The sequence below is a fragment of the Labrus bergylta genome, chromosome 10 (assembly GCF_963930695.1).
Source record: "Labrus bergylta chromosome 10, fLabBer1.1, whole genome shotgun sequence".
Classification (NCBI taxonomy): domain Eukaryota; kingdom Metazoa; phylum Chordata; class Actinopteri; order Labriformes; family Labridae; genus Labrus; species Labrus bergylta.
Genome location: NC_089204.1, coordinates 18200334 through 18262307, shown reverse-complemented (window position 1 = coordinate 18262307; position 61974 = coordinate 18200334). Strand labels below are relative to the sequence as shown.

At 39.3% G+C, this 61974-nt stretch overlaps 4 protein-coding genes across 6 annotated transcripts in view; 1 reads left to right on the top strand and 3 right to left on the bottom strand.

The window, feature by feature from the left end:
• Positions 1-1726: 1726 nt before the first annotated feature.
• tnfaip3 (tumor necrosis factor, alpha-induced protein 3) lies at positions 1727-14857 on the bottom strand. 2 transcript variants are annotated; one of them, XM_020650250.3, is made up of 10 exons: positions 14551-14857; positions 14249-14429; positions 12609-13012; positions 8672-8862; positions 7409-7550; positions 6708-6878; positions 6408-6588; positions 5227-6224; positions 4851-5056; positions 1727-4680 (listed from the first exon to the last, which is right to left on the bottom strand). In XM_020650250.3, exons 2-10 carry the CDS (start codon positions 14275-14277, stop codon positions 4399-4401), a joined length of 2604 nt encoding a protein of 867 aa, XP_020505906.1. In that variant the 5' UTR covers positions 14278-14429; positions 14551-14857; the 3' UTR covers positions 1727-4398. The 2 variants fall into 2 exon arrangements, with proteins under 2 accessions (XP_020505906.1, XP_020505907.1); XM_020650251.3 differs by lacking the exon at positions 14249-14429 and having other exon boundaries at positions 14551-14856.
• A 5212-nt stretch (positions 14858-20069) lies between these two features.
• Positions 20070-33295, bottom strand: perp (p53 apoptosis effector related to pmp22). Its single transcript, XM_020650254.3, has 3 exons — positions 32912-33295; positions 25630-25770; positions 20070-22141 (listed from the first exon to the last, which is right to left on the bottom strand). The coding sequence occupies exons 1-3, from the start codon at positions 33114-33116 to the stop codon at positions 21930-21932; spliced, it is 558 nt and encodes a 185-aa protein (XP_020505910.1). The 5' UTR covers positions 33117-33295; the 3' UTR covers positions 20070-21929.
• A 2757-nt stretch (positions 33296-36052) lies between these two features.
• On the bottom strand, positions 36053-46116 carry LOC109996202 (transmembrane protein 26). The gene is made up of 6 exons (XM_020650227.3): positions 45724-46116; positions 44599-44695; positions 44274-44363; positions 39948-40156; positions 39651-39730; positions 36053-38131 (listed from the first exon to the last, which is right to left on the bottom strand). The coding sequence occupies exons 1-6, from the start codon at positions 45912-45914 to the stop codon at positions 37833-37835; spliced, it is 966 nt and encodes a 321-aa protein (XP_020505883.1). The 5' UTR covers positions 45915-46116; the 3' UTR covers positions 36053-37832.
• Positions 46117-57243: 11127 nt separating this feature from the next.
• Positions 57244-61974, top strand: part of arid5b (AT-rich interaction domain 5B) — a 75402-nt gene continuing 70671 nt past the window's right edge. For both annotated transcript variants that reach the window (XM_020650252.3, XM_065959207.1), the window contains exons 1-2: positions 57244-57336; positions 57661-57915. In XM_020650252.3, coding sequence (XP_020505908.3) covers positions 57316-57336; positions 57661-57915 — 276 coding nt within the window. In that variant the 5' untranslated portion in view covers positions 57244-57315. The remainder of the gene's footprint in view (positions 57337-57660; positions 57916-61974) is intronic.

The window sequence follows — 61974 nt, the reverse complement described above, 5'->3', positions numbered from 1 at the left end:
CTTTTAACTTTGATTTTGATTAATTTAGTGATTATTTGACTTGATTTCTTGGGAAGAGTGAAAACAAGCTGCAAACAAAACACTGATACCTGTTTAGCTTTTAAATGTGTAAGAATCAAAATGGTGAGCTTAAAGACACTGAAACGCCACAGAGAGTTGAACTGCAGATTGAAGGGGTTATTCTCCTTGTGTTCCTCACTGCAATGGAAATCTTTTATAAACAAATTTTAATTATATTTTAACTTTCAGGACCTTGTATTTTAGAGCTGCCTCGTTTCATCTTAGTATTTTTGAGTTTATATTGGACTCAGGATTCATATTGTGAGTTGAGTTATTTTTCATGATATTATGAAAACAGAAAATCGAATGAAAAGCTACTTCATGTTCCTGAAGTATTGTTCCAGATTCAGAACTACAAGCCTTCATTTACACAATGCACAGAAAGTTGTTGTGGAGTCAAGAGTTTAATTTTTGCCTTTTAACTTCTCTTCTCTAACAACTCTAAAAAATGTGTAAAATATTGACCTTAATCCTTGCTCAAAATCTGATTTTATGTTAAGATCATTTAAATGTTATTGTAAAGTTTAAGTATTAGGTAAGGGCCTCCTTTCTGTATTATGGATTATTGTTTATTTGCATACTTGTCTTGTGATAATACACTCATAGCATGTGATTCTGATAATAAGCAGCGTAATCCTTTTCTTTATCTTCTTCTAAGAGATAGTACAAAACAGCTTCATTAAGAACAGCAAATCTTTAAAAAGAAAATTTAGCTGTTCTTTATTACCCGATTGTCATTGAAGTTTTAACCTGTTAAGTCTAAATCTTACTCCAAGTAGACTGAATTTTTAAATTAAGTTATTTTTGAATGTCCTGTTTTAAGACGAAACATTAGTTTGATTTTTCCTTAGATGATCTTGCACTGTTTCTGTATTGTGATTTTTTTTTCTGACAGTATGATGCCAAACGCTTCTTTAAAGGCTTCACATGAGAAGGCATCAGCGCTGTTATCAAGCGCAACAGCACCAGCACCTGTCTGCAAAGGAGCAGTTATACAAGGGGCTGTTTGCACGCAGGGGTATTTCCAGGAAACCACATCAGGCTAACAATCTGACTGTGGTAGAAGGTGTAGGTTGATGAGAAAGCCCACGCACTCCACTGCAGTCCCACATTTGTTAAATGTCACCTCTGCCCTGTATAGAATTATGACCGATCTCCCCTCTTGTCACTGCCATATATCCCCTCACTCTAAACTCTCCCCTCCTACTGATCATCCACCCCTCAAGCCTGTAAAGAACCGAAAAATTACAGAAACCACCAAAGAAAAAACCTCAGCATATGAAGTTTTTGTTAATGTGTAAAAAAAAAAAAAAGAAAAAAAAAAAAACGTAGGCGGAGAAAAGAAGAGAAAACAAGCTAACCTACTTAAAGATGATAAAATGGTGCATATGTCGCATATAAAGCAGGCCTCAGTGATCCGTTTATCTGATGACTTTTGCAGCACCCACTGTATTTCCTACATAGGAGATGGATTTGCGGTGCATTGACCGGTTTAACAGCAGAAACACTATTAGGCAACACATGGCATCATAGTGACAGATGCTGTAATAAGAGTGCAATGTTGAAATCTCAAAGAGCACACACAAGCATACAGTAAATACAAATACACACGCATTCACAAGCACAGAAGTAGGATAACTAGAGAGCAAGAACCACAGGAGACTGATTTCAGATTTCTTAATAAAAATAATTCATTTCAGGACGACATATAAATAATTATTGAATCACACAATACAGATATCTTGATATGAATAAATACTTAACAAATAAAACCAGGCTTTTTTCATACAATACCCTAATGTTGAAAGATCACACAAAGAAACTTCCACACAGTTTGCATGTTTTGTTACACCTTCTGATCTCAAACAGACGGTTTATCCTACTGTTGGAATGTCCCTAAGCGAGTCGGAGTACCATTCCTAAATGCCTCAGCAGCTTAGACAAGTCATGTGCAACTTATGTGATCTCTCCCCAGTCAAACTCAGCCAACGCCCCGAAACCTTAAGAGGTCATGATGAGCCGACCACTTATTAGCCTTTAATTGATTAAGGTTTGTCTAGAGGTGATTAAAGCACACAGAGATCTACTTACAGGCCGTCAACACGCAGGCCGGCCTGACAGCTTTAGATACAGTTGAATGAAAAGGCAGACCAAGAGCCTGTTTGTCTATGCTTCTCCAACTAGAGCCACAGATGGACATCTGCTTACACATAGGGGGAGTTCTTCAGCAGAAGTAAAGGGGATAACCCATTCCGTTGATATCACATTCAAGTTTGTTTGATTGAAGTTTTAGGCTTGGGGTTATCTCGGCAGATAAATATATTTTTATATTTGAATAACACAGGTTCCCCCGAAGAGAAAGTGCTCATTTGGAAATGTTCAGCATGAGACAACTTGTAGTCTGAGGTGACACTGACTACAAGTTGTCTCATGGGAGATGTCTACCTGCGGCAGTCTAGTTAGTTCAGAATGGTCCAGGCTGGCCATTTTTAAGGAGGTAACAACAACTGTCTGGCGATAGATGGCACATGTAATTTTTGGCAAAAACAAAACCAAATATATCAAAATACATTAAAAAATCTCAAAATATATAGAAAAAAACAGGAATGTCAGTTTTGCGTATTCCAGATGCACGCTTGCGTGCATTGTGTGTGTGTATGTGTGTGTGTGTTGCAGATGAGGCATCGGGTTGGAAGGTCCTGTGATATGGACCAAGATCCATATTCACATAAGCATTTTACAGGTGGGGGCACTGATCCATGATCAGGCCCCTCTGGTCCATAAAATTTCAATCACTACTTAAAGGCAAAACTTATCGAGGATCAGCCCCAATAGTGTGCTGTTGTAGCAGCAGCACAAAACACATTCAGATAAACAAGATTAGCCAAAGCAGGCAATGGGATTGCTCTTAGAAGTTTTCAAAATTGTCGCCTTGGCACATCCAGTTGGGTGGGGCAGAGAGGAATGCACTTCTCTACAGGTTTGTTTACATACACATCACCTCAGACTGGGGTGGGGTGCGTACAATCTTACAGAGCTGTGTTTGCATGTGCATGTGTGTGCATGTGTGTGCATGTGTGTGCATGTGTGTGCATGTGTGTGCATGTGGTGGTAAGGTGGATACTCATCCAGACTTCTTGCTTCAACATGGTCTCAGTTCACTATAGAGTTGGCAATCCCGGACAAAACTGGAGCTTCTACATTTGTGTGAGTATGTATAGGTTTGTGTATCTATGCATTTCTAGGTGCTTAAGTGGTCAGTAAACGGGAAAGCAATGTCCAAGGCAACAGATCTATTTTGGAGGAGAAGAGGGGGATAAAAGGAAGGAAAGAGAATAGAAAGAGAATGAGTCCTGTCTCCACTGTGTTCTCTGCCTTCTGTCCGCTGAGACCGCCAGCATGTTGGCTACAATGGAGAGGCTTGTATTTCTGTACATGTAGCACCAAAACTAGCAGGGGCCTGCCCTGTCTGTCTCGCACTTTCGAGATACATGGTCTCCCTTTCCATATCTAGCAATTCACCAGATCATCTTCATATAAAAGGTAGATAAAAATAGTAAGGATAATTTGGCTCAAAATATTAACACTGCCATTGACTGAATAATGGAAGAAATGAATACTTATTTATTATACAATATTGATTGTAACAGCCTTTTTGGCAAGACTTTGTTTATTTTTGGAGGAGGACAAGTAAGATTAAAAAAAATCACTTTCTTTGCTTTGGCCCAGTTTAGCTCACTTGTACTTCCATAGATTGGTTTCTGGTCCTGTCTAACTCCTACATCCCTCACTCTACAGAGCACTGCTAGACAGACAGGCAGACAGGTACACAGATGGGTTAAGACGGACAAACAGACGGGGCAAAAATCCTTGGCTGTGGTCTAGAAAGCAATGTCAGATGCTTCTTATGTCAACATACAATCATTATGTCCGGCACGATTCAATACGTACCTCTAAATACATATTGTACACAAGCGTTAAGTCAGTTGCTCTGACATGTAGCCAATCCTCTCACTGTATAAGTGCACTGGGCACAGCAGATGATAATAATTGCACAAAGAGGTATTCTGGAGGCCATGTCTACTGTGAACACACACACACACACCCCCACCCCCCACCCACCCCACCCCCCATGTACATACACTCTCTCTTCACATTCTACATGGGGGGTTTGATTTTCAGGCCATAAGGTTGCTAGTTAGTCACTAGCTAGTTAGTTAGTTGGTTAGTTAGTATCAGAGGTGCATTGACTGGCATTTGGCGCCCACAGCAGGGCAGCAGCTCTAGCGTGCTAGCGATGTGTCATCACCGTTGTTGCGTGCGTGGGTGCGTATGTGGTCAGCCGCGATAAATCTGTTTGAAGTGGTCACACTCGTTGCAGTAGCCCTGTTTTTCTTGGTTGGCGTAATGGTCACAGCCCTGCGTCCGGCATCGCTGCTTGGACTTTTCCTTTGGCGCCTGCGCCCGCCTGCCCGCCTCTCTGCCCTGGCCACGTGTGTGGCACTCTGGGCAGAGGTCTGTGCAACCCGGAGACACATTACTGCAGCCACTGCGCCGGCACTGAGTCTGGGTCTGGGTCTGGGATTGCTGCGAAGATCTGGGTTTGACTGCTCGGTCACGCTTTTAGGGCAGAATAAGAGAAGGGGTTGGAAAAAGAAAGAGGAGAAAGGTCAGTGAACTGAAAGATAACTGTAGATATCAGGATAGTGTACGATTTGAGAAGAACGGGAGATAACACTAACAACAAATAACAACAAGGAAGAAGGACTTAAGGTGTGGCAGGCACCTACCACGACCAGAGGAGGGGAGTGTGGTGTGCGATTTGCCACCTGGTTTAGCCTTGTACTTTGCTCCTTGACATAGCACTTGTCGCAATAGCCCTCAAGCATCGCCTTTCCAACCGCACCACAGCCAGGTCCACGACACCGGGTGGCGTTCTGGAAGCCTGCCTCCACACCGTGCCGGGTCTGGACTGGAGGAGGCGGAGGGGTCAAGTCTGGAACAATGGGCGAATGTGAGATAGAATTTTACATGAAGAAAAATAGAAATCAAATTATAATTCCTCCATTTATACATTACATACTTTTACAAAGACTTGTTTGAAAGCCTTGAAAAGATTATTTCACTTTCTAAAAAGATATGGTGACCTTTTCAGTTTTAACTTACGGTGGTTTGTCTGATAGTCTACGTAGCAAATAGTGCAGAAACCCAACTTCTCTGGCGTCCCAAAGAATTGGCAGCCAGATCTTTTACAAGGCCGGGCCAGAGGGGTTTGCCAGGCTGAGGTGTGACCCGGAGTTAGGGTGAGACATGGCCGCTCGGCATCCCTGGCCTGGGTCCAAGCTGACGATGAGGCCTCAGTTCTGGGGTTGTTCTGCTGTGGCTCTCCCCTGTCTGGAGCCTGCTGTCTCTGCATGCAGGGTGGACATAGGCCATTAAATACCCTGAACGCCTCCTGTCTGCACATGTTACAGCGCTCTGTCTCTGTCTCCCGGCCCGGCCACTGCGTCCAGCCGGAGCCCTGGCCTGGGTGGGGGACTGTAGGGCCCCCATTGGGGCCTGGTAGTCCTGTTACAGCTGTTCCAGCTCCAGGGGGTCCATGGTTCTGCCTGGAGTTGAAGCAGCGCTCACAGAGTCCGTCATGTTCCACGCTGAGGGTGAAGAGGCAGCCAGGTGTCTTGCACTTCATGGCATGAGTTTCACTGTACAGGCTGAGGCTGGGAGCAGTGGGTGGGGCTGAGCGGGGGCTGGATAATGCTACCCCTCTCCCAGACGAGGAGGATGGGGGGCTGCTGCTTTGCACTCCTCTGGAGCTCACCTCTGTCTCTGATCCCCCTATCACTCCAACCCCACCTTGTACCCCTCCTCCCTTGGTTTGGATCACACCTTCTATCCTCGCTCCTCCTCCAGTAGTGGCTTGTCGCTTCTCAAAACATTCATGGCAATGAGGCTGCGTGTCCACAGAGACATAAAAGGTGCATCGCGGTGTAGCACAGCGTATCTCGATGAGGGAGAGCTGGGAGACGGAGAAGGGCGGTGGGCGCTGTGGCTGGGCTGCCCATGCCTGCTCCTTGTCCTCCTGCCAGCGCTGATACTCATGGTTGACAAGCTGCAGGTAGTCCTCCATCAGGTTCATGTCCTCTGGGAGGTTTCCCTCATCAAGCCTGGGGACGGACACATAAAATGAGGATCTCCAAGTAGCTGCACTTTCTTTTGGTTTTTAAATTTAAGTTTTTAGATTATCCCCCTAAACATTTACCTTTTTATTCTTGTGTTGCAACATAACAAGCTAAATGTAATATATAACAACATACAGTTCATTTTGAATAAACAGAGTTTATAGGTACCGTGCAGCATTAATGATCCGTGTGGCATCGTAGCCCAAGCCTATGACAGGGATCTCTATCAGTAGCAAGTAGTCTTTGAGAAGCCTCTCCTTCTGCTGCTGTTCTTTCTCCATCAAGAAGTGAACCTTCAGCTCCTCAAAAGCCCCCCGTCCCGGGTTTATAAGTGGTACAGCTCTTATCTCTGTGAAAATCAGAAAGAGACGTTACATACAAAAAGAAGAATGAGTGTTTATATCAAGGCTATTTCCTCCTTACTTTGTCGTGTCAGCTGCAAAACACTCATCTCTTAGTGATTCCTACCTGGACCACTGTCTTTGATGGTTATGAGGGGTGCAAAGTGCTGGGAGTCGTAGCCAAGCACGATTGGATATTTGTAGCACTCTGTGGGCGGCCAGTGTAGCGGCAGATAAATCCCACCAACATTCAGAGGAGAGATGGAGGAGCCAGATTTCATACTCCTGACCACCTGGTCTGTAAAAAGAACAGCGGTATTAGAGTTACTACTCATTTAAAACAAAATCATTTTTCAAGAACAATTAAGATATGTTTTCACATATACTTTTTATTTAGGGTTAAGCATGTTCACATTATCTTGCAATGAATAAAAGTTCAGGTCGTAGTGGAGGTAATTAATTTAAGTATTTATTTGAATAATACTAGAAAAATGTATGTCAGAACACCAATACAAAGACACCAGTGATTGGGAAGAACCTCAAAGCACTTGAGAAATGTGTGCTCACCTTTTTAAATATATTTTGCTCTTTCATAAAGTGTATATTGACACAACGTCACTTAAACTGTGAGTTTCTACATTCATAACAACAATTAGTTATTGAATCAAAAATCAAAAAGACAAGAAACAATTCATCACAACTCACTAACTGCAGATAGTTAAGGTGAGTTGTTGAGATACCTTCACCTTCTCTTTCACTGCAATAGATGTTAAAAAAAAAAGTCCAGCTCCGTCTTTAATGGACTTTTAGGTGATAAAAAGCGGGTACCTGCGATGACAATGATGGGTCTGCGGAGAATGTTGGAGAGGACGAAGATGTGAATGTCCTCCAAGGAGTCAAACTGGAGGCCGTTGCTACTGGAGACCGGAGACGCCATCTTCACAATCTTTTCCCACTCATCCTCCCAGTTCTTGAAACACACATTCAAACACACAAATTAAAAGTTTGGATATGAGCCGCTGTTAGCCTAGCAGTTAGCACGCCCCATCTACATAGGCTAAGGTTCACAGGAGTGAGTAGCCCAGGTGGTATCCGAACTGTGGCACATATTCCCCGCATGACATTTCCCACTATCTCTCTCCCAGCTCTTTAACTCTATCCTTTGTTTTATCGCTAAAGAAAGGCAAAAAGCCCTAAAATGAAACATCAAAATTGAGATATAAACTTCTGCACGTATGTGACAAACTCAAAATAACCCAATAAAATGTAGTAATTAAAATAAGACAAGGATCTGATTCTGACCATAAATATCTGATTTGATCCTTTCTTCTCCTGTATCACCACAGTGATGTGTCCTTTCTCTGCTTTTACTCACTTTATACACCTAAGACTTTCAGAGTCAGCATGTCATAACATTTGCTGATGACTCTGCGATGGTGTCACTGCTCAACTGATGATCATGTCCCTATTTCAACTGATTTTTTGCACTGGTGCAAGTCATCCGTTTAGATATCAATGTATCCAGAACTAAGGAAATGGATATCAGAGAGACTCCCACTGCCATCACACAATTATGGACGACAAGTTGGCTTTTTATCCTCAGGTGGATGCTGTCTGCAGGAAAGTTCATCAAAGAATGTACATTACTTCTGTCGTAAGCTGTGAAATCTGAGTGACTTGACTAATTTTTTTCAAACTCAGGACTGTCAAAAAGGCTGGAAGAACCATATCATCCAGTCTTTGAGGAATTCTTGCTGCTCTCATCTTGCTGCCCATACATCCTATCAACAAGCAGGACAAACAGATTACAGAACTTCGTCCTGACTGCCATTAGTGTTATATAGTCAATAGTTCAATGTGATGTTTATTTATGAAATGTATTTACTGTTACTTTTAATTTAATTTACTGTGTTTTCTAATGGCCTTTGTATTTTATTTGTATGTCTCTTTAATGTTTGTGTGATGGATTGTGTGGTACTGCTGGCTGTAAACCAAATTTCCCCTCCGGATATAAAGATACCCTTAATCCTTTAAGAATATAATCTGATACTCTATTTTTTTTTAACTATTCCAACTAGTCTAACTTCATACCATGGTGGTGTATCGTAGTCCGGTCTGGGTGAACTCCTGGGACTGGAGCAGCTCTGCTTGGAAACGAGCCTGAAAGACGCCAGTGTCTGTCTCTTTCAAAACACCATGGAGGGCTTTTCGAAGCACCAGGTCTGTGTCCTGAACGCCCAGCATGTATTGAGAGGCTGCATGGAGCAAACAGTTCCCATCTCCTATAGGCACACACAGAGGGGGAGGGGGGGGGGGGATATCATATTAGCACATAACATAAATGATTTTGCACAAGGAAGCCAAACTTTTTGAATAGTGTAGAGAGAGCATACACACACAGGCACACTTGGCCGTGAACACAGCATGCTCAACGGACAATTTCAGTCTGTGCTCACACAGGCATAAAGAAAAGCATGGGGAATTCCACGCCGCCAGGTCAGTTGTTGCACTATCTGGTGTCTAGACTATAATATGACATTCACATGTGTGAAAGTGCACACAAGCTACAGACACAGCTTAGCTTTAACCCAGTGTGCCTGAGATAAATAAACTTTAATTTACATGAAACATATATTTTAACACAAACATATATAACAAAGTTTTTTGTCAAGGGAAATTACTTCCTCTATATTCTGATCAACAGCAAAAAAAAAAGCCTCTCAAAAGGCATTTGTGTGCATTTACAAGACCATGAATTACTTAAATCCTGGAATTTTATTTGGTCTCCAATGGTAGCACAGGGTGTTTTTCTCATTGAGAAACAGAAGAGCCCATGTTTGTCAATGTGTGTAGCAGTGAAAAACCCAGTTACCACACTAAACACAGGAATTTCCCTCCGCTTACTTCTTCTGCCTTTTGTGCACTTGTGTGTTCCCCTGCAATGATCCCTACTCATCATTACTACTCAGCTGGTCCTGGACTTTCCACAGGGGCGGGGCTTGGACAGGATGGAATGTTATTTCTATAACAACTGCTATCAAGAGCGGATCAAGGCTGTGATTAATGAGTGCTAAGATAACGTGCGCTCTCACAGGTATACAAATGTACTGTCTTTCTCCAAGATCTGTCCTTCTCTGTTAAGTACTGTTTATCTGGGCAACAATTCACACGCACCCGAAGCAGACAGACTGCTGTTAATATGACAACAGCTAAGTTATTGGAATCAAAATTAAGCAAATGTTAGCCTGCAGTATATAAACTGTAAAATGAGTTACAACAGGCGTTAAGTGTCTTTCCATAGGCAATCTTGCATCACTCTGAATTTATAAAATAAAAAACAAAAAAAAAAACATCAAATGCATAGCTCTCAAGTCAAGTAAGAAAAGTATCATCAAAAGAGTTATGTACACAGTCATATAAAAAATGGAACAAACAGCCAAACTCATATGCATGATCAGTTCCTCTTGTGCCCTAAAACACACACAGACGTTTGACCCTGAATTTAGCTGCCTGATGACTAAAGATGAAAGACGGTCTGCTGGTACCATCTGTCTAAATATAGATACTTCCTCTGTGGCAAGCTGGGACACTTCCTGAAAAATGCACCAGTGTACGACCACGCTTAATCCTGATCTGGTTGCCATCCAGGTGACAGTTTTCACACAAGTTTGCCATGTTGTGTTTTTGATTCAAGCGTCATTAATAAGCCCACTCTTTGTATTCAAGCTGTCCATTAAGACCATTCCAATATATATATAAAAAAAAGTCCAGGCCAAGACTATTTCTGCCTTTTTCTTTGATGAGAACTGGACGTATTACACAAACACAGCATGTTTTTTTTTTGAGCAGATAAACAGATGCCACATTACAAAGAGAAACCTGAAATCTGTATTTATAAAGCAAGAACACAGTGTCAGTGTGTGTGTGTGTGTGTGTGTGTGTCCTCATTTCTACTAGAGTATGTAGAGTCAGAGTACTGTAGCTGAACAAATCCTGCCTGTTGGGGACACATGACAGACATGGGATACTGTTTGGGAAAAACCCTTGGATGCATCCTAGACATTCAAGACAGAAGAAGCTCTGAATTTCAAAAACAGAGCTCTTCACTTGATGGAAACGTTGCATGAAACATGAGATGGATTGAATAATTGGGAAGCGCTTTTTTTTTTTTTGTGAAGAAGTTAAGATGGGAAAGTTTCAGTCCGTCAATATATGAAAATTCATTGCACTAATCAGATTTCCATGGCAATTTGACTCATCGCATCACTACTTCATGACTCCTCGCGGTGCAATTTGTAACATGATGAATGAGGGCAACGGGAAAGTGAGTTACTTGGTCAAAGAGAAGTTGACAGTAGGATAAGAGAAGAAGAAAAAAACAGCAGGATAATGTTGGAAAGAGGCGAAAGGAAGTAAAGAGATGAGGTGTTGTAAGAGGTGAAACTGCTTCACAGTCCTATTTCAGTGGTTTGAATGTTCAAATGGGTACATTTAAGTCGCAGACTGATCTTATAACTGTAAGCTTGATTATTATCACCAGCTCTGGATGGATGTTCACTGACAGACCTCTGCTATCTCATGTTCTCCCCCTGTACATACATTGCTGCAGTGACTCAGCAGCAGTCAGTCAGTCCTGTATGTGTGTGTATGTGTGGGTGTGTGCGTGTGTGTGTGTGTGTGCGTGCGCGTGTGTGGTCCGTCCTCTGCTCAAAGTCACGTCTGGGTCTTTCAGTGTTAGACGCTCCAGCTTTAAAATCTGTCTCATCTCTATGACATCATCTTCACAAACCAGGAAATTCCATCCAGGTTACTAGCGAGAAGTCAGATGTGTTCGGTGTCAGATCAGGGGTCTTTCTAAAGAGGAACTAAGGGTTGACGGTAATGACTGTAACTCCATTAGTTGTTAACAACATATGAAAATCCCACAAGTTCCACATGCAGTAAATAGTCAGATTACGGCCATGCTGAGGAAGTTCTCACTGTGAAGTTTTGATCACTTCCTGCGACAGATACAAAAACTGTTTCCAATGTTTACGGCAAACTTTTAACGCAGCTTAATTTCCGCTTCCTTCTTCTGTTTTGAAAGGCACAGCTGATGATTCTCTTCTCTTTCTTTACCCTCATCTTAAAATAGCATTTATGTACACACCAGATGTGTATAGGTTATGACTATTTAAATCCAAAGGGCCCTACAATAAGGACAATAAAACACAGCTTGATTTAGTCGAATCTAACTGAACTTGGCTCTGACTGACAGAGAAGAAAGTGACAAAAACCTGTGGTTTGAAACTATAGGTAAAGAAACACACGTCAGAAACACACACACACACAGTCCCACACAGAAAAAGGGGGACACACCCCATAGGTTATAAATTAAAACCTGTGGAAATACTCCAGTTTAACACATCATTAACAGTAAATAACAGTCCTACATGTGATGTTTGAGAATTTCCCAGTACAGGGCTATGATCAGATGTAATCATGATTAAATGTTTGCATACTACGGGATGTTCCCGTATTACAACATCCACATAACAGAAAACATGACTTAGCAAACACTCAGATCATTAAAGCTCAAGGGGGCTGCGAAATGAGTGTTTGTGAAAGCTGTGTCCCTCCAATGTTGTTCATTTACAGTAATCCTGCCTGTGAGTAATGACATCTCAGATGATTTTACATATCAAGTAGCCTTGAGTCATAAATACACACCTCCTCTTTTATCATAGAAAATTAAATCATGTAGAGCATGTCCTCTGCCTTGAGCAGCAAAGATCGCTACATTTTCTGAGACCAATCAACAACAGTTTGACATCATTTATGAAACAAATGTGATGAATTGTTCCTGTTTGTATTAATATAAACCTTATGATTAAAGAGAATCAATTCAAATCGATCCAGAATATCACAAACTGCTCATTGAACCTACCAACATGTAATGAAACATCCAAAGACCTCACCAAAATCATCCAGACACTCAACTCTGAAGATTTCACAAAAATCCCAAAATATTAACAAACTTTTTCCCCACCATTGGTCCGTAGCGGCACCATCTTCTTCACTTCTCGACACCAGTTCAGCTTCTTCTCCTGCTCCAGTGAGGCCTGCATGGCACGGTCCAGGATGGCGGCCTGAACCACTTCCCTGAAGGCCTGTGGGAAGTGGTTCATGGCAATCATCTCCAGCGTGTACCTGTGCATCCCCCGCAGGTGGTGCATCAGGCCGCCACTGGCAGCCGGCTTCACCACATCGTTGGGCACACGCTGTCGGATCTTCACCGCCTTCAGCAGGTTGGAGACAAACAGGAATTTAGGGAGGAAGTTCTGACCCTGTGACATGATGGTGGCCTGATGGATGGAAGGAGGGGAGGAGGAGGAACAAGGAGAAGGAAAGGAGGAGGAGGAGGCACCAACCACCAGCCGAACAACGTGGTATCTGGATGGAGAGAAGAGACATGGATGTTACTTCAGAGTAAAACAACAGTGTAAGGTCCAGTGGGAAATTTTCAGTGAAGCATCCCCTTCCTTATTAAATTTAATTTACGGTTTGTCTGGGGAAACCACCTAGCACCCAGGATCATTCTAGTTGGCTAAATGCAATAAAACTACACACAACTACATAAGCAACCCTTTGTATTTTTGTTTGTTCTTGTAATTCTGCTTTTTTTTTTCTTGGTTTTTGATTTTCTTGGTCCCTCTGAGTTCAAAGTCTACCTATAAAAAAAAACCTGGTGATTTCCAAACTGGAACTGAAGGCCACCTAGTCTGCTGGGAAGGTCACACTGACTGCCCAATAGGCCTCCTTGAAACTCCTTAACAAACCAATACACCAAAGTCTTGGTTTGAAAAAACAGGACGCCAAGGAATTGCTGGAAATGTTCAGACACCAATGAAAGTGCGAATCATTTCGTCATGCTGTAGTAAGTAATCCAACCAAGTGTTTAAACTTTCCAACAGCAGTACAACAGTTTTACCTTTTTTCTTTTTTTTTTTTTTTTTTTTTTTAAATACAACCTAAAATCATTAAGAAAACTATTTTCAGGAAACTTTCAGCAAACAATTGCTAAAAATGTTTCTTAACATTGGATGCTAACTTTCACACTTTGTTTAGTAGGCTACTCTACTTTCAAGTCTTTAAGGTTACTGGCAATTTAAGTATAGCACTGTAGTAGGGTTACTGCAACTCATAAGGATTAGAATAAGTATTTCACAGTAAATGTGTCAGCACATTCACAGCTCACATGAAGTAGAAAAGTAATGGTCAGCAAGTGAGGCCTGGAGTTTTGCTGAGTTTTTAACTTCAGACAACATCCTCTTGCAAGCTGCCAGTTACTGTTGAAGTTCACAATTACAACACCTAAACACTTCACTAACAGTGGCCTGTCTGTCTCTACTACCAAAAACAAGCAGCAGCAGGTGCAACAACAGGCTAGGCCATGCTAAAGGCTACATGAGAAGGATTGGTAGACATTGACAACATTGAACATTGACAACGTTGTCAGTCGTCACTGTTTTGTGTTGTTGTGTTGGCACCGCTGGAAGACTTTTAATAATGCTGTCAGACTGGGGCTCAAAGGTGGACGCGGCGGTGAAGGCTTACTGGCTACACAATAACACAATAACAGGATACTTTGCTGACGTTAAAGGCTTACGTAATTCCAATGACAACTACCTTTGCAACAATGTAGTCTTCAATAGCATCTCAAAGCGCGGGTATCGACTTGGCGTGGCGCCGCAAATGCCACATTTAGCCGTAGAAATGTCCTGTTATGCGCTCGAGGGTGACGTCTTTGTAAACAATGGCTGTCAAAGCCACTGTCGTGAGCAGGCTTCAAGCTTCCTCCATGTCCCCCCTAGAAACACGACCATACATTACTCAAGGCCCAAACGTGATGTGCCCAACAAGTCTCAGTCCTCTTTTTTTGACTGTCCACATGCTGGGGGAGGCCAAGGGAAGGAGGACGGGTGTCTTACCTGTGTAATATGTCGGGGTAATAACAAAGCCCTCCCGGATGCTCAGGCTAGTCCTCTCTCAGCCACTTCACTCAGCCTCACCGCAGCGGTGCTCGGCGCCATTCAACCTCCTCTTTCCTTCACTATCAGAGCTAATTTTGAGTCATCGCAGCTTGCGAAGCCTTTCAAAAGAGTACAGACGTCCGCAAGTGATAGTTTAGAAGAAGAACAAAAAAAGAAAAAGCCCGAGTCAAGGGGATTTCCACACGGGGACTTTCCGTCCACCCATTTTCCTCTCTCTCTCTCTCTCTCTCTCTCTCCCTCTCTCTCTCTCTCTCTCTCTCTCTCTCTCTCTCTCTCAGTGACAACCTGTGTATTTGCAGCTCCCAGCCGACAGAGGGAGCTCTATCTGTCTGACTCAATACTGAAAAGCACATCCCACCTACTGTGCACAAAGGAGCGTCATTGAGGGAGACAGACGGGTCGCGTCATACCCTGAGACAGTCTCAGAAATAAATCATTGTCCAGCTATGAGTCTGCCCTCAGCAAATTAGTCAGGAGAATGAAAAGAAAAACTCATCACTTATATTATATGCCGCTAGACTTTGACTTGCTGACTAAATGTATGCATGTGTGTATTTGTGGATGCAGGGCTGAGTCTGGGTATTGTGATGATGGTGATGATGATGCTGTTTTGACTGTTAGGAAAGTATGTTGGTGTTGGAAAACAGACGTTTAAATGTGGGTTTTCAGCTACAATGCTGGATAACTGGATTGTTATTTTAATAGTTATGTTAATTTATTATTTTGACAGGCTTATTTAATATAACCCATACAGAAGACAGAAAAAAAACAGTTCAACACTGAGATATTTTTTTTGTGTTAGACGGTTTAAGACAATTAAAATGTATAAAATGGGAAACAAAAAGTTAAATAATGCCGTAACCTAAAAGAGACTGTATTTTTTTAAAATGCATGGTATCGAATAGTAGTCTATTTAAGGAACAATATTTTGACAACCTTAACAAAGTTTCTAAATTCACTCCATACTCATGTCTTCATATTGTTTGATCGGTTTTTCACTGAGCAATGATTCAAATTTGGAGACACTCCTCAACACAGTGATTGTTATTTTGTTTGATAAATGACTGAGCTTGAGAATGACATTTTGGCTGTAGATTGTTCAACCACTTCCAGTGTTTCCCCTACCATTATATTGGGGGGGCGCCCCCCCACCCCAATATAATGGTCACAACGGCCACCCCCGCCCCCCTTGAAGGTCAAGTAAAACATTTTTTTTATTAATTTTATTATTTAATTTATTTTTGGGCTTTATTTTCCTTTATTGTAGGGATAGGATAGTGGATAGAGTCGGAAATCAGGGAAAGAAGTCATTTAAGGATACCTTTCCGATAGAAAAGGACATCTGTCATTAAAAGTAACACATGAACACCAAGATTCCTTCAAGTGTTTGTGTCGCCGTGTTGGCATGTCGGCTTGTCCCCACCCCCCCAACGCTGTAAACCTAGGGGAAACACAGACACATCCATATCATCACATTTCTAATCATCATTATTTAAAAATTGAACTCCATGATTTGGATCTACCGACAACTGGTTGAGTTTAACTCCATAGGATTGGGTTAAAATGTAAACCTTTTTCAAATATCCAGATTAACAAACTGTCACAAAAACATGTTCTTATCTTCTTGTTGTTATCTAACTTAAACCAACAAGCTTCTGCTGATTCACGCCTCACTTTCTATTTTCCTTTCTCTTCCCTGCATGTGGAAAGACTCCTTGGATTGTGTTGTGCCCACCGCTCTGGAAACTACGGTTCCTTTTCTACCTACTCATGAGGGGAACAGAAAGTGTACTAATCACCTGCCCGCATGGATTCATGAGGAATGATCTCAATGAGTCAGTGTTGCCTTTGAAAAGTGCGCACAGGTTCACCTCTACTTATTTCAAGAAGGACCAGAACTGAGAATTTACTCTAAAAGAACATGATCTTATTCTGACCTATTTAAACAGCTTGTTTCCTTGATTGTAAATGACTGACAAACAACTATGCTGATCTAACTTTTCAAGCTTTTTACAGGCTCTGTGGGTCATTTAGCTGAATCAGTGTTTTGGGATGATCAATAGGGGCTGGTTTTGGAAGTGATACAAGAAAAACAACAAAGTCATCAGCACTCTGGAAACCCCAGAACAAACAATAGCCCACTGCGTTGTTCCAGATCACCAGGTGGGTCGATGTGAGTAACCCTAAAAAATCCAAAGTGATGAAGTGTCTTTCAGTGTCACGTCTTTCACAACATACACGGTGAAAGAATCAATTTGAATCTCGGGTATATTAAGTCCTCTACCACTTCTATATTGATGCACATCAAATTGACACATTTTTAAAGTTTAACAGCAAAACATGTGTAATTGTAAAATATGAATAGTGAATGTATAAGAAGGCTGCTGTGCCTCGTGTTTGCACCTTTCCTGGTTCTGCTGGGAGAGGGGCGGGGGTTATGATAATCGCAGACATTAACATCCAGGTTCTTAACATAAATCTATAAGCTCCATACCTGTAGACGTCCTCCAGAGTCATACGTCTCTTATGTTCTGACAGTGTGGCCCGTCCCTCACAGTGACTTCTGAACACAGATAATTTCCATCAGGGCCCCAAAAGCCTTGGGGACCCGTCCTGGTATGAGCTGGCAGAGGAGCGGGGAGAACCCTGCGGAGAACTGTGAAAGGGAGCATCTCAACGTTCTTCTGGCTCCTCTTCTCTGTGGAAAGCACCTCGGAGGCAGAACAGAAACCCACCTACACTGAAGATCACTTAGCAAAGGTTTGAGTAGGGGTAAGGACTTTACTTTGTTTGATTATAGTGTATTTTTTTTCGGTGGAGACACTCATTAACAGATACCTCTAAAAGTTAACCTGAAACAAAGAGAAGACAATGTTGGCTGGACAGGTGCAAGAAGGAAAGAGCCAAAGAGGCTGATTTGATGAACAAGCCTGACCTCTAGTGGCACAAATACAGCATCACAGGAAAAAGAGGAGGAAAAAAACTCAGAGAGTAAAAATTACAAACTGTTAAATCTTTTTTCCCCACATAAAAAAAGTTGTGAATCAGTGTTAAAAAAATCCAAATGTTTATCATTTTGATAGATTATTATTCCATCAGATGTGTCAATGCAGCAATAGATCAATCAAAGAATGAATTTAGAAGAATGTATTTCTCTTGAAAACATCAAAATCAGAAATACTTTTTTTTATCTCTAGGGAGACACTCTCTTAAATTCTATAAAATGATATGTATCTCTGCAGTTTAGGGAAATGGTGTTAAAGTGAAAATTAACATCCCTGTTTCTGAAAAAAACCTACATGCTTTCTTGTCTCCAGGACCTTTATTTATTTATTTGTTTGTTTATTTTGACAGGGACAGTCTACAGCCTATTAGCCTACCAGAGTTAGCTATAAGCTAATTTACATCTGTAGTCCCTGGGCAGGAGACAGAGACAATGTTTCTGTTAGGAAACAAAACATACACTAACAACATCTACACAACAAAACCTTCTTCTGCCAAGCCACCTCACTGCCTACAAAGCCCACCAGACACTTCTAAAAAGCTCACTTCCTCACCCCCCAGTCCTGGACACCCCAACCCTGCAAAATAGTACAATTCCTTTTAACACCTTACCTGTTGTTGGTTTGCATTTGGGTTTTGACGTATTTGTATGAACTTAAGAGTCATTGTTTGCATTTATAATCTTTAAAAAATTAAACAAGTAGACCAACAAAGATTATTTTAATTGAAGAGACAAAAACTTGATAAATTCATGAAAACATTTTTTATCATCACAACACTTTTCAACACAAATAAAATAAAAATGTTTGAACTCAGACATCATGAAGGTAAAAATATTAAAATAAGATAAGATAAACTTTATTGATCCCCCATTGGGGAAAATCAGTATATAAAAATATTAATTGTGTTACAGTAATCAGTGTATTGTTCTTGCACTAAGTCATGCCTGAGAAACTTTAAAATTCTTTAAAATGTAAAATTTTTCATTAAAAATGTAATACCCGATAGTTTATGAGGGGATGCGAGGCGTCATGTATGTGTTGCCTTGTGAATTCTATTACTTTTTTTGAGATCTCGCTAAGTCTAGAAAAACAGGATCAAATACTGAAGTTCAACAACAACAGCAGGATGTGATACTTCATATGCACTGATTCATCTATATAATAAAATAATGATTGATAAGTTCTGTTTGTAGGAAAGGCTCAAAAACATGCTGTTCTTTCAGTTCATTATCACCTCATACTTCTTAAGTTTTCAATGAAGGACATGCTTCCTCCTGCTTCAGTATCCTTTAGATCAAAGCATTTGTGCTGTGATATTTTTTACATGATGAAGCGGCACCTAAATGTTACATCAAGTTGTATTGTAAAAGTCCTGTTAATTACTGTATAGTTTGATGAAATACAATGTCAAGACTGTAAATAAACCTAACTTATCTCTGCTAAATATTCCCTCCACCGACATTTTTCTTACCCAGTCTGTAGCAGTGTGAAATATTGTATAACTGTAGTTGCTCGAGGTGCTTCATGTTTGAACATGTCAAGCTTTATAGAGAATATATCAGTGGTTTTCTTCCCTGTGTTTGACTGTAGAATTAAACCAGACAGGACAGAGCAAGGATCTGAACAATAGAGTATCCACTTTTATCTTTTGTTTCTCTATCTTCTTCCTGTTTTGTTTCCTCATTTGACTGTACACCAGTTACCCTCCCTCCCTCCCTCCCTCCCTGCCTTGCTCAGCCTTCCCCTGAAATTCCCTCCTCTCCTTCTCCCTGTATTTCTCACCCTCTTGTCATTTTCTCTCTCGGGCGCTCTTTTTGTCTCCACCCCTCTCACAGAGAAACCAGAGCTGTCAGCACATGCTGAGCAAAGTCTGATTATCACCCAGGCTTGTCCTGGGTGAGACTCTCTGGGTGTGTGTGCAAGTCATAAATCATGACTCATCTTTGTGGAAGCAATTGTGCATGTTAGGTGAAAACACCCACCCCCCCCATGACAAATAACTGGATACAACTTAATTTTGGTATAGAACTCAGTGGCCTTTTAAAATGTAGAAAGGCTTCATCTTACATTCAGATTTGGATACATTTTCATATTAAGTAATATAGTAGTATATTAGGTTTTTTTTGGTAAATGTATCTGCTGCTGGGAATCTTGAGAATGTAATAATCTTCATCCCCAAAGGTTCGGCCCGACCGTATAATGAAAAAAGTATTAACTGAAATAGTTAATGGGGGGGGGGGGGGGGGGGGGCGGCTGTGGCTCAGTTGGAGTCATCGTCTCTCAACCGGAAGGCAGAGGGTTCAATCCCCAGCTCCTACAGTAACACGTCCGATGTGTCCCATGGACAAGACTCCTAACACTGAATTTCTCCTGCTGCTTCTGCTTCTACTCGCTCTTCAGAAAATAAACATGGCCACTACTTTGTAAAAACGAGTCAGAAAATGAATCCACTTCGGAAAAACAAAACTTTTTATTGATAAAAAATACACAGACTAGCAAAAATATTCAATTCATACTACAGCAGAAGAACAGCTGGGTGATTTCCAGAAGTGGATGAATGTAATAAAATAGAATCCTCTACATCTTCTTGCTGTGAAGAGCACATTTTAAAAGTTTTCACCCCATCATTGAGACAATTCCAGTACTTATTTACGCAGCACATTGTTTGAAAATCAACTGGAAACACACCAAAGTTAGATAACAAATCTGAAGTTTGGGTTTTCCGTGTTTTCTTGGAACTCCATCAATAAAGAAAATTAATTGGTCTTGTTTGGACATGAATATAGACGCAACAGATGCCTGGAATTAAGCGTTAGTCAGCAAAAACCAGAACGACCAGTTTGATAGGTCGTTAAGGATTCAGCATCAGAACACTAGAAGAAGCTAAGGCACAGGATTATCACACAGTATGTCAGAAGGTTGGTCTCAGTGTCTTAACAAACCAGCAGATGGTTTTCAGAAGTGATCACTTTCACAAACTTCAAAAAGGCTTTGAAAAGAATACATGATTGGTCATCTGTCTGTGAATGAAAACAGCTTCAAGTCTTTAATCTCTCTGAACACACTCTCTAAATATAACTTCTTCGATGCAAATACGAGAAAAAAAAGCAGAACAAGTTTCAGAATTTACATTATTCCCTTTTAACCAAAAATAATGACAATTTGGCATCAGTATTAAACAAGGACGCTTACATGAGTTGGACCTTTTTTTGTTGTAAGATTGCTGCAGATTTCTATATATGATGACCACTTCAACCATATGTTCTACAATGACTGTCCGCTTGAAGGGAAATTGTCAGGGAATCTTAAGTTTCAATATAAAAAAAAATATCCATGTCATTTCTGAAAGAATTTTGTTTTCAAAATCTGCACGTGTCAGATTAATAAGTATCAATCTCTTTGAAATCTCATTTTAATTGTTTCCTGTTTAGAGGGCCATCAAAGCAACAACTGCTCCAATGTCAATTCCAAAAAATATCACCCTCTGCTCTAATCTCAAATTCAATTTTCATTATTTGTGTTCAGGACAGATGCAAAGCCCGGAAAGCACACTCCCACACTAATTCCCATTTTGGTATTTAGTCAAAAAAAAAAAAAAAACTTCAAGAGACAAAGCGCACGTCAGAATGATCAATAAAGCCCACAAAAGGTGCAAACATGAGTCTTAAACTACATGTATATTTTCATATGTATACAGGTTACATTCAGCTTCTGAGCCTAAGCTTTCTTCTTAACTCACGCAAAGCAACAAAGAGAAAAAAAAAGACACACTCATGAATGAAAGAAAAACTTATAATAAAACACAGGACACAAATCTAAACGACAAACAGTCGTTTCTTTTGCATCTTATGCAAAAATGTTAGTGTCAAAGTTGAAAGGAGTTCTAAAAGTCAATCAGGCTAAAGCAAGTTTTACACATAATTACACCACTACGGTTAAGAGCACTTAGGTGATCTTGCATTGGTTAAAACAAAATAAGGAATATGTTTTCACCAAAATGGAGAATGTCCAAAATACCATGGTTAAAACATTTTTTTTTTTATAGCTGACTTAACCTTAAACACAGTAGAGGTTGTTATATAAAAGCAGATGCAACATCCAATCACAGTCCACTTTCAAAGAGAATGAAACCTCTATTTCAAATACCACTCTTGGATCTTTGGTGAAACGGTGCAGGGTAAAAATGTCCAATGGCTAGCGCAGATCCAGCTCAGAGTGACGAGTGGAAAATGTAACTGTGTGTGTGTGTGTGTGTGTGTGTGTGTGTGTGTGTGTGTGTGTGTGTGTGTGGGTGTAGGTTTTCTTTTGTCTTTAAGCAGAGGTGTAGATGTATTTGGTCTTGGCCATGCCGCTCAGCTCGTCCTCGTAGCGCGGCAGGCAGCAGAAGAGGATCGCACAGCCAATGCAAAGGATGGTGGCGCCCCAGCCGAAGCCGTACGCCCAGGTGTAGAAGTAGTTGCCCTCAAAGATCATCTCGTTGAACTTGACTGGGTAGATGATCAGAGCGATGATCTGTAGAACCACTGTCGAGAGACAAAAAAAGGTGAAAACATTGAACATGGAAGTAAAAAGTCCCCCCTCAGTGAATAGGTTACTATATAAGATGGGGGAAGAGCAGAATGAAACATGACTTGGGTCTTATAGTCAGCTGGATGAACAGAAGACACTGACACTAACACAACTGTGTGAAAGAAAAGTTCCCATGAGCGTGTTAAAGTTACACTATCATATCGACATCTGTTAGATAGAGGTGAGTCAGTATCTGCAGACCGAGATCCGATCTGTTCCTGAAACTCAGTGCTGGTTGATTGTTGTCAGTCACCATTTCCAGACGCAGACTCTGGATATAGGTGTGACACTGTTTTGTTCTGCTGAACAATTTCTGTGTAATTCATTTTGCGTTACCCTTGACGCCCAGTAACTAAGGCAGGGCAGGCAGTGAGTCAGCTGTGATCATCAGCCTAACATAATACTCCTCTATTAGTTACAGACGCTGGGTTTGAAATCCATTAGAAGACACTGCCTGATCATTTCTGAATTTAAGTTTAAGAAACTTTCTCTGGGATTGTGAAGTCCACAGCATGTCAGCTGAGAGGACTAAAATGACCAAACTGACATGGCTGTAGCCCATCAGCTACAAATACTTCACATTCAAACAGACGGGACACGAGAATATATAGCAGTCTAGTTCAGTAAAATGTCAAAACTTCTTAAATGCACAGTATAATTTCTGTCACCAGCGGCCTCTCAATAAAAGATAATAATAAAAAAGTATTTTGATGACATGAAGTAGAGTGTGATCGTTGGGGTTTCTTTAAACAACTAAAATTCTGATGTAATTCATGTTCAAGAAAAAGGTTATTTATTGAAGTTTTATTTATCACATTACCTATTGCATTATAATGTATTTTTACATTATATTTACATTAGATATTTTTATTGTAATGATTAAGCCAGAAATAACGTTAGCTAATGCTAATGGACACAGTTTACAATAAACTTCTATTCTGATTTCATCAACTAAGAAGCTGAAGACGTTTTTTATCAGTCTTGTCAGCACTGATCCTGGATAGATGTTTGGGCTACTTTGGCCACTTTAAATATTGTCACATGTTTTATATAGCACTTTATATTTCAGCAGTTTATACTTTATGAAGTAAATAAACTGTACTAGCATCTTGGTTACTTTTAAATGTGATTGCTGTGTCCCTCTCCCTCATATTGCAGCTTCTACTGTGCAGCGTACTTAAGGGTTTTATTGAGTAAGCAACCTGCATTAGTATCTCTATAATGTAGCTATTATATGTAGGATTATATTGCCCCTCATATCATGCATTGTGTATTATTGTCCTCCTGTTATTTATGGTGTTAGGCCTCCAAGTGGAGTTTTTATAGTTGGCCTTGTGTCATTTTTACGAGGGACTACAGATGGAAATGAACGACTCGCTAAATATGGTGCTCCCATCTTTTCATTTCTCCTTGTATAAATGATTAATGTCATTGCACACTGTCGCTTGATGACTTAATAAAATACATCAATTGAAAATTAAATCAATACGTCGCAGAAAAAAGTCCTTTCATTAAACTAATAAGAGTGAAGTGAAACCAGATTAGGTTAATAAATACAGTACAGTCATCTGGGATGATTTGTTAATCCACAGATCAAAGAAACAGGATTTATTTTTTAATAACTGTTGATGTAAAAACTACAGGGTGAAACTGTTATCATCCTCTAAGGCTGGTACAAAAGGTCATTTGGTGCCAACTGTGGGCGACAAGTGCCAACTTTTACTCAACAGAAATGTTAAATAGATTAAAACTCTCTCAGGCACATTTTAAACCGACCTCCAGTACGCCTGTTCTACGACAAGGTGTGTGTGTGTGTGTGTGTGTGTGTGTGTGTGTGTGTGTGTGTGTGTGTGTGTGTGTGTGTGTTTGGCTCTGTCCCATGTTTTCTGACTTTCTCTGTTGTGTGAGTCAATTACACAAACAGACCAAACCAGCTGTTCCCATGGTAACATCACACTTAAGGCTCACCAATGCCTCCCCACAAAGATAAAGTCTAACTCACTCTCTGCCTCCTCCGTTCCCTTTCACTTAGACTCCCTCTACTTTTTTCTTCAAACTTTTTAACTTCACCGTGTTCAAACTCTTTCCTGGGGATTAAGGTTGTTCATCACCTCCCACTTTTCATTCAAAGTCAGAGTTTGAATTTCTGGTTCTGCTTTCACTCCTCTTGTTTTACACACACTCATCTTTGTGTCTCTGCATTGATGTCTCATTTTCTATGTCTGAAACCCTGACACACACCTTTTCTAAACAGTACACCTATTCTTTTAAGGGCCTTATAAGCACATTTAACCTGTATTTGTCTGACTAAATTAAATCCCTTTAAGTAGGGAAAATGCAATAACATCCTTCCACCTGGTATTTTAAAACCCTTATAGTGGACAGTGGTTGGGACTGTGTCGTACCAACAATCACCAAATGCCTAGCCACCATCGGACTGTGCTTCACAGAGAGTCACAAGGTAATAAAATCACCAAAGCGTTCTCATTTGACACTAGAACTGGGGGTGTCAACTCATATTGCTTACTACAAGTACTGAAACTTTAAATTGGAGAAAGTTATAGGTATAGATATTTGGTAAATTAAATCATAATGATGTAAATTTAAAACTTTTTTATTCTGGCAAACTTCTTTGTACTGCTTCTTGTTTTTTCAAGAACATGTAACACTTAAGAACGTCTTAATAAAAATGTATTTAAATTCTTCAAAATAAGGGATTCATTTTTGATATAAGTACAGGAACCCAGTTATCATATCATCACTGTGCACAAACTTTCTAGCTGTATCAAACACTGTAGGAAGTTTTGATTTCGAGGTGTTTGCCCGGTCATTTCTGGCTAAAGACTTGAATGTTGTTGTTCTATTCTGTTATATTCCAATAATTCAAAATCACTTTTTCCTATCTAAAACTATTGTCTTGTATACACTCAGTGTTATCCTCAGGCCTCGCTGTTCAGGAACTATTTCTACAGTAAGAATGAATGAGGTGATTATTTCTTAAAAAGTTAGCCTAATGCTGCCAGGGTTAAGTGAGAAAATATGTACCTGTTATTATTTTCAGTTGCCTTGAGGCTGCTCAATGAAAGTGCAGTGAAACTATGAGAAGTCTTACCAACGCAAGCGTCAACATGTTCTCAGAGGATAAAATATCATGCACTGTAGGACTGGAGGCATCTTCGTTATCAGTGTTAGTAAATCTTAAACACCATATTGAGTTCATCTTTGACTGCTTAACACTTTATTCTCTAGAAAAACTAAAACTGAAACAGGTTGCTTTTGGAAACCACTTTTCCCTTTGTCTGCTTTAAGTTTGATTCTTTGAGGGTGTAGCTGTAAGGCTCTGATTTATTCTCTGCTACTGCAGACTTCACCTGACTCTGCGGCGAGCTCCGAGCAGTGTTCAAACATGCCGAACGTGTGTGTACGTGTGTGTATTTCTTACCGACAATGATCAACAGCGCTCCAATGACGGGCAGCATGCTGATGTTGAGCGAGCAGCACAGAGCCACACAGGAGATGATGAAGGCGATGATGAGGATGAGGAGGCCGATGATCATCAGAGCAGCCACAGCCTGAGCCCAAGCTGGAGTCCAAACACAAAACAAAACGAACCACATTAGTGACAAGAAAACATGGAGAAATTCTTTCAAAGACAAACTCTTTCAAAGTTTCTGGTCTTACTAAAGTTCATTTAAATATAGTGATCTCAGTGTCCTAATACAAAGTTTCTATAAACCAAACTAAAGAGGATTTGAAGCTAAACCTGCATTCTTTGAACAAGTAGCAGGAGCAGACTCCACTGGTTGAAAGAAGTCTGTTTCCCTTCTTCTGATATCATTCATTACTTCAGTAAACTGTTCGCTGATGAGTACATGGTCTCACTGACTAGTTTCAAGTGTTCTTCAATACTATATGATTTTGCAAATAGAGGTCCCATAAATAGAAATATCCTAAATATTAACATGTCTGCTGAAGGGTTGTGGCTACCTCTCTATTGACAAGTCACTACAACTGTGACATGCAATAAGAGATATAGCAATGGGTATCCACCCTGTAGCCCAATTATGGTCTCTTCTGGCTCAAAAAGGCACAACTGGAGGCCTTTAAAGTTAGTCCACATCACAATGGTGGGCAATGTTTAGATTGTTACTTCCTCTTGATGTTCTAGGTGCACGCATTAGATGTTCCACCTTGAGTAAAGGCGGTATCTCGAGTCACATCTTGGCCCTTTTCATGCAAAAAGTGAGCAATATAGTTTTCTCTATTCCTATTTAATGGGCAAAATATTACTAACAAAGTTGTTTTTACAACACTCTTTTATATTTTTTGTTGTACTACCATGACATTTTTTTTTTTTTAACTTTATACTGAAGCTAATAGACTTGTAAAATAAAGTGTTCTCACCAAACTTCTAAAACCAAACTGTGTATTCATTTAGCAAAGCACAATGGAAGCAGTGACTGCTTATTGCATTAATTATATGCTATTCCGATGCTATATGTTGTATGCTGTGTGTGTGTGTGTGTGTGTGTGTGTGTGTGTGTGTGTGTGTGTGTGTGTGTGTGTGTGTGTGTGTGTGTGTGTGTGTGTGTGTGTGTGTGTGTGTGTGTGTATATATATATATATATATATATATATGATTAGTTCATACCCTGTTTACAAATGTAAGGACATATTTCTAGGAATAAATGAGCTATAGTGTTGTGCAATGTGTCCTCAGTGTCTGTTGCGTCTCACTCTCACCACTTAACAGCATGAACTCATTAGAACACATTCCACAAGGGAAGCTCAAACTGATATGAAGACAGAGAAAGAGAGAGGGGGGGAGGGTACAGCTGTCTACTTGCTGCACATAACACACTCTTAACAGCCCTTTCACTGTGACACCGTGCGAACATGGCCGCTGTAATAACAAGGAAATAATAGAGCACATCAAGTCAGACGTGAGCAGATCTTATCATGTATTGCTGCATATATGAATTTCTCTTTATATAAACGGATGAGACCGAAACAGTTTTTTTTTCCCAGGGGGTGTGAGTAAAAGTATCTGCAAGTTAATATTTCACGTCTCTAAAATCTATATTTCAATATGTACATGTCGGTTAGGATTGACAAAAGAGCCAAGCTTTGCATTAAGCATTATTTTAGCATGCAGGTCAGTTTCTTACACTTTCCAAATATGGTTTGGACTACAGTCAACTCTGCTTTGTGGTTTTTGTACACCTGTCACACCCAATTCCCTGGAACTGGATCAGACAACACCCTAAATTATTCATACCTGAGTGTGTGCGAGTGTATGCGTGTGGGTGTGTGTTTCTGTTCAGGTAATGCCCTACCTGCCTCAGCCTGAGGTATTTCAATCATCATGTACACACTGACACAAACCAGACTGGTTCATCTGGTTCAATTTTGTTACCCTACATCTACTTTTTGCTGGGGCAATCAAGCTCACTGACAACACAATGTTCTGCTATAGTCAGGTCAAGAACAGAATAATGAACTGAGACTTTATAGACATACAGTATCATAGTTTGTTGATCTATCCCTCATTCAGATTAGATTGCTCATAAACAAAGCATTTAGATATCAGCCAGCCTGGGAGAGTGAGATCTTTCCACAAAAACTTTGCAACAAAGTGGCTATGGCTCTAAACAGTCATTTAATGGTAGAAATCAGCTGCACTGTAAATATTCTGCAGCTTTAAACCATACACGTTTTTATGCTCCTTCTAAAGGGACCAATTAGACAACATGTAATGTTGTAAATGTACTGTAGGCTCATGGGAGATTGTTGAGTGTTAAAGTGTTAAACTGCCATCATTGACAATGGAAATTGAAAAGACGTGTCCCAGGGAGAAATCATGTTTACAATTCAGCTCATTAATTAAAATGTAATTTACATTATTTCAGTGTATTCTAACTAAACAGATCTACTTTAGTTTAAATAAACAATTTATGTTTTTCTTTGACTCACTATCGGACGCATCATTTCCTGTGTTTCCCTGTAAGATAACTAAATGGAAACGCACCATTATTAATATGAAAAAAATAAACACATTTCTCAACTTTGAGACAACGATGGAAACATCTGGTAGAATGTAAGCACAGCTTATCTACTTGTATAATATCAGTCCAGAGGCTTTAACAGAAATGTTACTGATTGTATTTTATGAGAAACTTGTGTGAGGACATATGATTGGTTGGATTTATTTAAATAATTTTTCAGTAGAAGATGTGTCAAAACAATGGATGTCTTCTCGTTGCCATTAAGTTTAATTTCTAGAAGTCCTTCAAGGTGCTAAAAATGTTCCATTATCGTTGTTCTAATAATTGAAACATGAGCAACAGTTGTATATAAGGGCTGTTTCAAACTGTGTTCCTTTGTTCATGTTTCTCTGATTACTTTAAAGCTCCTGTGAGGAACGTTTGGATTGCACCGACTTTGGCACCACCTGATGACACAGCGGTACCACTAATCTCTTTGCTGAAATCTGTAGATGTGTACGTTTTTAATTTAAAAAAAATATCATCATGCATTCTTTTAACTGTGAAATATATCAAGAATAGGGGAGAATTAAGTGTTTAGTGCGCGCGCCCCATGTATGGAGGGTGTAGTCCTCGAGGGGGGCAGCCGGGTTCAAATCCAACCTGTGGCACCTTTTCCCGCATGTCATTCCCCACACTCTCTGTCCCTAATTTCCAACTCTATCCACTGTCCTATTTTTTCCAAGGTGAAAAAAAGTTTAAAAAAAAAAAAAAAAGTAAAAAAAAAAGGCTCTTCTGGCAGGGGGCTGTTCATTATTTGACACCCACCTTATGGAGGCCAATTCAGACATTAAAAATGACAATACAGAAATAATGAATCGTAATGCTGATAGTTTTGCTTGCTTTTGTTGCTCATAAAGAGGCGTCATTTTTAATATCAGCCTGGTTCATAATCAGCTTGCAGAAGCTTTAAGTAGGTCTATACGTAAACCTGTTATGTTTTGTGTCCTTCTATCTGTGTATTTGTTTTTAACTGGGTAATGTTCTCTACTTAATAAACATGTGAAGATGTCTGCTGTGCAAACTAGAACTCACTGTCCTGATCACTCGTACTTAAATCCATCCAGCTGTTCAACATCTGTCTCCTTGATCCTATCCAAACTAAAGAGATTATGCTTCACTTTATGTTCTAAACTGTGACTTTTCCATTGAAACACACCTCTGATTAACTGATACAAGCTCACACTCTCCCACATGTACTGCATGAAGCAATGACCCTGACAAATGTGTTCGCTCTGAAGTATGCAGGGCAGCCTTGGTCTTACAGTCAAGGATAATATTCATCAAAAGCTTGTAGAGAAAGTCTCTCATGAAGTCAGCGGGGATCAGCTCGACACCCTGCACTTTGACTGAAGAGATTTTTTAATGGGACACCTTCACAGCATGCAGCTTTCCGTGATGAGAGCACAGTTTCAAAGGTTTCATTTTTCAGTGGTTCAATTCATGCTGCACAAACGGCTTCTTTAGAAACGACCTGCTTGGTGACACACACAAAAAGTGGAACTATGATATAACTGGAGAGATTATAGAAAGAAAGTGAAAGTGTGTGTGTTCGATTATGTATTAAGAGTGGACAATGTTGAAAGAATGTGCCTGGATAGTATTTAGTGATAAAACAATAATCAATAGTAAGAAACTTAATTTCCGACAATGCTTTGTTAAAAGTTTTGAGCATAAAACAAGTAATATGCAGAATCTGAGTTCAGTTTTTGCTAACTTTTTGAGTTGTATGGACAACAGTCACCTGAATGCTTTTGGTTTTTGGACCCATGGGCGGATAACACAAGGTCACAAGGTATCTGTCTTTGTGCTTTAAAGGGATTATGTTGGACATTTCTCATGGCTTCCTGGCATTTTCCTGACTGAAAAGTTAATTAAGAAAATAAAATGCAGATACATCCATAATATAACATGTGCAGGGCTTCCAATTAAACACTGAAATCTAAATGTGCAGGAACTGACATGCTGTTGGATACACTAGAGACTGAAATTGTTTTTTTTTTTTTTTGGATAATCCAGGAGTACAACTTAAATAAAATTAAAAAAAAAAAAGGAAGCTTGAATCTTCAAATCAAATGTTTCCTGAGAGATCTACCTTTTTAAAATAGTGCAAATTTCTCTTATTGTCTTGTGGTCTTAAATGCTGTAACCACTAACTATCTACTCTCAAATACTCGCCAATGACGCACTCATTTCCACAACATGAAAACATGTTAGTTCCTGTAGTTCACAGGAAAGCTGCACCATTCCCTATTTACCGGGGGAGCGGCTTTAAAACAATGACAGGGAGGCGGCTGTTTTGTTTGATGCAAATATCGTCCCATAACCACACACGTTGACGTTTTTGCTGTTTGTGTTGAGTCCTCAGTTTTCAGTTCAACAACCTCTACCCACAAGTATCTGAGTCAGAGCGTCGACACAAGAATGCTCAGAGGATCCTCGGGGCAAAAATGTGTCCAAGATTGAGCCAGCAGTGTTCTGGCAGCTGTGATCTTCTTTTGTTTAAGAGCGTTTAGTGCTGAGACTTTAAGAGACACCGAAACAGAAGCAGCCAACAGTTCAGACAAAGAACAAAACAACTTCATGTGAAGAACCAAAGAGCACACCAAGATTACCGAAGATTTCAAAAGAACAAGTTGTCACGGTTCTCATGCTGCTTCATAATTTTACAAACCCAATAAAATGTTCAAGCTTCTTTATTCTGTAAAATCAGTATTAGCACCAATTTAATGGTATTGTAAGTATAGAATAGCTTTTAGTCCCATATTTGTTCTCATAATTGTTTGTACATTCTCTACTGCTGCTGCTGCTGACCCAAGATGTGATAAAAACTTTAGGTCTTGACAAAAATGTAACCTTTTTACAGAGCAAGTCCCTGAAGGACTATTGTGGAAGCACCATTGAAAACGGGACAAAACCTTTGGCGTTAACATCTAGTTATAAAAGGTTCATCTCAAATTAAAGAGGATTTATGTAACCGGCAACAAATGCTTCTTTAAACTATGAACTATTTTGCTCAACATCCCTGATGTCACTAATTGTTGCGTTTTCTACGAAGAAATATCCAAGGAAAACAATGAATTCAGTTTTTATCTGAGACCAAGAAAGGAAGAAATGTTTTCTCATTTGAGACGCTGGAACCTTCAAACATTCACCAACTATAAATGTTTTATTTTAAATATTGAAATGTTCCGGCAGCCGTAAATAGCACACGCTAAATGTGAGGGAATATTTAGGTCATTCAAGCTTTCATTTAAGGAATCTGCAGTAACGTTGCTTTTTTTTTTAAAATACAAGCTAAAGTTTCCTGCAAAGAAGGGCTGGAAATGGACAAAACCACTGATAAGATGACGGCTCGATTGAATGATTTTTAAAGAAGCCAATGTCTTGGGAACTTTTTGTTGTTTCTGCAGGTAACAGTATGGAGCTCTGTGCTAATAGCTGTGACTGCTGATAAAGGGCAACAATACAGTCTTTGTCAGTGACCATGGGTGTAAGAAAAAAAAACCCACAGATACAACCTGAGAAGGAAGAACACAAGTCTGTTCGGCTCACAATTAACGTTAAACACTGTTTCAGATGTGATCATTTTGTCACTGATATATTGCTTCTTTGGATGAACAGTGTCTGCAAGAAGTCACATTTGAGTTTAAAGGACTAACATGCACACAGACTTCTGTTGTATCAGTCCTATAGGCCTGCTGTCTCAAATCTTCAAACCAGCCTCGAGGTGTCTGACCCCAGCACACCTATGTTAAACTATAAGTGCACTCAGGAAGCAGTTTTAGAAGACTTGAGCTATTTAAAGACACATTTTTACACTATATTGAGGCGGATATTCTCTTACTGCCTGCTGTTGTAAAATAGTGGTGTGGTTGTGCAGGAAAAGCGGAAATATAGTTGTATTAGAAGTAGGCCTGTTTTGTCTTTTTTCCTGTAGGGTTTGTTTTTTAAAGTAGAAAAACAGCAAACAGGAAGCTTTCCTGTATGATAATGGAGCTCTGCTTGACCCGAACAAACTGCCAGTGTCTGCCTGGTAAGGTTGTATCTCGTGTAATATGATTAAATCTTTCTGATATGACACTTGGCCTACAGCTCATATTAAATCACTCTTCATATTAAAGTCAGATTATAGAAGAACATGCGCTCCATCTACCAGCAGTAACAGTTACAGAAGAAGCCACAGGTCACAGAGCTGCTATGATCGTTATGATTCTTTGACTTTTTTTTTTTCTCGATGAAATACATTCTTCAAAACTCATTTAAGCCCTTTATGTTATATTGGGCTTTAAGTCTCATTACATTAAGCTGAAATTATGAGAGGCCGGAATTTCAAAAAGCCTTCCCAAAAGGTAAAATTTGAACTCGGAGAAGAGTCTGTTACAGTTTTCAATTCAACACCTGAATGCACCTTCCTCCTCGGGCGGGCTTGAAGTGATAAAAGGCCATTATGGACCAAAGTTCAGACTGACTAGAGAGGGTCGTAGGCCTCACTTTCCCCTGCCTGGACTTTATACCTACATACTACCAGAGGTCAAGACCTTGCATTAATGACGCGTAACACTCGATGGCACTATTTTATTGGCTGTTCGAACCATGGTTTCTCTCGGTTTTACCTCGCACCATACGCTTTACAGTTTACGACCCTTACATGTTCAACGTGACGTAACTGACACTTACAGTGCTCCATGAGAGACTTGCAGTCCCAGACGTCGTTCCTGCCTCGGCACTGCTCCCACATACTGGCGTAGTGGGATTTGGCGTCCTCGTCCTCCACCCATCCTGACGTGGCCGCGATGGCGATAATGTCAAAAATAATGGCGAAGAGGAGCAGCAGGGGCACGATCCACCTGCACCGGGGGTACGCGATCCCACAGCGGAACATGACGGACGATCAAAGCGCGTAGAGCGGGGAACAGAACAGGGACGAGACGTGGGCAGGCGCGATGAAGTCTGGCCGATTATACAGAGGTCCTGTTCGTCTTTCTTGTTAAAGAGAGTCTGACAGAGGGTGTGGTGTAGATACCAAATAGCAACCCCACCCGAGTGTGTAATACAAACCTGTTTTAGGACCTGGAGGGCTGGGCTTGTTTGGGCTGTGAGAGCGAAATCAAGCCCAGCCCATTCACTGAGTCAGATTACACCCACAAACTTCTCCCGACAAACCCTAGACTGTAAGGCTGCAGCCTGGCTACTCTCTCCCCCCTCGCATTTTGAAATGTACATTTACAAAACTGTTCAGAATGGAGATGACAACAGGTAGCTGTTTACTGAGCTGTAAGTTATCAGAGTGTATGGTGTAAAAATAAATTGAGACAGATTATGAGATGAGATACCTAGAGTGGCCACAACATGGCAGCCGAGTTCACCCTGAATGCATGTTAAGTGTAGGCTAGTTATTGTAGTTCTCTTGTCCTTTTCATTACACCATCACTTTGCAATGAAGATACATGTTTGACCACACAAATCTGAGATGTTGCTTTGTGTTTTTTTTTTGATATTCAACACCCTCTTCGATATAGGCCTATTGTCCCTTATGTTCAGTAATGAAAGGAATCCTGATGAGTTGTCATTGCACGGGTGCACACTCTGCTTTATGGGTATGGATGGATGAAAGAATAACGTGTCATGTTTAATGATGTGTCAAGAATTATTTTTACACAAATTTGGTAGCAGAAAGTGAATGGACCTCCTTCGCCAATGCTGTCTTTCATTAAGAATCAAAACGGAACAATGTTTTGCACTTTGTTGTGTCCTAAATGACATATTGCATATGAATCTGGCTTTTGGCCATTTCTCTCGTGCTGTCCAAACTTATTTTTTGAAAAAGATAAATTGCAAACACAGCTATCAGAAGACAAAATGTTAGACTTAATTTAGTTGATGGTTGAAATGAATGTTGGTGTGTGTATTGTTTAAAGGTGCACTATGAAGTTTTGGTAGAAAAATAGGGAAATTAGAGATCTGTGGTATATGTTCATAACTCTATACACAAACTGTCCTCAGGGGAATTTGGTCCCTGGAACACTGTTTGAAGATAAAATGCAAAGGGAGAAGTTATAGTGGGTGGCCCACAACAGTGAAACTGTAACTCTCCTGGTAGCTTTTTAGATCTAAACAGTGTTCCAGGGACTCAATTTTTCCTTTGAATAAAGTTTGTGTATTCAGTTCAGAAAAAAAAAGCATAGTATTGTTTAAATTCTCCAACTTAAAAATGTTGTACCTTTAATTTATACTTTATCTAGATGTCAAAAATGCATAAGGCTGGTCTTCTAATTTTTTGTAGTAAAAGATGCATTGGCTGTATATGTTGAATTTATCGTTTAAACGTTCAATTGAATTAATGAAATGAAACATGAGTACAGGTGCTTTAAGACAGGACAAAAGAAGACTTTTAGTCATTTTAAGAAGTTGAAAAAAATGTCGCCCAAACACATTAGTGACTGTTCACAGTCATCACATCTCAACCGAAGTTCAACAACACTCCACCAAACACCCAATAAGGGGAGGGTTGATGACGTTAAGATGGATGATGTTTGCTGGATGATGATTAACAGAAAAACTCTCATGACACCACTGGAACGGCCCTGGTGATTTTACGCGGACGCTCTCTGATAATGATTCACAGCTTTAAACATGTCTGTGTTCGAATAATTGTGATGCAATACTTAAAAAATACAACTGCCAACACAGTCTTTTAAAAGATGTCATCACATGACATAATCAATTGAAGTGTTGTTAACTCTGATGACCACAGTGGGGAGACAGTCTGTTTCAGAAGACTAAAAGAAAGTGCAATCCAAAAGAAATCATCACCAGGGTGGATTTTCATATTAACATTGAGCTGCTTCTGTAAGGTCAGCCATTGTTTTAGTGGAACGGTCTGGGATACGATCTGCTCCTTTTTCCTTTGGAAGATGAAGACAAAAACGAAATGTGATCAGGGCATATTTGTGTTTTTTCATATGTTCTGTGTAACCAGCAGTGGAAGAAATATTTAAATCCCTCTATAATATATATGGTGCGTGAAATTCACACGTATAACCAGCAAAATGGACTAAAAGTTTGGAACGTAAAATACTCAGCATGCAAAATAGCCCCTATCAGACTGATTAATAAAGGAGCCTTCAAATACCTGAAAGATAATACATATATTGTTTTAATCTAATGCACACAAGAGATAATAACATGTAGGCTACACAAAAGTTATTAGCATTTGCAAAAAACATCAAGACATGTTGCCTTCAAGTGCCCTCTAGTTCATTTTGATGCTGGGCATTTTAAAACTTCATTAGCCAACCTGAGCAGCTGTAGTCAGTGTGGTTATGACTTTATGACAAAGCATCTCAAAGTAGCTGGGAACAGTTAAAAGAATAGTGGGGTAAAAAAAGGGAGTCTTTCCTTCTGAGAGGTGTTCAAGTATACAGGTATATTGTAGAATAGCTTCTATCAACTTAACTGTACAAGTACCTGTACAGTATTTGAGTAAATGTAGTAAGTTAGTCAATAACTAAAGGATCTAGTGAAACAGGATTTTTCCAACAAAGCATTTATTGGTGTAAGCAAGCAACTGTGAAAGTTACATTTGTAACAACTGCAGCTCTGTTTTTGGCCTCTCAACTATTTTCATTTTTTATCTAATTGTGCACTGTGTGCTCTTTTTTTGCTATCCTTGCTCTTTGCTTCTGTAACACTGTGAATGTATCCTTTGTGAGATGAATCTTATTTTATCTTTAGAGCATTCTAGAAACCACTGCTTTGTGTACAGATAATATTCTAAGGACATATTTTTGAAATTATAAGAAATAAATCAGAGCAAACTGACAATAACAGATTTATTATCAAGCAAAGCCACAGAAACATATAACAATAATAATATAATGATGCAGTGGCATAAACACTTGGACAGTCCAGCTTACAATGCTTTTGGGTTGTCTGATTCCAGCACCTAAAAAAACATTTGAGCCCTTTACAAGTTTAGACTGTACAGTTTAAAACACGGAGTCATGATAATGATTCTTTGGCATTAAAAATACTGCTAATGTTTCAAAGGGTCACACATGCACAACTCAAATTGAGTTGAAAACCTGACTGTAATTTCATGTTTGATGTCCCTTTTTAAGATATTGCAGAAATGCACACAGATTTTGATCAGGTCACAGAGTTACAACTATCTCGTAATGCTTACAAACAGTAACAGTAGGGAAAGTATCACTTTGTGATAATGACAATTTGACCTGTTGATGGCACATTTCTCCTTCTTGAAGAAGAATATTCAAGAGGTATAAAATAAAAGTAAAGATAACATTGTGTTTTATTCAAAATGCCTCCTGTCACAGGATGGGATGTTTTAACTTCCCGTCTGGATTGAGACAGAAAAAATGTTGTGTCAACACTTGCAGCTGTTGTGTCTCCTAGAATAACTCTCTCCGTCTTTCTCTCTTCCTCTTCCCACAGTTCTTACTTCCGCTAGATGAGATACCAGGAATCACATTGTTAGAAATCGAGCAGGGGAAACGTTCCTGCTTACAGCAGACTTTTCTTTGCGTCATGAGGTATAAACCTTCTTCTTCTTTGGAGATATAAGAATTTCAAAAATGCTCATTTCAGAGAATTAAAGAGTATCAGTATCAATCCATCGGAACCTAAAAATAACAAAAAAAAAACCAACATTTTATTGGATCACCATGACCTTCCTTTTAGCACCACCAGGAGGACGCTTGGAGATTCTGCTTGACAAATAATGGACTTGTTTGATATGCATTTAAATTGTAAAATTTGTGACAAAAATCCTGTGAAGACTTTTGTTAATTGCAGACATTCAGTTGACTTTTTAGACTGAAGTGAGAAACTCTGAGAACTAAATAAACTACACAGACGTGAGGCTTGAATTTGATCTTATAATTCCTGATGTTGTGCAGGCTCATTTATAAGGGGATCATGTTTTCTTTTGTGTATCACTGTTATCTACAGAGATGATTATTTCAGTCAAATAAAGTTATGTCAAGAGGAATTTTAAGCTCTTACTGTTGTTATGATCAGACTTTGACAAAAAAAGATGTTAAATTGAACTTAATTATGTCTAGGAACAGTCTGGAAATAGACAGAGAAGTTGAACATTCTTTTCTCCGGCAGCAGCATGACTTCATTTCCTGTGTTCAAACATTTGCATTTGGTTCATTCAGCTGACAGTCTTGGTAAAATGCATTATCAGTTCATACAATCATCTTTTTTCCTGCTGCTTCTTTCCTTTTTTTCCCCTTCCCTGCTTGCATTATCTCATTCAAGTACTGTATAGATGGGGGATTTTTAACTTAGTTGAGGATAGCTCCAGAGAGACTGAAATGTCACTGAAGGGAAGTATAAACTCTGAAAGTAGTTGAATGCTTGACAATGATATCTACAACTCAAGCTCTATCCTCTTGAAACTGTAAGGAAACTGTTACTAATATTTTATCTTCTCAATACCTTCATTATTCACAGCTAAAGTGCATTGTGAAAAAAAAAAAAAGTCCCTCTTTTTCTGCTGCAATGGCAATTTTCACCAGTCCACTGCAACTGCAAAACTTTGCCTACATCATCCCTCCATCTCCCTGAATCATCAAAGTGCGGGGACCGTGCTGATCCTGCTGTCGCTGCTGGAGGGTCTAAAGTCCTGGCATATCACGGCCAACCTGTAGAAGTTCAGTATTACCACCATGAAGTTCTTGATGGCGAAGAAAACCAGCATCTGGTGGAAGACGTCGAAGTAGGTCATGACAGTGAGCCTGACCACCAGGAAAGGCCCGTCCTGGATAAACAATGCCTCCACGATGTTCCATATGTCTGTGCTGTGTTTGGACAAAAGAGAAACCTCCTGGGCCCCCGGCTCACCCTCACAGTCTGGTTTGTTGTTCACCACTTTAGGAAATCAAAAGGCAAAATCAGGAGTTCGGTCATCCAAAGAAACTAGTAGTTTCAATGTGCCAGGTTGAATACCCAGGCACATTGATGCATCTGACAGATGTATCTGACATATGCAAACATAACTCACATACAAAATATGGATTCTGGAGCTTCCAAACATCTATCATATCAATATGTATTCAACTGCCAAGGTCAAGAGCCCCTGGTATTAAAATAGCTAAATCCCTAAAGAAAACATCACGTTTTAACATCAAAGACATACAAGACTTAAGGACAGAAGATATACAACCTGCCTCATTGCACAACTCAGATTGTTTTTTTTAAAACATATTTTCATAGATTAAGGTTGCTCTTCTTTCAGGGACTGAATTTTTGAAAACATGAAACCTTTTGAGGCAGGAGTAATTTAACGTCTGAAATATGACAGACTTTGACAGGATCCGTAAAGTTACCTACCTTTGCCACGTTTTGTTTTTTTCTCATTTATTTAGTATTATTGTCTGTTACCCTTGTCTCTGTCTTTCAGATCCTGCTCCTCATGTTTTCCTGCCTTGAGCCTCCCTGCCCTGATTGTGCTCACCTGTGTCTCGTTATCCCCTGATTGTCTGTGTGTATATACCTCTGTGTTTCCTCCCTTGTGTTGCCAGTTTGTAGTGTGTTCCTGTGTGTCGCCTTGTTTCAGCCTTTTTTCCCCTAGTAGCTTTAAAGTGATTTTTTGACAGTGCCTGCCTTACCGTTTTGCCTTTTGCCTTCTCCCTTTGGATTTGTTTGCCTCGAAGATTTGCCTTCCTGTGTACCGACCTGGACTGTATTAAACTCCGCCTTTTCCTGAACTCAGCCACGTGTGAGTCTGCTTTTGAGTCCCTGTCTCTATCTGGTTCTGATGAACTCTGAAACTCTGATGTTTAGACTTGTGGCACCTGTATGTCAACACTTGCTGTGTTTATGCTGCATTCAAACAAATAAAGGGGTGACTGCAAGTTTACACCGCCCAACAGATCTGCCCACATGAGCGGACACAAAAACACACACACACACACACACGTAACCACAACTGCCCACTCAAAGCTTAAGTGCTTTAAATGCACTATACCAGTAAAGCTACTCATGAAAGGAGTGTTATGAGGAAGCACATCCATTTATGCATTATTAAAGTTTGGATAATGAATAATTAATATTATTAATGGGAGTTGTCTTTTCCTGAAACAAGGCTGCAGTGTGTGAAGTAAATTTTCAAAAGTAGGAACATTCCATTTTCCTTAATTATAGCCCAGACTCTTGGGTTAATTGCTTGTTTGACAAAGCTATGGGAGCGAGTGGTCTCAAGCAAACTGTTTCCTTACAGCACTGGCCTGGATGCTGGTGACTTTATTTATTTGTTTTCCAATCTTTAAACACACTGTTTAGATTTTCCCTCATTGGGAGGAGTAATGCTCAACAATAACAGCTGCATTTTAAGCCGTGAGCACTTCAAAAGCACACAAGTTTGGGGTTAACACACAAACACACTGACCGGACAGATGTAGGGGGAACTGCAACATGCTCCAGGTCCATACAGCTAGTATGATGTAGACCAGCTGTGGACTGTTGTCTCTGTTAAATACACATGGAAAACACAGTGGGAGTCAGTCCTTAAAGTTGAATTAAATGTCAAATTAAATGGAGGCTTTTTCTGTTTAAGCATTGAATGAAAAGAATATGATTCAAATTGAGTTATTGTTGTATAACCTCACATCTGTTGTGAACACACTCATATGCAGGACAAAAAAATTAAAAAAAAAGACAATAAGCGACATAATGAGCCACTCACTTGACATCTGAGAGTGTCTCACTGGTAAATTCCAGGATGTCTGCAGCAGTGCCGACAAAAATAAGGAGAAGCTGCGATAGCTCGTCCCGTGTGACCCCGCCCCCCAGGGGAAGAAGCCACTTTCCCACAATGAGGAGGATGAGAAGGATCTGATGTAGAGCCAGGATCCAGTCGTTTGAACAGACTGCTGATAACACCTGGTTAATGTTCTGGAAAAAAGGAGAGACTGAAATGTATTTCGTAAACAACAACTTCAGAGTTTTTCTGAGTTTGCTGGATTTCTCAAATCAGAAAAGATCAAATTGTGTTCTTAATTATTGCTACAGTTTTTGGTTAACAGAAATCAAATACATATATAATGAAACATAAAACCCACATCCATCAAATGCCAGTTAATACTCTCCAAATTCCCAACAGCTGGAAGTGCTAGCATGTCCAACAGAGGATGTAAATCTTAATAAACAGATTTGCACTCTCAAGGGATTAAAAAGATAAAAGCTACAAAATAGGGCTGAACCCTGCATTTGTTAAGGACTATCTTCAGGAATGGGACAGAGACAGATGCTTTGCAAGCACAGTATATTAATTGTTTATTGTTCATTGAATTGTATGAGATTATGTTTCTGTAGTTGGACATTGTTTATCTATCTCAAACACAGTAAAGGGCTGAGGCCTGCAGCAAGCTTTTAGAGGTGTGTCCACCAACTTTTACTTTTGAATTCCCCTGGGATTAATGGGTGTGTTAGTGGTCTCATTGTTTATATAAACCACTTGGAATGCTCTGCTCTTATTGTTATCGGTCACACTGGTTTTGTTTGTTGTAAATGGCAGAAATACAGTTATTTTGATATCTTTATCTAAGAAAAATGGCAATTAATTGTATAGTTCATGTAGATGTCGGACTCCGTCCAGACATTAACATGTTGTCAGTTAGGGTTAACAGGAAAATGGTAAAACATGAAAAGTCTAAAAGCATGGGGGAGCACTAACTCTTTGGAACATGACCCAAGAGTTAGTGCAGTTCCAAAAAAGCTAAAAAAAAACCTTTTCAAGGGGTGAGAGAAAATCAAATCTAAACACAGTCAAGGACCAGGGGAAAATACAGAAAATGTCTATAAAATCACAAAGATACACACTAGGAGAGGTGGTGGGCTTGTAAGGAGATACAAAAACTAGAGACAGGGAAGAACAACTAAACAAAGGAAGGTAAAGCTTATCGGGTAAAAGTGAACCTAATCAGGCAGAAGTGACAGTTTTCAGGGTGGGTTTGGGTGCTGAGGGAAAACATAGGAGGGCAGAAAGTGATATAAATACAGAGGTGAGTTCCACAAAATAAAACACTGAACACTTTGAAGAAAGAAACAAATAAACACTGGGGAAGACCATTTTTTTTACCTGTTTGTAGTGTCTACACTCATTTCATTCCTTTGTGACTCAGCATATTGTTAGTTTAGATTTATTCTTGTTTCTGCTTTTCTCTTCTTCTGAAACAAAGCGGAAAGACAGCTCATCCTACAAAATTCTGTTGCAGTAAGATCAGGCTGGAAGTGACACATTTACTTTTTGACTAAAATGTTTACTCTGAAAATGTTAATCATAGTATGTTGGCTAGTGGAGTTCCTCAAGGATCAATTTTAGGACCTCTTTTAATCTACATTTTAGTTCACGTTACCTATCTCTAAGTTTTAATACCGTAATCAAAGAACATATACTTTAAAGCCTGAAAGCCTTTCAAGTCTTGCTATTAGACATTATTGTCTTGCTTAATCCAATCCATTGACCAGATTGATTTAACCATTCTCATCTTGAATAACAACAGAAATGTATTCTTTGTCTTTGCTCAGACCTCTGATTCAAATTCAAATCAACAATGAAACAAAGACTTATGAACATACATATGATTCTTTAAACGGTATTTCAATTTGGCACTATGAACTTTAAATTCTGCCAATCCTCTCAAAGTTCCTTTAGAGATAAAGAAGAGAGGGTTTAAATCTTCCAAAAGGAATTTCCTGTATTTGTTGTAGGAGAGAGAGAGAGAGAGAGAGAGAGAGAGAGAGAGAGAGAGAGAGAGAGAGAGAGAGAAGAGAGAGAGAGAGAGAGAGAGAGAGAGAGAGAGAGAGAGAGAGAGAGAGAGAGAGAGAGAGAGAGAGAGAGAGAGAGAGAAAAATGACGTGCGGGAAAGGACAGGTTGGATTTGGGCCGTCTGCTTGGAGGACTACAGCCTCCATACATAGGACGCGTGCACTAACCACTGCGCCACCAGCGCCCCATATGTTTGGCTCTTTAGGATGCAAAAGTTTTTCTCTTTCATATTCGCATTCACTGAAAACAGACCATTAAAATATCTCTCAAAATCTCTGCTCCCTACCACCCTAACAAGTTTCCTCAGGGACCCCTCATTACTCAATTACTGCTTCAAAGCAGGGTTTGGATAGACATTGTTTTGCTTATTTTAAGTTTTTTTTAAATTCAGCATTGCATTTAGTTTCCAGATCCAACCAAGAATATGGTTACAAATTTAAGGATGGCCTAGTGGGTTGGCCCAAATATTAGGAAAAATTCAAAAATGCAGTCCAAGTGAATTTATTTACAGTGAAATAAATCAACTGCAGCAATATGCAGGGTGCCGGCCTGGAGAAACATGTAAAGATCAAAAATAATACTTGCAAGAAAAAATAATAAAATGCAAAAAGTAACAAACAAACAAAAAAAAAGACTGAGCTCTAAACAATGCCACTCTGGGCCCTTGCAGCTCTGTTCACTCTTTGATTATTGTCATCAAAATCTCCAACACTGTTAAACTCCAGCATCCAACCTCCAACAACCGGCAAGGCCCTCAAGCCTCCTCTTATATAGGAGTTGGCACCTACCAAAAAGGGTTGGAAATCAATTTACTCTCAGGTGAGTATTATCTGATCTACAAACAACACATAATATCTGCAATAAGGCTAAAATCATATCAAAATACATTCCAGTTGAGTAATAAATATACCTACTTAAACAGCCATTTAAATAACATACTTAATCTCAACAGCCTAAAAACCCCTCCACCTCTACCAAACATTGGCACCTTCCACTTAGCAGGATTCAGTTCTGTTTGACAGTTCCTGGTTGAGGAAGAGTGCAAGCAGGGCTTTGGAGCAACAGGTGACAAAGATATATTTTATGTGTAACAATGAATAAAATGTGTTAATTTAAAAATAGTCCATGTGTTTCATTTTGCTAGAAAATGCAATGTTTGAAATTATTTGCCATTGAGTTATTCTTAAGTTTTGTCAGAAGTCATTCACACCTTGTTGCTAGTAATGCTAACATTAACACAGGCCTCTCAGTCGGCTTGATGTTACTTCAAGATTGTCTGTTTTAATATTAGCACATGCATGTGTGTGTATTACCTTAGAGGGCACAGGGTTGATGATGTTTACATTTCAACAGTTTGACACTTAGTTTTGTTTTCTAAAGCAAATTACAGGTGAAATGTATCCTTCAAAAACATTGTTGGCTTTTTGTACATGCTTTGAATTAAATGAAATTCCTCCACCTTAAAGAGCCCATATTATGCCCTTTTTGGGGTTTGTATATTTAATCTATGTACCTACTTTTGTATGTTCACAATGGATAAAGTCTGTAAAAGTGTCTTGTTTTCATGTACTGCTCCTCCTTGCTCCCTCTACGCTCTGAGTCTGTCAGCTGCACTCTGTTGAGCCCACACTGTTAGACCCCACGTGGGCCAAGTCTGCTCTGATTGGTCTGCCGATCCGCTCTGTCGTTATTGGTCAGTAAATCAGCACGCATCTCGGAAATTAAAACATGAGCTGCAGGGCTTGCCACAATGAGCCAATGGACTTAGATCAGTGATCTCACACTGACAATGACGTCGGACTGACAAATTTTTATCGAGGGGGGCTAGAAACCGAGCGTTACATGCAGCTAATGCTACAGCTAACAGGAGAACGTCGGAGAAGCCGCATTTCTGCGGACTTTGAATTTTTGCACATAGATGTGCCTAAACATGCACAGGACACTTGGAAAACACACTAAAGAGCATATAAAACCAGAAAAAGCATAATATGGGACCTTTAACTACCATTGTAGAAAGAACAACAACAACTTGATTAAAATTGTCCTGCATCTCTGTGAGATCCAACAGGATGCTTTTGGACGCTACATTCAGAACATCCGCCATGGTTTAAAAACATCTAGATGATGATTCTCACTCCTGTTCCTTTCTGTTTTTTTCTTTTTCTCCTTTTCTTCGATGAAAAATAACACGTTCTTATCGTTAAGTGAAGTAAAATAAATGTTTCAGTGCATCACTCTTACCCCCAGGTAGTCGTGGTATGTGAAGTTTCCCTGGGTCTCGTTCACAGTCATTACTCTACGCAGATTCTCCCACGAGTCAAGTTTTTTGCACTGAAAACAGTTAAAAAATACGTGTTATACAGACTCACTTTCACATAGCTCTCTTGTACTTTTCACTGAACTACTGCTTAAATGCCTCAAGTTAAGAATATGGAATGATGGAATCAACAAATGAATGACATACTGTGTCTACATGTACAAAGAGATACAGTTTTCCAACCATCCACATACACATCATTAGATAACATGTTTGGAAAGCATAAGAGCTCTTTTTTGCTTGGAGTACCTGTGGATCGCTAAGTTTGTCCTGCTGGTAGTGGAGCTCCAGGATCCAGATTGAGGGAATGATACTGATGAGAAACATAAAGATGGGAGGAGAAAACCTGCAAGACAACAAAGAACACTTCCTTAACACAACTCAATAAGGACATAGGGGAAAAGATGATGTAATACTTAACCTTAATTCTACATTACATAGTCACACAGAAGCTTACATGTATCGTATATTGCTCAATAAATATAAGAATTATAACTTAGATTACACAATAAGTTGATTTTTCTGTGAACGAACCAGAGGAAAAATGATTCTGCAATGAAATCATAATTCTGAAAAATTAAAAAAAAAATTGCTTCTTTTCTTTGTCTTATATGAACCTAAGAATAATATTTTTTCGTCTGCTGACTGTTAAAATAGAAAGAGTCATCTCCTCATTATAAAGAAATTAATTGATGATGTAGCCTGAATGATCTTACATTAAATTCCAAAATGATGATTGTATTGTAATTTTGCTCCCAGTTTCTTGAGAAGCCTTCCAATCGAAAAGAAAAACAAAACATTTTAAGTTATTAATATCTCTAAGCATGGGAGAGGAAATTCATGGGTGGGTGCTTCTATTCAGAGCAAAGTTAAGTTTCACACGGCAAAGTTAAGTTAGTGTAGTCATTGTATTGCTTTTTGTATGTCACTGGTACATTACAGATTCTGCATCTATTATTAGTGGGTTTAAACAACAAAGGAAAACTGTAGGCTACGTGCAAGAAAATAAAGAACAGATCATTGTTAACAGATGCAGATTAGATATGGGGGAAGCAGTTGAGTCCCTGGAATAACAGTTAAGAGGTACCACCCCATCCTCACTATCATAGGACCTTTTGAACAATAGCAGCACAGAAACAGGCAGGATGCAAAGTATTTGAGGAGGGGGGGGGAAGGGATAAAGGTAGACATGATGACAAAATGTATTTAAATACATTCACCAAAGAAAAAAAAGTAAAAAAATAAAATAAAATAAAAAAGCAGGTTGAGATTCGTTTCCCACAAAAAAAAGACAAATATTTGGTTTATTTGCACCCTGAAGCATTATGTTATAGCTGCATTACCAACCAGTTTCATGCATGCATCCCATCTTACCATTTGTAGTCTTTGCCCTTTCTCCTCCTCAGTGTTATGAACATTTCAGCAACAAGCGGCAAAAAGAGGAAAGTGAGGAACCAGTAATTGGGGTCTTCCTTTACCCTGGTCACCCTCCAGACCCCGGTCAGAGACACCAGGATAAACAACGCTCTGGTTATAACCGCACACAGAAACTTAATCAGGCCCATCACGCTTACTAGCGTGTTGCAGGTCGGTATTTTTGCACCGTAGTTACTCGTTATTCCCGAAAGCGAGGTCCAAGTGTGCTGCTAAAGCTGCTCCACAGTGGGGAGAAAAGTTCTGGTGGATGCAGTTTTTCGAACGAAGTCACCAACTTTAAGCCCCGCCTGTAAGGACAGTCCCATCCTGACCTGGGATCAGATACTGGGCAGTAGCCTAATGGCGCTGCTCTGGACTCAACGGGCTGAACTTATGAGAAGCTATAGCTGTCTCAAGATAGCTCATTGAGAATATTTAATGATTCCTGGTGAATTCACCACAAACTCTTTGATTGTACAGGAGAGGGCAGCATCACATCATGTGTTCATGTGTCAGAGACAGAAGGAAAGTGGCAAAGTGCACTTCTTTGTCTGCTGGTTTGTATTCCAGGAAATGCAAAACACAGGTCCGACCTGCAGACTCCAATGTCACATGTTCAATGAAATGACAGACAAAAACTATTAAGTTAAAATAATATCAGAAAGCAGACTAATATAGGATCCCCTGCATTAGGCTACATGTAGACATCTGTGAATTAAAAATTATGGTTTAGGCTATTATTGTTCCATTAATATAGCCTACTGTAGGACTAATCTATTTTTACTTTAGGCTACTGCATTTTACATACTTTGTATCATTTACTGTAGCCTAAGGTGTTACACTGCATTGTATGTAATTCGTTTAGAAAATATGATTCACTCTTATAAGTTCACTGATAAGAAGCAAATATAGCCTACTGTCAATGATATTGTGTATGCTCATCAAATACATGTTTAGCCTAGTTTAATAACAATATTCCCTTCTGTAGTAGAACAATGGATTTATTATATGTTTGTAGTAAGTTATTACGTTATTTATAACCAGACTGCAAAGAGCAAAGACTGTGTTTCAGGTAAAACACACAGGCTATAAGAAAATAACTTTTTTTTTTTTATCTTCATTTATCCAGGAAAAAACTAGTTGAGATTAAAAATATATTTTTCAAGAGATTCCCGACCAAGAATGGCAGTAGCACAATACACAGAGTTTCAGACAAGCAATGAGCAGCCATACATGCAAATACAATAAAGATACTTAATTATTCAACTTTAGTAGACACAAAATAACAAATAAAAAAATTGTCAAAATCGCCAACAACCATGAATTGGGAAAAAAAATCAGGGAGAACATCTACAGCCAGATGTGTCCACCTCTGTATTATATTATTGATATTTATTTTATAGGCTATTATGTCTTTAAATGTAAATATTATTTGTAGGCCCTATTTAAATAAATATTAACTGTATTAAACCGTAATAATTGCATAAAGATATTTTACCATTGGGCCGGAATTATATTGGTATGCATATTTTGTAAAACCCTGGAGGCATAAAATAGACTTTTTTTTTTTTTACCCTTTAGTATACATCATACCGTATAAGCAAAGTTACATGAAGCCCTTGTGATGTCATTTGATGCTTTAACCTTCACAAAATCATAGGTAATTGCATCTTAAAATATGTAAATGTATACCCTCAGCTCTTGACATATCTCATCATCTATTATAATTTATCCAACATAAAACCATAATCATGTGGTCTAAACACACACACACACACACACACACACACACACACACACACACACACACACACACACACACACACACACACACACCAGTCATGTTGTCCTACTTGGCTACATGCAGAGTACATTTCTATTAATCAATGAAGCCTTCCTACCAGCGCAGAAAAGAGGAAACAGTAGAAAAAGGCTCATGACCTTGGAAAGGGGACAGACTTTTCCTGTCTTTGTTACAAATTGTCCCTCATCATCTCTTGGTCTGCATTACGTGAAATCACAATGACAATTTCAGACAGTTGAAAAACTTGAGTAGTCGAGATTTGTGTTACATCCTGCTTTAAGAACACATGGCAGGCTGAGGGTTTTTTTTGGAAACCAGGAGTGTATTTCTGAAAAAAGTATTGTGTGTTTATCCTGTTTCCTGTTTTCATGCTATTGAGGTCCAGAATAAAAATACAAAAAAAAATCCCCTTTGTCCCAGTACGAACAAGCCTGTGTTTTTACAGTAAACCCTGTGAGTGTCCAGCCCTTTTATCTGCCAGCGATTGAGACATATTCAGTCAGCCAGACTGTCATAAAATAAGACAATCTACTTCTGTTGACTGGCACAGAAAGGCCATCTGACATAACCTCAGCCGGCTTCCCAATGATTCTGTGGGAAGGGGGTTGTAAAGACTCAGCTCTGGACTGTGTGATGATGGGATGGCCGAGGGGCTCTGGTCACTGATCACAGAACAGCGATTCCCTCTGTGCTGCTGCTTCAATCAGCACTGTTACAAAGCTCACATATAGAGCTGCTCTGTCTGCTGTGTCGGCACAAAAATATAATCTTTGTGATGTGGAGGAGAATAAAAGAGACCACAATGAAGAAATAATCTGCATCAGCATTGAGATGGATATTCGAAAACGATATTTTAAAACTACAAAAATGATGACTGTTAGATTTAAAAAAAAGCAGTTACAAATAGAATCATTTGATGGTACCCAAACTTATTAGTTTTGATGGCACCAAAAATAGTTTTTTTTATGCTGAAACATGGCACAATGAACACTGAGAGCCATGGCCATAAAAAAAAAAAAAAGATTATAAAACTTGTTGTAGCACAAAATGTTAAAGTCACCAAACGTTTGCAGCTATTTCACCTTCCTCAGTGTGGAGTCTGAGGTGATCCAAAAAAAAAAAAACAAGCTCAGGTTACATCTGTTTAGCTCATAAAGCATGGAGAGGAGTTAATTGCAATATGTGTAAGTCTTCTTTAACACTACAAAAATGGTTGTTGTTTTATTTAGAAAGATTCTCTCTTTTGCATTGGCATGTTGTTGTTAAACATCAACACAAAACCATGTGAAAAGGAATGCTTTCTGCACAACAAATGAAGCACAGCAAATTAAGTTGTGCATATGCAAGGTTTATTTTAGCTTTTTTTGTTTTTTCATAGTTTATATGGAATTATATATGACTTGTTGGTATGAAGGTCTATTTTACCAGTTTTCTCTAAAACGAGAAGTGGAGTCATCATCTTGTTTTTGTCATCGTTTAGAGAAATATTCATGTTTCCGGTCGGGTTTGAAGTGCCCGAACAGCTGTATGAATGCATTATTTCACCTTGATAAGTAATATTGCTGATAGTGTTAAGCGTGAAAAGACAAACACGTGTATTTTAGGGGCATCTTGTGGTGAGATTGCAAATTGCAACCAATTGTCCCTTTAAGCATTCAAGAGAAACTGTGTCTTGTCCAGTGTTTGACTCTTCTGTTCTGGTCTAGCCTAACCTATAGAAACATGGCGGACTCCGTGCACGAGGCCTTGCTAATTCAAACAGCCTATCTAATTTCTTGCCAACAAAAACAATCAATAATTCTTATTTTCAGTTCATTACAATAATGCAACCCTGTGAAGATAATTTCTCTATTTTATTTCTGCCACTGGAGCCCCTCTAAATCTTACACAATAGTCCTCTATAATACATATTAAAAATACAAACTCCTGGCATCAGCAGTGGGTTATATTTAGAGCATTGGATACATTTCCGTTTCTATAAAAAGCTGCCCTTGGAGATGCATGTTGTGTTACAAAATTATACTGTACAGCTTTTATCAGCAGAAGACCAACAGAAAAACTTCACTGAAGGCGGGATAATTAATAACCCGGTTATTATGTTCCACAGTAAATTAACCTTTGTAATCCTGTGTAATACAAAAGTCACCAGCTCTCTGTGATAACCGTTGTATGCCAACAGGGGGCGCTGAATACCACCGTTTCCAGGTAAAGGAGAGCAAAACAGCTCTGAGAGTTCACCTTTATTAGTCAACCTCACATTTACTCCAGTGGCAAAAAGGTTCAGCACACTGGAGACTGAACAGGTTTTACAATCAGTAGCCACTGCTCCTTGTTTGTGTTTTGATTTATTTTTTGAGGTTTGAAAAACGTTTAAAAGCTCAGAGGATACATCTTTTTTTTCCAAGGGAACTCATTTAAAGGAAAGACCACAGAATCTTTTCCTTTCTTTGTGTATCTATTAAATTTCATTGCAGTCTGCCTGCTCCAAAGCCATTTCAGAAACAAAGCAATCGGATTGTTTTGAGTGACTATAAACACAGCGCAGGTCATGGGTGAAGCAGGTGGCTAAATGGTTACGCAGCCCTGGACTTGATTCTTTCTCCTTGTTTTAGAAAAAAGCGGTCTTAACTCAGGGCCCTGCGGAGTCACACATGTCAGGCATTTGCATGGAAGAAATTGGGCTTAAATGGGTAACACATGACTCACTCTGTCTCAGCCTCGACAGCTGCAACAAGCCAAGCACTTATTGGACAAATATGATTCGCCCCAGAACAGAGTGAGTCTTCAAAAGCTTTTCCAATGTGGAATCTTTGACGTAAGCCGAAAAATAAAGAGATATTGAAGTGGATTTAGTGTGCAACATATTGAGTTACATTCAGGCCATATCACAAGCATTAATTTTCCTTTCACTCACTGCTTTTTATTTCCTGACCTCAACCTGACAACTGTTATGAATTCTGCATTAGCAATCAAAACAAAAGACTATTATGTAGCGTTATGTTGGCCCATGGTTGCCTCTTGGCTCATGTAGCCTGAACAGTAAACAGCCCACAGATGTTTTACATCGATATTAAGAACCTTAATTTGTCTTGTTCAGGAAAAAGGCCAAGCATAGCACTAGGATTAAGTTCTCAGCCATGTATCACACATAGCACAGACAGCAATCTCATTTAGCTTGAGTGAAGTTTACAGTGAGTGGGTTTTGCATAGGTCATTAGTTGTCTCAAAATACCCCCCTGTCACCATAGCAACTTCAAGTGACTGCTAAATTGCCTTATAAAATGTGATAAATTATTAAAGCTGATATTTTTTTTGTTTAATATGTGTGCTTAGGCTCTCAGCTTTGAACACAATCCTGTATTTTATTTCCCTGCACAGCTGAAATCAAACAATTCAGCGGTTGTCTGTCATGTTTCAAAAAACACCCATTGTTTCCTCCTTTCAAAAGGCTGATCGCTGTGCTCCTGATTTGCAGATACATCACAGGGATTATACAGATTACAACAACATTGCACACATGACAACTGAAGCTGTTATTCAAATAGAACATACCTTATGACAAATCTAGAAATCTGGCTGCATTGTAATTGCCCATACACAAGCCGTTATGTGACATATCCATAATGCAGCACTCTGAGCTGAGATGGGAGGGTGTCACGCACCAGTGAATAATCTGATCATAGATGTCTGCTGACATTTATGCCTGTTTTATAACAATTCAGTGTTTGACAGAAAAAGGCAGCGGTGATGCATTACACAGACAGTAAACGCTGAGGTCAGTGTCCTCAGCCGATTCACAGTCAATGATGGTTTGACCATTGGGTGAAATAACGTGACTGATGTTTAAAAAGGAGGGAGAACATATTCAATGCAGAGATCAGGTTTTGTGTATTAATGTATTCATCAGATGTAGAGGTGACACTTTGACCTTTTTGCTTAAAAAATTCTGCCTTTTTTTTCCCTTGCTCTAGAAACATCCAGAACTCACAGGAGGCAGTAACTCAATCTAAAAAAATGCCTTTTCAATCACTCTCATCTTTTATAGTTATACCCATCAGGCATTTACATAAATACATTATTCATAGTTCTAATCCTGGTTTCAGATGGGGAGATATAAAACGTGTGTGTGTTAAGAGTGGGAGTGTGTGTCCTGATGTGTATGCAGATGGCAGGGGAATGAAGCAGCCTATTTTGTTTGTGGTTTGCACATTTCTGATTCAGCCGAGCACCCTCCATCAATGAGGCAAATTTACATTTGCTGCGGCAGTAATAACCCAAAACCCATAGTGTTGTGTTAACACTTGTATACACTTGAATTCACGTTGGCCTGCCACATGATTACATTTGTGTGGCGCCTAATAAAATGACTCACTTGACATTATCAAACAATTCAGCTGTAATAGTGGCCCATGAATGTGAAATTGTGTTTTGCAGGCAATTAGTTCATTATCATGGCAAGCACTCAGGCAGGGACCGACCAATGTTTTCCTTGTAAATTAATCTGCCTAAAAATATATAAATGCATGCTATTAGATTAAATCAATGGCTGCAGCCATGAATGGATATGATAATTGGATTGTTGGAAATGAGAGACTTCAGTGTTAAATGTTGTAATTGAAAAAGATGTATTGCAAAACACATCCATTATGCACACAACATGATGAGATATGGTAGCTTGGATAAATAACAGTGATAAGAACTGAAAGGGAGAAATGTATGTTTCTATTCTGTGGATAATAATCCTCACAGTTCACTGCACACAGTAAAGCCTTTGATGTTCTGTAGATATGTCTGCATCCCAGATATTTATGAGCTCAGTCAGTTAATATTCAGCCTACAGTATCGCTGGCTGACAACTGCAAATATACACAGAAATCATTTCATATAGACTCCATATCCAGCTTGATTAAAAGTGATCCTTTCAATAAACTAATTGGATTTCTTGTTCACGTGCTGTACAATATAGATGACTCACATGTGATTGAATGGAGAGAAATGTAACACCACATTATAATGAGTCTAAGAGGCTAAAATTAGCCCGGCAGCATCACTCAGATCTCCAGTTACCTTTCCCCAAGTCACGTTGTCTACAGATGGGAGCCTTTGTTGTGTCGGAGCACAAGGACGCAGGTGTAACGTTACTATTGAAACATGTTCCTCTGGACAAATTTACTGGATGGATTTTTAATGTCCAAGGGCTTTCCATTGATGATAGATTGGATATCCACTGGGTAATGCACTTGTGCATGCAGAATGAGTTGGAGATAGAGTGTGTTGCCTTAATTTCTCAGAAGCCTTCTTGCTTGAGTCATTTGTTGATTGTTGTGCCTGTGAGTGTGATTAGAAATATGTATCCTTATATCATTGAACTCTATTAATAAGTAAAAGTCATGATTTATCTAGCTGTCATTTTGTAAATAAAGTGTTTAAAATGAGCTCACCTTCAACCTGCTATAGATGAAAATGCCACTCACATGTTAATGCAACACTCACATATTAAGACAAACATTGAATGCCTATTAAAGCTGTAAATGAGTTTCGGTTACTCTGCATACGGATACCTATAACTTTGACATTTGTTACGCATTAGCTTTTTAGTTCCCAAAGCAGTGTATTTTCTCAAAAAGAAAAAGAAAAGAAAAGAAAACAAACAAATAAATAAACACGCTTCACTGTCTAATCCAAATATCTATAAAAATAATGATGAACATTTAAAATTCTGATTCATTGAAAATGATTCCATTGCATATACTGTATGTTAAAATGATAAACATAATACTATTAGATAACTTATCTTTAATATCATGAAGCTGTTGGACATTAAGGTGTAACTTGTAGAATCTATGTATTGATCTTCCTGCCTGGAAACCAGACCTGTTTGAGTTCAAGTTTTATTTGCTCTGACACATGCGTTTGTTTCCCCTCCTCCTCAAACAGATTTACAACCAGCTTGTCCATTATGTTAGTCCAATCAATACCCTTTATTTAATATATTAAGGGTTACATGCATTAAATGATAAAGAAGCTCCATTGAGGCATTGTTGAAAACAACCAACATGGCAGCCGCTGTTGTGAATCCTATATCTCTGAAGTATTAAACACCCTGGATGTTAGGTAACTTTACATATACGAGTGCTAACACTTTTTTTTTTTTTAAACCACACTGGATATTAGATTTTAACCTATAGCCTTTCAGCCAATACAGCTACATCACAAGTTTTGTTTTGGATTCAGGTTCCAGATTAATTTGCAAATCTCTACTAGTGTAGCATACTGGCTGTGAAAGAGTGAGAATTAGCTAAGCACATGGTGATACTTCCCTTAAATAGGATAACATATTACCTTAATAATACATATAATTACTAAGTCAGTGGCTAATGGGTCTGTAGAAACAAGCTGTAAACACAACACTAAGAACTTGCAAGGAAAAGTTGCCTATTTACACTTCCCTTCATATTTGTATATTTATAAATGTGCATTTGACTCATATTTTTGGTATCTCATCTATTTAAGCCTTATCTTCACTCTGTTTCCAGCTCAGTTCTGCTCTTTATCAACTTCTGAAGGTGTTTTCATGACTCTTTTGCCAATAGATACTCCATTGCGTTGACGAGCTAGCTACAGTTGGCATGAAGAGGCTGCTAGCTTAAGCACCACATGGAAGTATGGAACTGGAGAGAAAAGTGCAGATTTTTGTGCATTCATCACAAAAAGCTAATTTAACTTAATAGGAAATTCAATACTTTAAAAAACAATATTCTTTCTTTTTGGTTAAGTCTATCAAAAAGTCGATTTTAATGGTCTCTGCAGCCGTCTTTGGGGTTGATTTCTTTCATGTAGCTCTATGGTGGCGTAACAGGCAATATTATTGTTAATCCATTCTTACTCAAACTTATTTTCCTCATGAAAACATGTGGACATGTGTGTAGAATTATGTAGTGACATGACATTTTAATCATGTTTTAAGTGCTTTTTGTTGTGTTTGAAACTGTAACTGCAGCTCTGTACTAAAGTGACTTTCAAAACACATTTGTGGCTCCCTGCTGAGGCCGCCTCATTATGTGGAATGTGGAACACCTGTGCTGAGAAAAGGAACGGTTTTAACACTTATCCACTCATTGTATGTTGTTGCTGCTGAAGGCAACAAAGGACCACGTTCTCCATATTTCCAATAATAAACCCTGTAGTGCCTTTATTTCAGCAGGTATTTCTGGTTTCTACAGAATGCTCACTCATAGGCGTGTTAGTTGTGAACAGTTTCCAGACATTAGAAAACAAAACAAATAATATATTCCTATGGTAACAAACTGCAAAATGTTCAGCTCAACAAACTTGCAAGTAGTGGTTGTCTTAATAGTTTAAGTCTTATTTTTAAAAAAGGGCTTATGAGATGTACTTATTCAAGTACATTTTAAGCTGCTGATTTCCATCTGTGACACAATGTCATTTTCAACTTGGCTGACAGTGTGTTATTTCAATTATTCTCTCTCAACTACTTCAGTAAATGTTTGGAACCCTTGATAGTTTTCCAAGCTTGTACATTCATTCTAGTCATGTTTCAAGTTCACTCAGCTGAAACGACGTAGGAATATAACTTATTGATTTCCCTTTTATACCTTATCTAACCACAAAGGGAAGTTCAGGTAAAATGGAGCAGGTGTGATTAGATTTTCTACTCAAACCATGTATAATTCAGCATGTGCTGTTGTATAATTTCCCTAATATTTTGTCATCATATTTTTCACATATTACTTCTCACTCTTTTAACACATACTTCTAAAAAAGTATAAAGATTTCTCAGCACATCTTCATCCATACCAACACATCAATATGTGCATCACAACGTTGCAGTGGCTGCTGGGCTCTGCGGCTGTTGACAAGCAAACACTTGCATTTGCCAGATAAGAGCTCGAGTGGTGCCATTGATTAACCAGGGACTTCATTATAGTGGCTGCCATTAACAATGCAACCCCATTGATTCAGCCACTGAAATGGCTAGGAGAGAAATCAGGGAAGATAACACTAAGAGCTGTGGTTTATATTAGATTCACTGCAGGATCCCAGCACTGCTGCAGCTGCATGTGAGACAATGAGGCTCTGTGTAATCCACCTTTTACTCTGGAACGATGCTCTAAACTGGTACTTAAAATATCAGAGCCACAGAGTATTGGCTCAGCTATTTTAGTATTACAGCATGTTCTGCTGCTTCTTTGAAAAGAGGGCAGTGGAGATGGCTTTAAAAAGAACTTGATTAGTGATATTTTCCCAGTATATAAAGTATATCTATTTAATTATACATTTGTGAGCCCCATTGATATAATCAGGTGGCATTTGACATTCATTCTTCACAATGAGCCCCTGTATTTACATATTAGTTAACTACTAGACGGCAGCAGCAGCAGCATTATAAGAAAACATGCCCATTCATTAGTCAGGAAAACGCTTTCCTGGAAGTGAATCAATGCCTCTGTTTGCTCGAGCAGTCATTTCAGGAGGAAAAAGCGCATTGCGTAATAGTGTACTTGAAATAGCTGGTGTCAGAAGTAGGCCTATGTCGCTGTTGCATGCTCTGTGATCTGAGTGGAGGATAAATGCAGGGCAAAGGGTGGATGACTGCAGAGAAACAGCGCAGCGCTGTGGCCCAGGCTGGTACTTCTCAACACATGAATAATTCCAGACAGACGATAAAATCCAGCTGACACATTCAGCAGCGGAGACTGAAATGACAATGAGTCTACAAATAGAAACCATGAAGTTTTAGTAACTTCGTGAAAAGATCAAAGATAATAATTAATTATTCTTTGTTTTATATGTGTCGTACAACTGATTAGATTTCATCGATGTTTATAATAATAAATATTAATCAACATAATTATATAAGTGGCTTTGATCGTGCAAATTTGATAAGTCATGACAAATATACCCCGATGTCTTCACAAGGTCAGCGCGGTGTTTTAAGATTATTAATATCTGGATAATGGACCGCCTCGTGAATTCTGTCTCGAGACGCCCCGCATTCCTACTCGGCCAATTTTGTCTTTTCATGTCCGCCTCAAATAATATAGTACAATAATATATAAATGCCATTATTTTCGCTATTAAAGCCAACCCGCGTGCCCGAGCTATAACGCGTTACAAGTTCCGCTCTGAGCAAAGCCGGCACCTCGCGGGTCCCACATTGCCTTTTGAGGAATCATTTGATAGCCCTATTAACTTTCATGTAACATTGTTTCTTGAAGGCATCCACAGCAAGCGCCTCAGTGTCATTACTGTGAGAAATGTGCTTTCATACTGAACGTCTTTTACACAAGTCCTGGAAGGTAAATAATCTTAAAAAGCCCATAAATGCAGAAATGTGGCACAAAATACGCTTTTGTTGGCGGATTATTTATACTACACGACGTAATATCTTCTTATGCACAACTACAGTCCACTATTTATTTAAAATCCTTAATATTTTTATGATTTTATTCTAATATTTTGCCTACATGCATGTATTGGAGTCATATAAATGATTTAAAAAATCCCAAATGTAGGTTTACTAAAAAAAAATACTCTCGCAACCTAACGCAATATTTGTTAATTTGTATTTACCTAAAAAAAACATTTTTTTCAAACACAATTTATCGACAAATGCACGGTGTTTGAAACTCTACCGAAATATGTTCCTTACAGGACCTTCGGAAATCCATTCAAGCCAGCAAGTTTGGAGAGCGTGTTGAGTTTAATCAATTCATAACGTCGAGATGGAGCCGAACTCACTGAAGGTAACGTTTGTTATCAACCGTCGATTTATTTTATTTTCGCTTTACGATAATCCACCTGCTCTACAGTGTACGCACGTGCCTAATCCACAAAACTTTGCAACATTAAATTTAATAGAACCACATCTGTGTCATATGTTGAACGTCTAAAAATAGTTACACGATACTAATTATGTACAGAAAATATCCTAACGTGATATTTGCCAGGCGTGTGTCACCACGCAGTGATCTTTAAAATGTTTGTGTCCACCTTGCCACGATTTGTTTACTAAATGAGTTGTTAAGCCATTCATTAATGTCTCCCTCTGTGTTTTTTTTCCTCTTCAGTGGGTGGGCTCGTCTTGCGGTTTACATGGACCATATATATTCTATAAAGCCTTTAAGTTTCACCGGGACGGCAAAGCGAGGATTTTGTCTCTCGGAGACTTTTTCTTCGTCAGATGTAAACCGGAGGAACCTATTTGCATAGCGGAGCTTCAGCTGCTCTGGGAAGAAAGAACAAGCAAGCAACTTTTATCAAGCTCTAAACTTTATTTTCTACCCGAGGATAGTCCCCAGGGACGGACGATCAGCCATGGAGAGGTAGGAGGACTAATCGGCTTGTGAATATTTATAGATGATGTGTTTTTTTTGTGTGTGTTTGTTATGTTGCTTATTCTTCCTTGTTCGAGAGCCTTTTTTTTTTTTTTTTTTTTTTTTTTAATTAACCAGCATCCTTACTGCATTAAGAGTTGGCAGTGGATGTTTATTCTCCCGAGGCAGGTTTTCATAAACGCGCGTATTGATACTGACATTGATGTATCCGAGCAGTAAAAGGATTGACCTACGGCACTGTTTGTTCTCTAGTTTTACTTTAGCCTATTTGCCTATTGTGGTGTCAACTGCTGAATGTGCACTTGTCCAGCTGCGCTCAATAAGGTTGCTGCTGCGCTCTATGGGGTTAATTGTTTTATAAAAGGGGGAAAATCCGCAACAATCCTGTGCCTAGACTCTGCCATTTCATTTCTTGGTAAAGCGTGTCAAATACGGGCATATGGGCGGAAATTGCGAAACGACAATGAATGCATGGGGTCAACCTGGCTCAGATCAGTCGCTCTGATAGTTATTAGATATTTAGTAATGCCTGCCTGATGTTGAAAGAGGCAGAGCGAGTCATAAAGCGTGGCGGCAGAGCAAAGCCAGCGCTGACACGTTTTAACTACTCTCCAAGCTTTGCATAATTTTCCATGTGGACATTTCCATCCGCAACAATGTGATATTGTCAGCTCGCAGCACTTAAAACGCCTCTGTGTTGCATGACGCCCCTGTTGGCACAGGAAAGCAATAGTTATGATTGACTGTGGCCGTATGAGGCGCTTGTGATCCGGTTACATCGCTGCTGTGAATGGCATTACTCCGATATCGAGAGTTAAACAAACCGCCGTGTTGTTTTTCTCTCTGATATTCCTCCGCACGGCGACAACAGCACTTTAATTAGTCCTCTTTGCTTTTGATCACTCGCGGCTGGATGGAAGTGATTCTCTGCTGCTGTTATATTGTTTATATGGAAGGACAAAGCCGTGTTTGTAGTCGACTCTTCCGCTGATGGTTTACTTACATTCTTTCCTCTTGAGTAATAGAGTGGCTATCACATTTCTCTTTCATGAGAAAGGTGGCTATTTATGGCTCCGCTGCTTAGACAAGCTATCATCTTAGTGGCTGAATTCTTCTATAAACGGGTATCATCTCCTGCAGCCCTCTCGCTTTAGCCTTTAACACGCTGCAATTATTTAGTAATTACTTTGAGAGCATGCATCGCCGATTCTGAGGCCACACACTTGCGCAACGACACATGAGCTCCTCCCCCTTTTCCCAAAGACTTATTTGCATTGCTAAGTGCTTACATTCCAGTCCATTGGGTATATCTGGAAAAAAAAAAAAAGCTGCACTAGCAATGCAAATGAAATGACAAAGAATTTGGGACCTATAGTGCAGCACAGCATGATACAGTTTGTGTGTTTGATAAGAGTGAAATCACAAGAGGAATAAAAGCATGAATTATGCAGCAACTTGCATCACACGACCCCGCAGATGCTTTGAAGCTGCCGACTGATTGCAGAATATGTCAAACTATCCAATAAGATAATTTGAGGATGATATCTTTAAGTGCAATGTAAGTGCCTGCAGGCTGACCTCAATTAAAGGGCCCTGTCAAACCCTCCTGCTCTCAGCGAATCAGAGTAGTTACAGTATATTACACAGTGAAAATTGCCCTGACAACTTCAAGTCAGTTTTATGACCTTCACTGAGACGTTCAGATTCTCACTGCCTTTGCCCCATAACACTAATCTGTCCTGCATGAGTCAGCTAGGAGCGCTTACAGATGCAAGCTATAATCCAAATAACAAACAGGGAGGGTAAACCCGCCTCAACAAAAAAAAAAAAAACTGTGATATAAAAAACATAAAACCTCATTGGCTGTTAAATCTTCACCTTAGTAAAGCATGTGTTAAAAGATTGTTTGTTTTAAAATGTAAACAAGAGGGAACTAGAGTTCATTTATAGCTTCACTGGGAAGTGGAGTTTATAAACCTATCATTAGTCATGTTTCTTTGGGAGTACACAGAGACAGTTTAATGGCTGCAGAGTTGCTCAGAATTGTAAATCCGCAATTGACTGCCTGAAAATTAGCAGAGTGAGTCATACAGATATGAAAATGATAGCATCTAGCTCTCAGGAAGTGTGTTGTTTTCACGAGATTTGTGTGCTAAATGAGCACAGGCAGCACTGAGAGGTGAGGCACAGCTTGGTGTCATTGAGGCTCAAGACTCTTATTCTTAGATCATGTTGGATTTACACGTCAATATTTTCACACAACATACAAACAGACAGTGATTTTTTTAATGTTTTATTTATTTGACATGTAAACAGATGCTGCTGTCTTGCTCCATATCTGTATGAAATCCAGCCTCATATCTTGCAGATCAGTATTATTTTAAGCTCCAAGCCAATATCCTCCAAATACCACAAGGCACAACTCTTTCAAGAACATCACAACAGCCTAATATTGAGCTAGCTCACTCGAATTGGATTACTGATTCACTTGTGTTCTCTGAGCAGAGGTATGATGTAATTTCCTGGTTATTTCTCAGGTATTTGTTCGCTCCCAGCCTCTCCTCTCTGAGTTTTTTGCTGCGCTATGCAGTGACAAGAGGAACCAACCCATGACCTACTGTGCTTGTTTTTCTTCTGTCACCGAGTCAGAGGTCAATTCCTTTTAAACGCAGCCAGCTTTTAAAACCCAGGCTGGAAATAGAAAAAAAAATGATTCATTGAATAAACTTAAACTCTCAGCGCCTGAGTATGCTGAATAGTTGATAAACAAAACCAGAGGGGAATTTATTAATCTATTGAGTTAATTATTAAGTCCATATGTGGAGGAAACTCTATTTTTCTTTGTTGCTCAGCTTGACAAGCAGTGTTTACCCCCACCAGTTGAGCTCTGCTTGCTCTTTAAACAGGCTTTGTGCCGAGCTGCTCACCCATTATGACAAACCCTCTATTGGGGCCTCCGCTCTATTTGTCTGCCTGCAAACTGCCACCGACTAAACAGTCACATGTGTTTTTAAAACTCACTGAGTGACACATTATTTCTTGGCCTGCCTCTGTCTGCTGTTGGACTTCAGGAGAGAGCCATGTGGAGATAACAGCTCACCCTGCACAACACCCACTTATTGTACACTCCGCTTCAGGGGCTTAATTGCTATTGCTTATCTTAAACTATATATCCCACTTTAGTGCAAATACAGCAAGGCGCTCTTAATGGGAATTTACAACCGCAGAGAATATTTCTGGATCATGTTATATTAATGTGCTATTATCATCACCTCTGATTTCATCTGACCTCGCTTCTCCTCTATTCTGTCCCTCTAGCTGGCAAGGCTTTGGCATAGACACACACACACACACGCACGCACACACACACACACACACACACACACACACACTGACAGGCAGGGGACTGCAGCAGTAGGCCAGTATTGATTGCTGTGGAAAACACTTTGGCATGCATCCAGGGCCATTTCTTCAGTCCATGGCAGGAGTCCATGCATGTGTTTCAGTGCTTGGAAAGCCAGCTTGTAGGGAAATTAGATTGTATTCATTTGCTGCTTCTTTGATTTTTCCTAAGGGAAAAACCCTGAATGGGTAATTCAAGCATCTGGGATGCTGGTTGAATTAAGTGTAAGTGGCTTAGATATGCGACCAGCATTTTGATGGATAAGGTCGTTCTTCTGAATGACTCCAGTGTAAATGTGATATGGCACATTTTTACTGTGATCTTTTTACAGCGTCCTTACTGCTGCCTTGTCTTTGGCCAGTCTGTGCATTATACCAAATCTCCCCATTCACACAACAATGGCAGGAATTTAGAGTTGGGCTATTGGAGAAGAGAGGAGGGGGGCTTTCATGGTGTGTGTGTGTGTGTGTGTGTGTGTGTGTGTGTGTGTGTGTGTGTGTGCCTCCTCCTGCCGCAGAACAAGTCATTAACTCTGAACACTGCCCTCCAGTGAATTCCTCACTATTGCTGAAATAGCATGTAAATTATTACCAGCTTTTTAGGATAGTGTAATTTAAAACCTTTAAAATGGAATAACCTGGACT

Bases quoted from the DNA above. Each gene is read 5' to 3' on its own strand.
- LOC109996202 (XM_020650227.3), bottom strand. From the start codon at position 45,914: ATGGGCCTGATTAAGTTTCTGTGTGCGGTTATAACCAGAGCGTTGTTT. The intron at 40,157-44,273 runs GTAAGAGTGATG...CCTTTTTTCCAG, and splicing joins CATACCACGACTACCTGGGG to AACATTAACCAGGTGTTATC. The intron at 39,731-39,947 runs GTGAGTGGCTCA...TGTATTTAACAG, and splicing joins GAGACACTCTCAGATGTCAA to AGACAACAGTCCACAGCTGG.
- tnfaip3 (XM_020650250.3), bottom strand. From the start codon at position 14,277: ATGCTATTGAAGACTACATTGTTGCAAAG. The intron at 7,551-8,671 runs GTATGAAGTTAG...GTGTGTTTCAAG, and splicing joins GACTACGATACACCACCATG to AACTGGGAGGATGAGTGGGA. The intron at 4,681-4,850 runs GTAGGTGCCTGC...CTGCCCTAAAAG, and splicing joins ACTCCCCTCCTCTGGTCGTG to CGTGACCGAGCAGTCAAACC.
- perp (XM_020650254.3), bottom strand. From the start codon at position 33,116: ATGTTCCGCTGTGGGATCGCGTACCCCCGGTGCAGGTGGATCGTGCCC. The intron at 25,771-32,911 runs GTAAGTGTCAGT...TTTGGACTCCAG, and splicing joins CAAGTCTCTCATGGAGCACT to CTTGGGCTCAGGCTGTGGCT. The intron at 22,142-25,629 runs GTAAGAAATACA...GTCTCTCGACAG, and splicing joins AGCGCTGTTGATCATTGTCG to TGGTTCTACAGATCATCGCT.